This window comes from Serinus canaria, chromosome W (genome assembly GCF_022539315.1).
Source record: "Serinus canaria isolate serCan28SL12 chromosome W, serCan2020, whole genome shotgun sequence".
Lineage (NCBI taxonomy): Eukaryota > Metazoa > Chordata > Aves > Passeriformes > Fringillidae > Serinus > Serinus canaria.
In genome coordinates, this window is record NC_066342.1 from 14,880,801 (window position 1) to 14,939,929 (window position 59,129).

A 59,129-nucleotide genomic window follows, 5' to 3' on the forward strand; every position below is an offset into this window, starting at 1 on the left:
GGGAATTTTGAAGCCTTGAGGCACATGGACTATGTGAGCTGGGTTTTGCACTGCTTTCAGGGCTTTCTCATTTGAATGCAAAAATTTTCTGGCTGGCTTTGTGGATAGGGAGGCAAAAGAAGGCATCTTTCAGGTCTAAAACAGTAAACCAGGTTAGCTCAGGTGTTAAACAAGTTAGTAAAGTATATGGATTTGCTACTACAGGGTATAAATTCCTTGTTATCTTATTGACAGCCCTCAATCCAGTACCATTGATTATTGGGCTGATTTCTTCCCTATCTTCTTTTCAGGGGGTACTGCTTAATTCTCACTGGTTGTGTTCCTTTCTTAAGCCTTTTTACTATGAAGGGGTGCATTCTTCACCCTCCCTGGTACAGCAGAAGCCTATACTTCTGAAAATACTTGTTCTAATATCTCTTTACTAATTTCTTTCTTAATTTCAATGGCTGTTAATGTTAAGCCTAACATCTTTATATCATTTGCCTCCAGAGTAACCCCCCCATTTGAGAATGTTTAGAGAATTGGGCATATACAAAAGCTTCTAAGTACACATGTTACTTTAAAGATTTGCAAAAGTATGCCTTCTCAGACTGGTCAGTTGTTCCCCACACTATAACACAATGGTTCTCCACAGGTACTAAAGCTTTATTTAAAACTGAATATACAGCTCCTGTATCAACTAAAATTTCACCCTTTTCCTTTTTCTGGTCTCACTGCCTCTCGAAGAGGGGTTTGTTACCTCCTAGTTCTGGATGAACTGCCAGGAGGGGGATGGGTGCCAATGGGTTACCTTTGGAGCCTGAGTCCTCTTCCCTTTTGGGGAATTCCTCCTTATCCTCTTTTACTTTAGGAGGAGTCTTTAATAAATTATAAGTACTTATTTTGCGAGCTGTAATCGCTTTGCATTTCAGTATGATAAACTTTCTCTGACTTCATACATTGCTATCTTATGCTGCATGCTGAACAACCCGTTTCATTTGCTTTCTCTTTGCTTTGTTTTCTTTTTCAAGGGCTAACACCAGTAGGTCAGAGGGAGCTCTGAACCCACAGTTACTCTGCCATTCTGGGTGAATTCTTAAAATAAAACTACATCAACATATGGGACTTTATTTCATTTCCTTTCTTATTTTAAAATAGCATTAACTATAATAAGGTATTATAAATGCTTTTCTTTTCTGAGCCGCCCCTACGGGCAGCTTTCTCCCAGCGAGCCCCTCCCAAAGGGGCTGGTTCAGAAACCTCTTTGCTCTGGTTAGTTCTCATTTTCTCTTTCTCTTTATACTATCTTGTTTCTACCCAAGCCTCACAGTGTCGTCTTTTCTCAGTTTTTCCTACACACACAGACCTTCAGGTGGCAGGCATTAGATGTGATCTTCCACACATAAGCTTTAGGATTTCAAGTTCTGAATTGGCTTGATCAGGAACCTTAAATTTACACTTAAGGCACAGAAATCTGTGCCTTAAGGCACAGAAACTCTGCATTGCACACAAGGTGCCAGCTTCTCAATGCACCAAAAGCTCTCAGGAATTGCTTGCAGACTATTCCGTTTATCACTTCGGCGTTTATCAACCTCTACAGCGGGCTGTTTTCAGTTCAAATTTACTATATTACTCACTGAAGTCTCATAAACTCATTCATCTCTTCTATCTAAACTCTGTTTTACAAAATTTCAGTTTTTTCTAGTTTTCTTCTCTCACAATCTAATTCAAGCATTTTTACTGATACTCACTTTACTGCCTTGCAATAGGCTGTGCCTATTACAGCAAAAACTTTGATATGCCCACAAACACAGACACACACCGCTCTCTCCCTTATCTCAAATTCACAAGTCAGGGCTGGAATTGCTGGGGGGGGGGAATTCTTGGAATTCCTTTAGTTCATTTTACCACAGTTAAACATAAATCACCATACCCTAGTTCTTCTGTGTAAAATGCTACATTTGTTGCAAACAAAATCCTAAAATCTCCACAAACACCACTATACAATTCGAGCATCAAATTACCACAATGTGGGGGGAAGAACCACACAAACTCACCGCGAAAGGGCATATATCTCAAAGTGCCCACTTTTCTCAACACAACACAGCATACAATACAGTTCAGCATTTGCCTGAAATAAACAGGGCAGGAGATTCTCCTCCTTTTAATGCCTTTATTAAAGTGATCAGCTCGAAGATGGGGGTTTTAGCAGATCCGCCGAGTTCTGCCACCGCTCCCAGCAGTGAATCAGAAGAGGAGGATTTGCAGCTCTGTCCCCAAGGGGGCAGGGCCGGGAGTCCTGTCCTCGCAAGGCAGTGGGGTATACCCAGGGTTTCTCCATTTGGGTTATCAGTCCAGCGGGTCCTGGGTCTGACTGACATCGTTTGTAGTTAGGGCGAGGAGTGACCGAGGTTTTCAAGTGTCTCTTCCAGCTTCGGACCTCGGCCCTGCTGTCCAGACACCACTCTGACCTTTTAATTCTGTTTCGGCTCGTCTCTTTTGGGGTATTTTCCAGGATTTGGTAAAGGTCCTGTCCTAAGGTAGTCTGGGTTTGGGGGAAATTTGCATGTCTCCTGAGATGCAAATATCCCCCTCTCCTCTCACCGTCCGAGGGGGGGGTTGTTGTCTTCTTGGCAGCAGGCTAGGGTGGTACTGAAATAAACAAGAATCTTCTACAATTGAGAGTCAAATGACGATACTTAAGGATACTTAACTGGCGGTTACAACATTTCACTAACAAAGAACTCTAGGCCAACGGTCAACTCTCAGATCAACTCAAAAACTCCTCTGCTGCTCCTTCTCTTAGGAAAAAAAACGGTAACCTTTTTTTTGTTCATAACATTACCCACTCGATTTCCTCTGGTCTTCACACACTCTGGACACAATCAAAATAACAGCACACAGCAAAATTCTAGAGATAAAGTCTAACTATCAGGGCAGAGGAACTCCCTGAGCTCATAGTCACAGTTAAAATGTGCCTGATCTACGCAAATCACTACCTTTAAACACAATACACATCTTGACCAACATTTCTCCACTTGTTCCACTTCACCGCAGGGCACTCCCTGCCCCATAGCCTGCCTTGGCTGGTACCTCAGGCCTCACTCGGCCCCTTCAGTTGCGGGTAGAAACCCCCCCGCACTGAAGATATACTCCCTTCGTACACCATGCACTCACACAATTACAAACACACACAATGCATGAACTACACAGCAATACAGTGTCCGGACACCACACACACGCATGAGTTCACTTGAACCCGCCCCCAGGGTTGCTAGCGGCCGCTCTATCGGACAGTGAACTCTCGCCTCTCAGTCGCTCTATCGACTGGTCTGCCTGCAGGCACAGGCTGAGCACTCAGACGTCTCTGACTTATTCAGCCTTCCTATCTCCCGGGGGCCCTCTTAATACATACCGAATCCTCCACACGCCAGCAGGTCCTTGTCTGTCTCCACAGAAGGCAAAACACACAGCAGAGCTCCTCCGGGAAGATCCCGGGGCGCGCCTAGGAGGTCCTTCTATCCCTTCTGCCCTGCGGGGACAGAGACGGAATCTCCTGCCTGGCTCGCCAGAATGTTTTGGGGAGAAAATCAAAAACTCCACAACTCTGTAAAAGTTGTAAAGCCGGTATGTTTATTGCAGCGCTGCACGCATGGGGGGATTAATCCCCTTAGAAGGCATACGAATTTCTGGGATCTTCAGGTCTCTTTTTATCTTTCTCTCCAAATACATATGCATACAATTTCACAATAGGTTCATACATATTCATTTTACAGACTTCGCATGACATTTAGCGCTAGTTCTTTTGTTATCAGAAAGAATTCTTAGGCCAAATTGACCTGTCTCCCCACCCATCTCTGTCTTTTACTGAAGCAATTTCTCTGAGCTCAGACTAAACAGCTAAGATTCCAAGGCTTAACTAAAAGATGTACATTTAACCTTAATCAAAATGGATTTCTACCCTGGAACCTGGAAAATTTCTACTCTGTCTCACCTCTGCCGGCTCTGGGACCGCCTGTGGATTTGTCTGACCCAGTCCCAGCCACCTGGCTTGCAGCCGCTCTGTCTAGGGTCTCTCCTGCCGCGTGGTCTGTGGTCGCTGCTCTGGCTACGCCGAGGGTCCCATTTGTTCCATCCGCTCCATCCCCGACCGCTTCTCCCATGGCTGTCCCCACTGCCCCACCCCGGGCTGCTCTGCTCGTGCCGACTGCACTGGGCGCCACCACTGGTGCCGGCCCTGTCCCTCCTGCTTTGTCTACACCGGCTGCGCTGGGAGCTGCTGACGCAGCTGCCCTGAACCACGTGTGGGCCATCCAAGCTCCGGTTTGGTTTCCACCGGAATACCCCTCTCCTTCAGTAGTTCCAGCAGCAGACCCCGCCTACGCCCTGCCCTTGGAGGACCGAGCCTTAGGACAGATCTCTCCCCTCAGCCCCCCTCCTTCGACACTTCCATCCTACCCTCCCCTGGGTCCCATTCCCTTGGTAACAACAGCTCCTGTTGTTCAAGAAAACTTTCTCCCTTAATAAGAAGCACCTTATCGAAACACAAGAAGCTCAGCTAAGAGGCAGCCCTCCCCTGACCTTTCCTCAAAACAAGGGAGAAAGGTTATAAAGGATAAAGAACAAAAAGAGTGGGATGAAGAGATTAGTTTATTCCCACTATGAGAAGTTCCAGTGGGAGGGGGAGGAATGGGGTTTGTAAACTCACCTTTGACTTCGTCTGAAATCAGAAATTTAAAAAGTAAATTAAAGGATTACTAGAAGATCCCATAGCACAGCTGAGCAATTAGACCAATTCTTAGGTCCAAACATTTTTACTTGGGAAGATATGCAATCTATAATGAAAACAGTTTTTTCTCAGGAGGAGAGGGAAATGATCGGGGCTGCTGGAATAAAAATTTGGTAAAGGGAAAACCAGCAGGGCTAGGAGGTCAGAAAATGCCAATAGCACCTCCTAATTGGAGTCAAAATGGTGAGGAGGGGAGGAAACACATGAATGATTATCGTAATTTGAGAATAAATGGAATAAAAGAGGCGGCACCCCAAGGGCAAAATGCTAAAAAGGCTTTTGAGGGACAGCAGGGGAGAGAAGAAACTCCAACTGAATGGTTAGACAGACTTAAGAGAAATATGAAACAATATTCTAAAATAGACCCTGAGACTATTGTGGGACATGCTCTGTTAAGGATTAATTTTGTCACTAATACCTGGCCAGATATTAGGAAAAAACTAGGAAAAAAATTGAAGACTGGCACATTGGATCACTAGATTAGATAGGTTATTAAAGGAGGCTTGAAAGATTTATTTCCAGAAAGATGAAGAAAAAGCTAAAGTGAAAGCAAAAATTATGGTAACCACTATGCAAGATAGTAATTTCCAGAGGAATCTAAAACCCCCAGGCACCACTCCTAGACATGAAGGTTGTAGAGACAGGGGAAAGGAAAAGAACAGAACTCCAGTACAAACCAAATCTCAGAAGCATTCTCTAAATATCTGTTTTTACTGTGGGGTCAAAGGACATTATAGAAGAAATTGCCCTGATTGGATAAAAGATCTGAAAATCTTCAGAAAGATGGGCCCAGAGGAGGAATAGGGAAGTCATAGGCTTTATTTCCTGGGGGACAAATACCATCTGGAGCCTGTGATAACTTTAAAAGTGGGTCCCCAAGAAGAAAAACTAGAATTTGTGGTAGACACAGGGGCAGAAAGAACCTGACTTTTAAATATTCCAAACGGTTATAGTGTAAATAAAGACACTGTAAAGGTAACAGGGGCAAAAGGAGAGAGTTTTACAGTTCCTGTCACTAAAGATGTGGTAATTGAGGGAGAAACTAGAATTTGGATGGGAGATGTCTTGTTGGTTCCTGGGGCAGGCATCAGCTTGTTGGGGAGAGACTTTCAGATGCAATTGGAAGTGGGGGGTGTAACAGAAGAAGAGAGAGCTGTGGACTTACTTTTAGAGATAAACTAGTTATGTGTACACCTCGTGCAGTCCAAAGTATGTTAAATTAGAGGGGAAAAAAAGGGGAAAAAAATAGGGGGGAAAAAATGAGAAAAGAAGAAAAGGAGAGGTTCACCAAAGAAAAAGGGTCATTAACAGATTCTAGGATGTTGAAATGTGGAATAATGATATCTTGGTACTGGAGGAGGACAGGAGTTTGAATACAATTTCTGTATGAAGGGCTGGGAAATGTCTTAACACATGGTTGTTTGGAGGTTGTTCAATGCAGAACTGGAGTCTGGGAAGGTTTAGCAGAACAAGCCCTTCTTGAAGGGAAAAGAAAATATGTTGACGGTTTGTCTAGATGCTTACTGAAGAATGTCAGGAGCACCTAGGGATACCAGGTTGGCGGTTGTCAAGGTTAGGAGTTGTTTGGCCACTGTCATGCAAGCGGCAAGGTCTCAGGGGCTGCCGCAGGGGCCGATTCATGGGAGTGACCTGGAGTGGCCACTCCCAGTGTACCTCCCCCTAGTGGAGGCGGCTCAGGGAACGGTTTGCTTGGGGCCCCACTAGGGGTTGGGAGCTGGCTTGGTTGTGCCAGGGTCCCAGAAGGTGAGGGGTTGGCGGATGCGCTCTCCAGATCGGCGATGCTGGGAGCGGATTGCGTGGGTTTGCCGCTGAGGAGAGGGCTGGCTCAGTGGTGGAGCTACCAGGAGTCACTCCCAGCCTGCCAAGGTGCCAAGTCTGGGATGGCAGCCTAGGCCCCGGTAGGTGGGTCAAGGGGGAGAGTAAGAGAGAGAGCACAAAAAAGAGGCGAGGCACGCCCCTAGGGTCCCCATGCAGGTGGCTGTCTGCGAGGTCCCCTCCCCACTCCCGGAGTGAGCCGGGGCCACTGTGGTGCAGTGACGGCAACAGGGGAGGGGCGAGGGATGACATTGAAAGTGCTGCTGTGAAAAGAGAGGGAGAGAGGGGCCAGCACTAGAGATAAGACCAAGGCGGAGATAGCTTTAGTCTCTTGCTAATTTTCCAAACCTCACAAAGTTGGCTTATTTTTAAAGCAAGATTTCTTTTTCCATTCTGTTTGTTTCTTTTCTTTTTTCTTGCTGTTAGGAGGGGGGGGCTTTTTTTCTGAGGAATGGGTCTGTGATACTAAAACAGAAAACAGTTAAATATTGCCCAGAGGGTAAAAAGCAATAGATGTGATTCATCATATTTAAAATTGGCCTGGCCTTTTTTGTTTAACTAATTGTGGCTAGCAACAAGAAGAATTTGCTTCTGCAGCTGTTAGCACAGCTAGATACAAAAAGAAGAGGCAAGTGTGGAAAAAGGTATTTTGCTAAACCCAGGAATGCTGATGGCAAAAGCTGATGTAGTGTTGTCTTCCTTTTGTCACTGTCCCTGTGCTATTAAGAAGTCCTTTACAGGTACTAATGAAGCAGCAATCTGAACCAGGGAAAGAGGGTGGATTCATGCCAGGAAAATTAAAGGACTTGTGAAGGAACCTGAGGAAAGGACTATCACATCTAAACCGGGTGACAACAAATTGACTCTCAAGCAGGGATTGGGTGGTAATGGTTTGGGAAGACCCAAGTATTCCAAGGAATGTACAAAGAATCACACCTAACTGGGAAATAAGGCCAGGCTTTGATCAGTGGTTTCAAGCGCTGCCTGGTGTCCTAGGGTGACTGTTATCCCCATTCGTGTGTGTAATTTATGCTGGATATTATGTTCTGTGCCTTTAAGACTGGCAGAGTGAGAGTTTTGTTTTGGGCCTCTTATCAGCCACTCGACGGGACATACAGATAGCACCAGTGCATGTTGCTGCTTTTTTGCTTTTTGCCCTGCTTTTTGCTTTCCCTCTTGCTTCTGCTTCGCTTCTGCTTTGCTTGCTCTTGCTTTTTCCCCCCCTTCTCATTAGTTACTTTAGCTAAACAGTCCAAATTCCTTTCTGGACTGTTCCCCCCACCCCGTTGGACCTGCTGACTGCTCCGGACTGGGATTTAGAACACAGAGAGAGAGTTTACACCTTGTGACTGCAGCAGCTGCCTCAGCGCTGGAGGGACTGATAACAGCAAACCCCCAGGAGAGACTTTTCTGAATTTGTCATCTTTCTCAGAGGAGTGGAAGACTGGTGTCATCTGGTATTGTTCATTGTGTGTGCTGGGGGGTGCTGTGCTTGTCAAATAAACAGGTTCTTTCCACCTCTCTCTGAGGAATTCTTCCCGAACCAGTTGGGGGAGGGGCCGTGTGGGTTTGCCTTTGGAGAAGCCCTTTTTGAGGATTGTCTCCCAAATTTGCCCTAAACTAGCACACCTGGACAAGTCCTGAGACACCTCCGACAAACTCCTTGGGGAGGAATACTTCCTCTTCAAATAGGAGGATCAGGACTGTTTTGGTCAGAGAGTTCTCATATTCTGTCTGTAGCCTGTGACTTATACACAGAAGAGGAGGAATTACAACCTCCATCAGTGCCATACCACATACCCTGTTTGATTCATCCCAATATCGGACACGCTAGCTGTGATAAATGTAAATTATTAAATTGAGGAAAGAACCAGTATTGTAGTTCACAAAATCGATGGTCTTGTTGCAAAAAGTGTCATGTACTAAATCTATCCCCTATGCAGATAGAACTCAAAACAAATTAAATAATAACTTTGCTTTGTGGATGGAAATTATTAGTGCCTGTTAAATGGGAGATACCTGAGTAATGGTGGGAAACTACAGTAAAGTGTCAAAAACTATTTGCCTGGAAATTAGCAAAAAGCAAGTGACAGGGCAAAAAGAGGGCAAGACCAGATTGACCACTGTCCTCGCCACTAAGAAGATCCTATACACCTGCTATGGGTTGCAAACCCATAGGCAGGGAAGGTGGAAGTATAAGCCATACCAGATCTCTGTTATTCCTGTTTCTGTCACTCATTTGTTGTATTTTCCCTTTCGGGATGTTGTAAATGATCAAATCGGTAGCCAAATTTATAAAAAATTTTATAAATTTATTAGATCGACAACCAAAAAATAGGATATTACAAAACTGCCACAGCCAAGACAGCGTCAACCCCGGACTTTGACGCTGGGTGAACTTGGGTCGAACCAACGTAGTGTCAGCGTGTCCCCAGAGTTTCACACCAACTGCTCCAGGTAGCCAGCTTATATACAGTTTATTCTGCCTGGAGCAGAAATGACCTAAGATTTCTGTAAGTTCCTACATATGTATAACTGGAACTATACAGATTCAGTCCCATACAAAAGTCAGTCCATTGGTTTAGATGGCTGTCTGGGCTCCTCGAAATAGTCTTCTTTTCAGTTGTATCCAGGACGTTGCTGTTCTTCGATGTAATCTCTTCCAGGTGCCGTTCTGTGAATGTTATGGACATTCCTGGGAAATGGTCGATGATCACCCAGGAAAGACTCATTCATTTGTTAATAGTCATGATTTTATCTGGGTGAGTCGGGAAATCTTTTGAAAGGAAAAGCCCTGCTTCTGGCCATGGGGGTCAGAGGCATGGTTTGATCTTTATAATTTTTATACAGTTTCAAAGCATGAATTATCTATATCATATACTACACGGGATACCTGCAAGATTGTCACAAATGCTACCAAAAGCTTTACATGGAAAGAAACCAAAGTTCCTCTTTTATTACACACACCCATGTCGCTAGTCACTGTTATAACCCATCAAAATTAAGTACCTGTATGCAAAATGGGAAGAAATACTGGATTGCAAGAAACTTAGGAACAAGTGGTAATAGTCGGGGAAGTAAATGTCCAAAAGGAGAGAGATGGATCTGTTTTACATTTGCCTTTAGAGGTATAGTCCAAGATTTGGTAAAAGAACAGTTAACAAAAAAAAGGTAAAACCAGCACATCAGTCTAACTCTGTATTGGACCCAAATTATATGCTGAATCGTATTATAAGACTCCAAGCAGTTATAGAGACAATAACAAACAAAACTGCTCAGGCACTGGAATTAATATCAAGTCAACAAAGCCAAACAAAAATCATAGTGTATCAGGATAGGTTGGCTTTAGATTATTTATTGGGTAAAGAATGGGTTGTTTGTGGAAAGTTTAACATATCAGATTGTTGAAAATAGATGCCAATGGGGAGGTCATCTTGGAAATAGCAAAAGATATCAGAAAAATAACTCAGGTACCAGTCCAAAAATGAGAATCAATATTAAAAAACTAGCTGTATTGGTGTCCAGGGCTGTCTATATGATGCTTTTATTCCAAATTTGCCCTGAACCAGGACAGCTGGGAAGAGGATGATAGAAAAAGCTAAGCATCTTCCTGGTTTGTTATTTCTTCCTTGTTTGATAACCTGTTTTATTCAGCTATCACCAGCATAGTCCAAAGCATACAAGTAGACAAGAAATATTACTCAAGCCAAATGATTTATGAAGAATAAGAGGGGGGATTGTAATAGATACTTATTATAATATTGGCTTTTTGCAAATATTAAAATGGATGCTATATGCATAATGTTAAAGTAGCTTTGCTATATAATTTTTATTTCTGTTGTTAACTCAAACTTAGAAATAGCTGATATAGTATGCTTGTGTTAAAATGCCTGCTTGGATGGGATAACATCCAATGAACATATGATGAGGACACCTGCTACAGATATGCCAACTATCAGCACTCACTGTCTGAAGAAAGCATGGACCAAAGCCCAAAACTGGAGGTGATGATAAAAATGGACTAAAACCACAGCCAAGAAACACATGCTCTAAAAAGGTGGACCCGAGGAGGAAATATGCTAAACAGTTCTTGGAACATGTATACTAGTTTGGGCAAAAGGTTAATATGCATAATTTTTTATGAATATGTAACAGGCTGATACAATAGAAATGGTATATAAAGGGTGTTTCCAAAATAGCAGGTGTGCTCTTGGCTGAGTGCCAAGAAGCACCCTGCTGTATATCATTGCTTTATTGTCTTTGTCTCCTATTGTCCTTTATTAAACTTTTAAATTTTTACAGGAGAGTGAACCTTGTTTTTCACACAGACTCTGCACCAACCTAACCCTTAATATAGCCAAGATTCCTACAGGCCCTCAGACATGGATTGAACGCAGTACTACCTCGGAATTAAGATTCCTGCAGTTGAAATTACAGGCAATTCCAGTCCCCTTTGTTTCCTTAATCCCTGTTTTAACCCCAAGGTAGCTAATCCTTCTGCATTCTGGGTTATCATTCATTTTACATCATTTGCGTCATCTAGTCACCAGCCCGGCACCTAGCAGGGAGACTGAAACACAGTTAGAAAGACTCTGCAATCACTTCGCAGATTGGGTACTGTCCCATCCACGTCTCACACACACGTACACACACTCCCGGATTTTTCGTAATCCCCCTTTTTTACGATACACTCACCTGTCTAGGTTCTTTGTACACTGGTTTCGGGGTTGCCATGGTTTCTTAGTGAGTTTTACTTCTCTTTTTGTCCTTTTTATCCTACTGACTGAGGATTAACCAGTGGTTTCTTGTAGCAGCAGGGAAAGCCCGGGTGGGCCGCTGTAATTTAAGAGGGACACCTCCCACCGGAGACACCTGGAGCCACGGAGACTGGAGGTATATCTCAGTGGGACCTCCAAATTGTGCAAAACAGACTTCACTCTTTTGAATTTTTTAAAAGTTTAATAAAAGGATAAAAGAAGGACAATATTTCCAGCACTGGGGTGCTTTTGGCAAACAGCCAAAGAACGCAAAAATAGCTTACAATCCTGTTCTCTATATACAGTTAAATTGCTGGGGTTACATGCATATTCATTAGCTTATATGTTATTCAAACATTCCTGAGAGCTTTTGATGTTGCAGGGAATTCTTGTGTTTAGGTTTCCCATCCTGACTTATTTGTATGACATGCTGAGATCAAGTTAATAAATTCTATTTCTTCCCATGGTTTCATCCCTGTTTCTGATAAGAGGAGTTAACGAGTTCTTCCCCAGTCTCCTCTGTAGCCTTGATATTTTCTGAAAAATTCCTTTGCCAGGATTTTTCTCCTGAGAAGCTGAGAGGCCTCAGAAACAAAATGTAAAAAATAATTATCTGCTGCTGTGGAATGCAACAGATGCATCTTTGATTGGTCTCATATGGTTGTTTCTAATTAATGGCCAATCACAGTCCAGCTGTTTCAGACTGTCTGGTCAGTCACAAGACTATCATTCCTTTCTATTCCTTTCAAGCCCTCTGATGAAATATTTTCTTCTATTCTTTTAGTATAGTTTTAATATATCATTTTCTTTTAATATAATATATATCATAAAATAATAAATCAGCCCTCTGACACATGGAGTCAGATCCTCGTCTCTTCCCTCTTCCTGAGACCCCTGTGAACACCACCACACTCCTCTGGTGCTCTGTTTTGTGTTACTGTTATCACTTGGAGAGGTCAGTCCACGGATGGCTTTACACTGTTTTCTTAGTTACACAGAAGCCTTTTCACATCTTCTGTTTTGCGAAGGTCTATAATATGTTCATCGCGCCACTATTTCAATAAGCTATACATAAAGATTATATTAATTACACTACTATTTCTATAAACGATACAATACATACTTGAACTGATAGATTATGTTATATTACAAACAACTAAAAGGAGTTATAATTTGCACCATATCTAAACACTTATGATCAATAACAACATGCAAAAGCCAATACATAAATGTGAAAGCCAATATTATATGGTCATTTTAAACATCCCCTTGGTGGTGGCTGGCACCGGGCGATTGATTGGGTTCTTGAGACTGTCCAGGAGACAGATGAGTGGTGGACCAGGGGTGTTCGTGAGGAGTTCACAAGGAAGGACCACTGAAAATCTCACTGGTGAGTACAATGGCATCTTCGGAGAGTAAACCCAGGAGGGAACCCATGTAGGGTAGCACAGGTGAAACAAGGCACCCATGGAGGGTTGCAAACATAAAGCCATTTTTTTTCCCAAAAGTTATTGAATTACAAGTTTAACCAGTTCTGGCAGAGGAGTGCTTTTGTTAGCTGCTTGTTATAATCACCTGTTAAGTATCAGGTTGTTAGCCATATATGGTTGAGAATTCACTCTATTGTATTAGCATCACCCTGCTTGTGGCCAGGTGGGAGGATGGCATCCCCCCCCAGATGGTAGAGGGGAGGGGACCAGGAGTTGATATGCAGATAAGTTTACAGCCAAAATGCAGCGGGGCAAGCCCCCATTCCAAACGCAATTAATAAACCCCTAAACCAGTGAGCTAGTATGGAATTCAGAGATCAAAGTGGTCTCTAGACATCAGGGGTGAGGTGAGAAGCCAGCAGAGACTCTGAAAACCTTAATGGCCCCTCACTACAACTTCAGAAGATGTTGGTTGGAGCCAGGACCCGAGACTGCCAACTCAAAATCGGGATCCAGGGGTGTGTAAACCCCCGCCTGCTCCCGTGAGGATGGACCCCCAGCTCTGCCCCCTGGTGGACAAAGCTGCATTTGCCTCCTCCTCCGAGTCACTCCAGGGAGCTGCAACGGCGAACCCGCAGATCAGCCTGGCCTCCCAACCTTGAGCTGATCACTTTTAATAAAGGCATCAAAAAGGGAGAAATATCTCCTGCCCTGTTTATTTCACTTCCTTGAATAATTTGTTAGTCATCTCCCTACCCCTAGAGTGGACTTGATGCAAAAAATTGTGATAAAGAGGAATTGATTACTAAAAAACAAAAAGTTTGAAAAATTGGGACATATTTTGACTGCAGGGTTATGGTATATTGATCCAGAAAGAATATAAGAAATTTTGCAAGTACTATTACTCCAGAAAAAAAAAAAAATGGAGCAATGGCAATTTTTAGGGTTGGTGGAGTACTGCAGAGCATGGATTGAAGACTTTTCTATTGTGGCCAGATCTTTATATGACTTTTTAACCCAAGACAGTCTTTATGTTGTGGTATGGATACCAGAAGGAAAGCAAAGCTTTAGAAAATTAAAAGACAAATTGGTTTATGACCCAGTCTTAGTTCTTCTCGACTCAGAAAAGAAATTTGAGTTATAGGTGGATGTTAAACAGGGCTGTGCTAAAGGAATTTTGGTACAAGAGCATGGGGGAACAGGCCCACCTGTTGCTTATTTTGCTAAGCTGTTAGACCCACTGGGCAGAAGCTGGCCTCATTGTCTGCAGAACTGCGCAGCCACAGTCTTGATGGTAACTGAGGCCTGAAAACTGATAATGGGAGGAGTAAGAGCCTGAATAAGAGATGCGGGACTCCAGGCGGCTCTTTCAAAAGGCAGTTTATTACATCCAAGACGTTACAGAAGTCCAGGGTTGTGGGTGACAGAGCCTGTGCCTACAGCTGTCAGCTCCAGCTGCCGGCAGGCCTGGAGACCCCTTAATTTTGGTTACAATGCATTATATACTTTTCTTTGCTGAGCATCTTAATACAGAAGAACTAATCTATAACTTTACTTTTACCTATAGCCTATCATAACTACTATAATTACCATATTCATGTTACTAATCTCCAATCACTAAAAGTTAGTACGTTACAGTTTAAACTAGAAGTAGTTTTTCAGTTTTCTTGGAGGGGAAAATTCTGAGACCTTTTTTCTACTTGCAACATCAGCAGTCTTGTTTGCCTGTGCTATCTTTCTGCTTGGTAAAAACATCTTCTTGTTTGAGGTGGGTTTATCCTTTGCTCTAAGTCATAAAAACCCCTTCTAAATAACATACCCTTTGCCTTCTTGGTTATCCAGTAAGACTGGCTCAGCAATTCTTTTCTTCTATATCAAAAATTGCTTTCATTTCTATTCCTTCTTCAGATTCTACATTCAAAAATCTTTCTGCCAAACATACATATCTGTGAGACTTTCTTGGTAAACTTTCATCCTTCCCAACAGGGAGGATATCTGATTGTTAAAGTTTCGCATCAGGGTAAAGCTTTGTTGACTGAAAGAGCCTCTAAGTGGATGACCAGCACTTGGTTATTACAATATTGTGAGAAACAAGGCTCACTCTTTAAAATTTTGAAAGTTTAATAAGGGATAAAAGGAACAGCATTCAGCAGTGGGGTGCCCGGCAAACTGCCAGAAGCACACCAGTTAGTTATAAAAACTTTCCTTATATACTTTTTCATTGCACTGATCAGATGCATATTCATGAAGATTTTACATATTCAAACATTCCTTTGAGTTCTTTTACACATTCCAGGAATTCTCTAGCTTTGTTCGACCCTTGACCTGCCATGCAATAGTGTAGATTTGATTTTTGGGAGTAGTGTATGCCATTTCCTCACAACTACAAATGACAAACGGGGAATTATTGATAGCCCCAGGGTCAGTGGTAGAAGTCTTTTTCACATCCTTTCTTTCCATGTTATCTGTGTGGTTCCTTCAATGTTATCTAATCATACAGTTTTGGCTATATCCACAAAGTTATTTAAGTCACTATTGTCAGTTAGTTACAAAAATAAAAGCATCCTGCAAAAGTTAACCTAGTCTCTATTTTACTATTTTGCAAAAGCTTAAACTGCAATATATGTTTATCACATGGCCAGGGCACTGGCCACAAAAGCTGACAAATTATACTGTATCAAAACCAGTTAAAAAGTGATTACAAACTGTACTACATCGTAACTGTTGTGATTAATAATAATTTGCGAAAGCCAATACACAACAGTGGAAGCCAACAGCTACATAGTTATTTATAACAGTATGAATCTTGTTTAATGGAACAGGAGGATTTAGAATTGAAAAGCATGGAAGGGTTTAACCCAGCCTCTGTCAACGGCCCTGAAGAGGAGGGCCAAGAAGAAACCTATGACTGCATTCAAGTGATAGATCTCCAGACCCAAGGTAGAGAAGATTAATGAGACACTCCCAGGCCTGAGGGAGAAAATGTGTTTATTGATGGGTCTTCAAGAGTAGTAGAAGGGAAGTGATTTGCGGGATATGCTATCGCTAATGGAAGGGAATTAAAGGAAAGTGGAAGGTTGTCATGGTGGGGGGAGATGGAGATACGTGCAGCAGAGAGAATTTTAATGGCATGCATACGTCCTATAAAGGTTATTCACAAGACTATGAGTGTGAACCTGAGTGGCTATGATTGCTTACCACCCAGCTCACTGACCAATAGTTGCCTGCTTATGTTTTCATCAGGGATTGGCTGTCTGTAGCCGAACCCCTCCTCCTCTTATGCAGCATGCAGTCCAGCTGTATGCCATCATAGGAGGTTGCCACTGACATGATCAGCTCAGACAGTGCAGCTGTATGTGCTTGTGAGAGCCTATGACTTATATCAGGACAAGATAGTGGATATTTTTACTGATTCTAAATATACATATGGGGTGATACATGCATTTGGAAAATTATAGGAAGAAAAAGGTTTATTAACCTGCAGGGGAAAAATGTTAGTTCATGAGAGCCTAATTTCTCACCTATTAGAGGTGGTCAATTTACCAAAAAGGGTGGCAATAATGCGCGTTAAGGGACACCAGGCAGGGTACTCAAAGGAGGCATTGGGTAACCAACTGGCTGATGAAGAAGCTCAGAAAGCTGCATTGTTGCCCAAAATCTCTAAGATGCTCCCTGTTACCTCGTTCACTGGGTTCCCAGGATGAGGGAAGAGACGAGAAAGTTGACTCCATGTATCAGAAGGCTTGATTTATTATTATATGATATATAATATATAAAGACTATACTAAAAGAATAGAAGAAAGGATTTCACTAGAAGGCTAAGCTAAGAATAGAATAGGAATAGAATAACAAAGGTCTCCCAGACCGAGACCGGCCGGACAGGTGAACTGTGATTGGCTCTTAATTGGAAACATCCTGAGGAGGCCAATCACAGACCTCCCCTGTTGCATTCCACAGCAGCAGATAAGAATTGTTTACAGTTTGTTCCTGAGGCCTCTCAGCTTCCCAGGAGGGGAAAAATCCTAAGGAAAGGATTTTTCATAAAACATGTCGGTGACAGCTCCCAGTAACCCCACTGTTGCCAGAAAAACTGTCTTTTCCACCAGAGGAGCTTGAGATAATTAAAAAGAGTGTGACAAAGGAAAGAGGAGATAATTGGTTTACAAGAAATAATAAACAGTGGATACCAAAAGCTCTGGCTTTACAGATATTAAAACAACTTCATGAAAGGGGTCATTGCGGGTCTCGAGAACTGGCAGAGGCCTTCCTCAAAATAGATGCTACTGTGAGTCTTTTTACTTTGGCAAAGTGAGCTATTGAGGGCTGTTTGATTTATGTTAAAACCAATAAGAGGATGACAAAGAAAACTGCCAGGGAATGGAGGCCTTGGGCTGTACGCCCCTTCCAAAGATACCAGGCTGATTTTACCAAAATACCCCAAGTGTCAAAGTTTAAATATCTTCTGGTAATAGTATGTCAGCTAGCAGGGTGACCAGAAGCATTTCCAGCTGTTTCAGCAACTACAGGATCAGTTATTAAAGTATTTTTAGAACAAATAATTCCAAGATATGGGATTGTAGAAGCAATAGTCTCAGAATAAGGAAAGTCATTTTACAGGCAAAATCCTTCAAGGGGTTATGACGGCTTTAGGAATACAATGGAACTTCCATACCCCGTGGCACCTCCAGAGTTTGGGCGGGCTTGAAAAGATGAATAGAGAAATAAAAAAACACCTCCTGAACCTGGTGATAGAAACTAAGATGCCATGAGTACAGCTTTTGCCAGTGGCTTTAGCAACAATAAGGGGAGATATTCAATTATCTCCATTTGAATTGATGTTTGGAATTGCTTACTCTTGTAATTGTCAACCTAGCGTGGAGGGGTAGAAATAAGTGATGTATATTAAAAACAATATGTGTCCAGAATACTCTTGTGAAATCTCTTTGACAGGAAGCTCAGCGGGCACGGACCCTGCCTTTGGTATTTGCTGTTTGAAACATCCAACCAGGAGATTGGGTCCTAGTTAAGGAGTGGAAAGAAGCACCCCTGGTGGTGAAGTGGCGTGGACCTTTCTAAGTGTCACTGACCACAGAAACAGCCATCAAGACAGCTGAACATGGGTGTACCCATCACATTCGGGTCAAGGTCTCTGAAGCCCCAGAGATTTGGACATCTCAGCTGGAGGAGAAGGATGGGAAGCCACAACTGACACACCACAGGAGTGGACTGGAGAAGCAGCCAGTGCGTCAACATCGGGGGAAGCTCATGTGCCTACCCACAGACTGTCTGCTGAAATAGTCTGTATGGGCATCCCTCCTTTCAGATCTCCAGTCATTGGGGGGCTGATCCTCAACTGTTATTGTTTTCTTTATGCTAAGCTGTTTCTGTGCCTTCACTCATCACAGGTGGTGCAGAAGACAATGTGAAAATTATAGAAGAAAATTAGATTACACCATTAGAATGTTTTTCTTAATAATCTTGCCTTTATATTGTCAGTTAGGCTTGGGCCAGAGGTGGAAGAATAATTTTTTTAGTCCTAGGAGAAGTAGCAAAAACCTTTAACCTTCGCAATTGTTGTGTCTGCGGAGCGACAGGAAGATCTGACAACTGGCCATGGGTGGCCAACATGCCTATCTCAAGTTACCTCCAAACTGGTCAGGGATATGTTATGTAGGGTATATTAGACCGTTGTTCTTTTTGCTACCACAACTTCAGGGAAATCACTTAGGAATCAAGGTATATGATGATCCAATTAGAGAAAAGCGGTCAATTAGTGCATCCCTGGTGTCTTGGTTTGAAAGACAGGTGTCTGCTAGGGAAGGCAGGAGCCTCCCTTGGAACAGAGAATGTAAACCCCCTCCCTCCAAATTATTATAATTTTGAAATTAAGGGGGCTCTCAGGCAAAGATATGAGGAGATGAATCACAGTTCTTTACTAGTATGTGTAACAAGGTGTGAAAAATGCATGTTATATGATTGGCTCTTTGCAAATATTAAAATTAATACTATATGCGTTATGTTGGAAAGTTATGCTGCATTAATCTCTTTTAAGTAGTGTGGTAAATATAGTTTTTAGGCTATAACATATTTTAAAATAGAAACTATGTGATGTAAGATACTTTTTGTAACTAGCTCAAGGAATGGAAAAGATAATCAAGAAATTCTTCGCATTATCCTATCTGGATAGAGATAACAGCAACAAGACACCAAAACCCCCCAAGAGAAGAATTACTGCTTCCTTATCGGGAAGGCCCAGAATCCGAGAAACCAAGAAAACTGATTTACAAGATGAGGGGGGGAAGTTGACATTAAGCAGAAAACACCCTTAGTTTGAAAGGAATGTTTGAATCATGTATGAGATATATGAATATGCAATAGGCGATTGCTTTTAAGGGTTAATCCTTTGTTAGCAAAAGGTGCTTTGTGGCAGAGCAAAGTGCCCGGACATCCGTAATTCTTTGCTTTTTAATGTCTTTTATTGTCCTAACTTTGTCCAAATTCTTATTGTCCAAATTTTTATTACTATTTTCATTACTATTTTCATTACTATTTTTATTACTATTAAACTTCTAAAATTTTAACACAAGTGCATGGCGTTTTTCACACAAGACAAACAAAACAATAACTATAGCATTAACAAAAAACAGAACCAGGAACCCAGTAACAGTCTTCTCAACTGCAGGCACTTTCCTCTTTGGTGCAGTTACCGTCACAGCCGGCAGGAATGTGCAAAAATCCTGGGCTGGTGGGTGAAATGTATCAGAAGTTCTGCAGCAGTAGCTGCAAGTGTGGGGACGTGCCAGCAAGGCAGCAGGGTGCGGGCTACAGCATGGAGAAATCCAGAGCAGTACCAAAGAACAGCAGGGGCGGGGCAGCGGCAGCCCGTCTCCAAGCAGGGCAGGGAGAGGCGAAGTTCAGGATTCCTGGGGCACACACGAGCAGATGGTGATAGGTCCCTCAGGGCTGAGCTCCAGCGGTGCCAGTGAATTCTCCCAGCAGTAAGCGACAGCCTGGCCATCGTCCTTCAATGCCAAAGAGCTAGAGAGGGCAGCTGCCCCCAACCCCATCTTTTTTACCTGCCCCCTATTCTTGCGGTATCTTTGCCCCCCAGAGAAACTCCCAAAAAAACTCAAGCACCCCATCATCAGTGCTTCTTAGCAACTCAATGGGAAAAAAATTCCACAAGTAAAGGAAAGAAAAGGAAGAAAAACCCAATCTCCGACACCTGGCTGGCGGGAGCACCCAAAATGGGGTAAAGATGAATGGTCACCTGAGCGAATCATACAACACTATGGACCAGCCACATAGAATACTAATGAATCAATATCAGGTGCCAGAGAACCCATTTATAATTTAAATCAGATAATTAGGTTACAAGCTGTCTTTGAAATAATAACCAAGCAGACAGCTACAGCTCTTTACCTTCTTGCTGACCAATCCAATCAGATGAAAAATGCAATATTTCCACATTGGATGATATTAGATTATTTATTCGGAGAAGAAGGGGGAGTGTGTGTAAAATTACTCAAACTGCTATTTGCAAATAGATGACAATGGAAAAGTGGTGAAACACATAACAAAGGGAATAAGAAAGTTAGCTCATGTACCAGTCAAAACATGGAAAGGATAAGAATGGGACGTTTTCATGGTTACCTGGTGGACTATGGATTAAACAAATGCTTTTTTCCTCTTATGTGCTGTAGCAACTCTCATCTTTTTAACATATATGATCCCTTGCTTAGTGCAACTTATTCAACATGTGATCAAGGAGACACAGGTAGCAGCCAGGACTACTAATCCAGAAATGACTACAAAAAGACAAAACGATTTCACTGCAAATAATTGCAAAACCAAAAAGAACCCAAGAACAAAAAGTTAAGTCAATGATAACTAAGGTTTGTAAAGATAATTATTGAGAAAATAAGAGGAGGGACTGAAAGGAATGAGGAGGTTTCTTTACAAACAAACTGTGGGCCTGATGGTAAATAAGGCCAGATACAGTGAGGCAAAAGAAACAATGGGGGAAACCATAAATTTCATAGGAATTCCACTAATTGACACAGACTGCTACTCACTCAAGATTGTGCTAAATCCCGAGAATTAGAGAAAAAGAACAGAGACACAAAGAAAAGGAAAAATGGCGGGGGGGGGAAGGCAGGAAGTATACATTTGAAGGGGTCTTAGGTATTAGGCATTTGGGGAAGTCTGTACCTCTCAAGTACCTCAGCCAATGGGGAAAGAGAGAGGGACATGCGGCCAGGAAATTAGGATAAAAAGGAGGCTGCTTCCTCCAAAAATTTGAGAGACCCCAGAGAAAATGTCCCATGGCCTCTCCCTTTATTCAAATAAAGTAACGGTACTCCTCTGTCTCCTTTTTGGACATAAACCTCTGGTGTTTATGGATTAATTTTCCTGTCAACTCCATCCTGACTCAGACTGGCAGTGGGGATCATACCAGCAGTGGGGCTATCAGGGGGAAGGGGCAAACAGGTGGTGCGTGTAAAGCCACGGGGAGAGGATGATGTTGTAGGTAGCCATGACATTGTTGCCTGCTTGACTGACAGCCAGCATAGGTGGCTTTGCCTGCCCCAAGGCAAAGAAATCCCTTCTGGCTCCCTGAACAAACCCACCATACACTCACATGATGGTCATTCTGCCTTTCTCTAGTCACACCTAAAGATACAAGCTCACCCTGGCTTGCTGCTCCCAATACTTGGCACTCAGCAAGCCACTGGACCCTAAGCCCTGGAGACACAGCAGGTTGAGGGCTGTCATCTGCTTGGCATTTTGCTTGCTGAGGGTGGGATGCAGGAGCTGCCTGGTGATGTCCTGGTCATGGCTGGCCTGTTTCAGCAATAGGCATTCAGAGAGAATGGTCTCTGTAGCCCTCAAGTTACAGTGATGGATGGGTGTTGTGGTGCGCGGTCGGTTTCTAGTTGTGTTATCTCCCCTGTTTTGTATTGTTCTCCCCGTTTTGTGATGTTTCCCCCAGTTACAACCCTATACTCAGTTCGATGGTTCAGTCCTGGTTCCCCCTTTCCCTCGAATGGTGTCCTCCCTGTCTGGGCTCGCTGCCAAGCCCTTGTCTCCACCCCTGTTCCCCTAGCAACTGCCCCTTTTCGTTACATTTTCCCCTCCTCCAGAGCCCTGTTCATCTCCTGAAACCCCCCCCATCCTTCCAGAAACTTCTCCCTTCCTCAGGGGGTGATTGGGCCGGTGTTCCGAGCCCCTCCCTGACTTTTATATCATTAGTTCTTGTCCATATCAGTTATATTCAATTCCCCTCCTCAGTTTCCCCCATTGGTTCTTGTACCTTTGTTACACCACCTTTATATACTCCTGTTTCCCTTTGTCCCTGGCCTTTCCTGCCTGGATTCCCTGGAGACAATGAAACATTAAACCTCAGGACTGCACCAGGCGAGTTAAGACCCTCTTTTCTCTCCGGCTTCTCCGCCTTTGCCGCTCCTCTCGATACTGTTGCTTCTGTCGAAGGCGCTGCCCAGACGTCCCTGACGGATCCGGGTAGCGCCCCTAGCTTCTAGCTGCTGCTGTGCTCCGAGCTAGCCACCGCCACCTCCCCCCCGCTCGCGGGAGAGTGAAGTGCATTCGATGCAGCAGCGCGGCAGATGGGGGGGAGGATGGTGGCATTGGATTTCTTTTGTGCCCCTGAAAATGACTTCTCAGAAGTAGGTTTTGCACTGCTGGGCAGGGAGAAGGCACCATCACAGTGCCTCACTGTGGTGAAGGGAGAGCTAGGAGCCCACAGCCAGCAGGCAGGTCTACTCACTGGGTGACATTGCGGTGGTCAGACCTTTTCTTCTGGGGAATAGGTGCCAGCACCTGGAGAGGAGGACACAGAGATCCCCACACATTTGAAGGGGAAAGCTGGAAAGGTACAAATTCTTTAACATTACTTTTTCTGACTGGAACATCATTTCCGCCCTACTTTTCTTCCTCCCTGTTTTGCCTTGCGGGTGTACAAACCTGGGTGTGAGCAAGTAATTTCTGGGACCCCAGGGGCTCTTCACTGTTGCTACTTGGCAGTGGTGGGGTTCTTGTGGGGGGACATGATGGTAACAGAGCAGCTGGATGCCAGGCACCTTGCTGCAAGTGGGGATGATACTGGAGCTGATAGCACAAATGTCATTCTGGTGGCTTAGTGAGCCTGGTGTGCCTCACCATCCCACAAAGTGATGAGAAACGAATTAGAAGGAAAATTACAGCTCAGCAATTGATTCCACTGAATTATCCCCCTGTGCATGGTGGATGGGCACCCCTGGGATGCACACAAAAGATGGCAACTTCCCACACTGCATTAATGCCTGTTTGACTGCAGCTGAAGCCATTTCAGAGCTGTCCTGTGAGTTGCAGAATAAGGAACTTACAATTAAAAATTGTAAAGCAGGTATGTTTTATTCTAGCCAGGATGCATGAGGGATATTTCCACCAAAAACATGCGTACCTGGTGAGACAGGTTTCAGGTTTAAGTACACATTGATCCCACAAGCTCACACCTCCCTGCCTGCCCATTCCCCGCCCAGAGTCTTTGGTTGTGCCATGCCTGCTGCTGGTCATGGGTAAGGGTCTTTGATGAAGCAACATCATCTTCCTTGGTGTTCGTTGCTTGACCTTTTCTTCTGGGCAAGCGCAGTGGAGTTTTGGCTTTCTCCCAGGTCAGTTTGTCCTGGCCAAAACCACGAGCCTGGTCCTGGCTGGTTTGGGGTTCTGCTTTATGGGTTTCAACAATACTTTAAGTTCTGCTTTACTGAGCTCATGCAATATACATTTATTTTTATCGCTTTGCCGAGCAACTAAATTTCTGTGTTCTATTACAATGTGTTTCTACCTAGCAAATTATATTCCTATGTGTCCTTGGTACAAGCTGTATCTGCTTCTACAAACTTGCTAAACATTTTCTGTTTTCCCCACCAACTGCCTAAGTACATTATATGCCTCTAAAATTCTGAATTTTTATAACCATGCATGTTTCCCATCTCACCATGAAGTGGAGGTTGGAGCCAGCTACAGATGCCAGGGTGTGGTATTTTCCACAAGGGTCACAGGATGAAGGAAGAAACGAGAAAGTTGACTCCATGTTTCAGAAGGCTTGATTTATTATTATATGATAGATATTATATTAAAACTATACTAAAAGAATAGAAGAAAGGATTTCACTAGAAGGCTAAGCTAAGAATAGAAAAGGAATAATAACAAAGTTTCTCTCAGACCAAGACCGGCCGGACAGGTGAACTGTGATTGGCCCGTAATTGGAAACAACCTGATGAGGCCAATCACAGATTCCCCCTGTTGCATTCCACAGCAGCAGATAAGAATTGTTTACAGTTTATTCCTGAGGCCTCTCAGTTTCTCAGGAGGGGAAAAATCCTAAGGAAAGGATTTTTCATAAAACATGTCGGTGACACCAGGGTGCCAAGGAGGTGCCTTATCAGTGTGCTGGAGGACCCAAAGGAGAAAGCTCAAGACAAGAGCATTGCTTGGTGACAGCATTCTCAGCACAAGCCAGCACCTTCCTCTCCTCCATCCCTCTGCCACCCTTTGTTGCCTCCTGGCCGGGCACACAGAAGCTTCCAACACCTTTGGACAGCTGTGATGTTTAAAGTAAAACTAGAGCCTTTAAAAATGACAGCTTGGACTCTGAATGTATTCATAAAGTTTTGGTAAGTGGGTTTCTGCTTCTTGCCCTTGCAACCTCATTACTGAAAGGAATGCGGGACTTGTCTTTACAAACAAACTGTGAGTCTGCTGGTTGATAAAACTAGCATTGAGAGATAAAAGAAACAATAGGAAGGATTCCACTGATTGATTAATAGAATGAGAGAGACTTGTCTTTACCAACAAACTGTAGGTCTTCTGATAAATAAAATTGAATACTTTGAGATGAAGGAAACAATGAGAAGAACCATAAATTCCATAGGAATTCCAGTGAGTGACACAAGGACAAGACAAAGGTGTCACTATGGCGTTCAATAAAGAAGGATGCAGGACATGTTTAATGGTGCAAAAAGAAGGGATCGATCCTGGTTTATTTTGTGTGTCCCTTTTATAGGGTTTTTTAAAAACATCCCCTGTCTATCCCAAATCACTCAGTAACAAGCTGTGACCCTGTCTTGATTGGTCACTCAAAACCCTGGTGTGTAGATACAGCAAAAGTTGTTTGTGAAAAACAGTTTTCATTTTTCTATCTAATGGTGCAAAAACAGTTTATACAGGTGGCTAACGTTTATCACAGTCCTAAAGTTCTTTCTCAGGAAAAGCAGGTTGTTTTCCACAGTCTTAGAGCTCTTTCTCAGAAAAAACAAGTTGTTTTTCACTGCTGCAGAACTCTGTTATCACGAAGAGCTGACAGCTTTCTCATGGCTTCTGTTGGCTCGGCTCAGGATTCAGTTTGCAGGCCTTTGGCCTGCTGTTTCACTACCACACAAAGGGGGGGAGTATACATTAGAAGGGGGTCTTAGGCATTAGGCAAATTGGGAAGTCTGCACCTCTCAAGTACCTCAGTCAATGGGGAAAGAGAGAGGGACATGCGGCCGGGAAATTAGGATAAAAAGGAGGCTGCTTCCTCCAAAAATTTGAGAGACCCCAGAGAAAATGTCCCATGGCCTCTCCCTTTATTCGAATAAAGTAACGGTACTCCTCTGTCTCCTTTTTGGACATAAACCTCTGGTGTTTGCAGATTAATTTTTCTGACAATTGCAAAGGAGCAACAATCAATGGCCTAAGGTACTGGCAAGTGCCCATCTCCAGTGTGTGGCATCCTGTAGTGGCATTGCAACCCAAGATGAAAAAAATATCTCTGGTGCTGTTGCTTGCATGTATTTGTTCCCTTACATGACTGCCAAGCATAGTGATTATGTCAAATGATTGCTATTTAGCTGGCATACTCATCCAGAGGCTGCATAGGCTGATGTCGCACTGTAGAGTTTTATCTTCTTTTTCTGCCTTGGTCAGGGTCAGGATTAAATGCGCAGAGACGGTATTTCATGTTCAGACTCAGATGTTTATTAATTCTTATCTATATTACAGTCTTACGAGCTGTGAGTTCTACAGCATTTCACTAACAAGCTACAAAATGGCCCCATATCTATCTCTGCAAGATCTTTTAAGGAAAAACTATCCAATTAAGAAATGACACCTAAATTATTTTTACTTTTAACCCAATAACTAATCACCCGTGTCCCACAATGCAGACTTTTCTGTCCAATTACAAAATACCACCCAAACCCATGAAGAAGGTGGTGAAGAAGAAGGACTAGCCACTGCCCTAAAACTTCCATCTTAGCTTTATATATATTACTATATTCTGAAACCTTAAACTCTAAGTTTTCCACCATGTGATATTATACACTTCTATTCAAACTACACACACATAATCCCAGTGCTATCAATCAATTTTGGAAGCCTTCTCCATGGCCTCAGGTCAAATGTAGTGTTCTCTTGAGGGTCTGTGCCTTTCAACACAGAAAGTCTAAAATTCTCAGCATCCAGGGTTCCAACATCACATTGTATCTGAAACGGTGGGAAAAACAAAAACTATACAACAACATTTTTTGTGTTAGAGAATTAAGGCACTACTTTATTTTGTCCAGGATGTGGAACAGAAATCATTTCATCCACACATTTCCCAGGTTGTGCAGAGAAAATCATTCCATCACACATTACTCTTTACTAGATTTTCACATACCATACTTATACAGTCAAAACCCAGAGAAATTCATTGGTTCAATGTTCATTGGTCCCAAGTTACACAGTTTTTAGTATTTGGTTTCCTATGGGTTATTGATCCCTTCACCTTCGATGTTGATTAGGTTCTCATTCTTTGTTCTCTTATATATATTTTTTCAGGCCAGGTGTCTCTGACCATGCCAGGAGTGATGTTTGGAGTTGATGGTTGTTAATTGTCATTATTTTTTGTCTATCTTCTATGCTACTCCCAGTCTGCTCACATGTTAAGCTCAGCAGGCCTCACAGTCCTTTGAAAAGAAACTTCAATTCCTTTCCCCCTGGGCAAAGGTGAAAAAAAAAAAAAACCCTGACTAAAGTTATTTTTAAAAAAATTTAAACTTTGTGTCATTTCCAACAATGTATGGTGCCAAAAGAAAGACTTACATTTTTATTTAATTACTGTAATTACAAGAGGAGAATGGAGGCTGGGCTGTCCTGGTAGGGCTGGCCCTGACTGGGGAATGCTTGTGGTTTTCTCTACAGCTGGGTGGCCACAGCTTATCCTAAGGCATCCTGTTTGAGAGGGTGAATGCAGAAATTCTGCCTGTCTGAAATCCACTCTGCAACACCTTCCCCGCTGCTCCCAAGGGGGTTAAATGGGAAGGCAGGAGTGGATGATTGAGCAGAAGGGGAGAGAGGAGCTTGTGAGAAATGATACTCACTTTTAAAAAATTAAAAATGTTTATTAAAACCTTATAAAAAATACAACAGAAGACTGAATAAAGAAAAGAATACAGCACCAGCAGCAAAGGATTAAGTCACCATGTGCTCATCTACAAAATGGATGTTCTGCCTTTTATACCTCTAGCCCCTCCCAAAGTCTTGTCAATTGACTCCTTATTCGCTGTCTAGTGGTGGAGATCACTTTCTTACATCTTGATTGGAGGTCAGGTATTGTCATAGTAACAAGCTGACCCTCCCAAATGCCCCAACTACTAAGGCCATCCAGTGATAACAATGCAAGGGGAAGGGGAAACAACTATATATCTAGAAAACTTCTCTTAACATGTACATAATATTCACCCCTTAATTGTGAGAGTCAACCATCGCATTACTCATCTATAACAAGCTGTAGTGGCAGGACAGCACAGCTGATCCGCTGGTGGGAGGGATGGAAGGACGCTTGTCACCGTTAGAGCCTGGCACAATGCCAGTGCCCCCACGAGATCACCTCCTTTTCTGGCACCTACTGTGAGATGTGATCAGAGACAGAGCAAAGCAGGCTCCAACTTAAGGTTAAAAGGAAAAAAAAACATTTATTAACCTACAACTACAAAGGAAGACACACAAAACACATAGAACACAAGATGAAAACCTTCCAAATTCTTCCTCCTCCTCCCACCAAATTTCCAATTCCACTGCCACCCTTCAGATAATCGATTCTCAGTCTCTCGAGAAGAGAGGAGTCCCTCTTGCGCCACATGACTTCCATGACCAGTGCTCTCACCACTGCACATGGATCAGAGCTGCTTCTAGGGTTTTTCATTTTAAGGATACTTTGACCAGTTCCAAAGGGAGCACAGTCCTTCTCCTTTTGGGACACTTGTCGCCCCCAAATTTCACCCCCTGGGGCCGAGGGGTCTCTTGAACAGAGATCATCTTCTTCTTCTCTTCTTCGAAGCGGAGGGCACCACCACCACCCTCCTCACCCGTCGTCTCTGTTCACTCCTCCACATCACTAAACTCTCCTGGCTCTGAGCCATCGCCTCCCCCTAGAACGCAGTCTCTGTGTCACAGAAACACCAGTGGTTCTGCTGTGGCTACACAAGAAAAGTCCAGCCCAAAGCCACTCCATCATCTCCTCCCACCTAGAATTCTTCTCAACATCTCCTCAATCTCAACATCTTCTCAATCTCATCAACTTCAGGAAGACTCAGCTTTTGCAAGGTTCCCATCTTCCTCAGAGGGGTTAAAAGTCCCAGGCTCTGCTGGTTTACTTCATCAACTCCCACGCCTGGCTGCCCTGCTGGGCACCCCCCCCTTCTCCTTCACGCCGGGCCACTATCACAGGCACCGGCTCTGTCTCTCTCTCCCTCTCTCCGGGGGGGGGGGGGGGGGAATGGAGGATGGCTGCCCGAAGCCCTTGCAATGTTCTCCTCCACCCTTGGGCCCAGGCCTGGCCTACCTCTCTCCGGCCACATGGCTCCCCTCCCCCCCCGCCCAGCCAGATCTGGGCGGGGGGGGGGGTCTGCTCACTCTCAAGCTGGACTCAAAGAGGAAGTTCCCCTGGGAGATCACAGCTTTTAACCCCTGTGTTCTCAGAGGCGTATCCATGCCCTCAGTGGACAAACCAGGTGCCAATATTAAATCTGAACACCGATTCTCTTGCCCACACCATCACAAAAAACTTCATTTCCTCTTAAACCACGACAACGCTCTTGTGGGATAGTCTTGTTTTACCACTATACATGTGAGTGTTGACTCCGGAGCATGTTTTAGCCAATCAGGTCACCTGCTGGTGTCTGGTCCTCACCAGCATGGTAAAACTGCAGAATGAGGCTGTGTTTCAGAAGAGAATTTGCCCCTTCCCTGAGTCCAGGCAGACAAAGGGCTCCCTGGCCATGAGAGCATCCCCCAGTGGGCATTCCCACCCCAGTCAGACCCCTCAATGGTGTCTTGGTTTGAGACAATTTAAAGTGATAGGCACTTCAAAATGAGTAACCTCCCCTTAATTCCAATCAATTCTTTTTGTCGAAGACTGAAATGTTATGGTTTATGGCTTAAACATTTTTATGAAGGACTTTTGTCTGTTTTAGCAAAAGTATATAACAAAAGCTGCACAGAAGACCACCAAAGCCCACCCTGAACAGGCATCCAGGCTGAAACCCTAACTGTGACTTAAACCATAAAGGGATAGAGATAAGAAAAGCGACACTATTGTTCAAAGCATCTGGAAGAGCATCCATAGAAGGGCCCAGCCCAGCAGCTTTGAGATGGAGACTATTAGCACCAGGCTTATCTGCTGCTAGGCTTACGGCTTGCACACACTCCCCCAGTCCAGGGGGAAGAAGGAAGATTTTGGATGTATGGTGGAAAAAAGGCTCTGCTCAGAGGTAGTGAATGCCCATCCTCTGCTGTGAAGACTAGCCCAGATGAGGGGCCCCACTCACCCCGGAAAAGCCATATCTACAGGACATTCACATGGAATGCAGATGAGGGGGTGTCATGGCCCATCAAAGGATGTCCCAAAGGTATCCCCAGACCCTCCACCAGAGCACTGCACATGATGCAAAATGATGCAACAGATCCACAGTCTTGCAAGGGACTATGTCAAACCTAGCACCCTGCAAGGGAGGTACCTGGGCGTTCCCACCTGCCTAAACATCTATTAATCCATTGGATTCTATACTTTTTGGCGGGGGACCCTCACCACCAAGAAGACATGATGAAGGGGAACAAGAAGATGTCGTTGGGACCCATGGAGGGGTGATATTGTCAGAAAAATTAATCCACAAACACCAGAGGTTTATGTCCAAAAAGGAGACAGAGTCCCTTTACTTTATTCAAATAAAGGGACATTTTCCTTGGGGTCTCTCAAATTTTTGGAGGAAGCAACCTCCTTTATATCCTAATTTCCTGGCCGCATGTCCCTCGCTCTTTCCCCATTGGCTGAGGTACTTGAGAGGTATATACTTCCCCAAATGCCTAAAACCTAAGACCCCCTTCTAATGTATACTCCCTCTTTGTCTTTTCCTTGTGTCACTGTTCCAGATTGCAAGGCAAGATGTGTTCTATTACCATCTGCATGGCAGTTGTCTGGTGTCAAGTAGGCAATTCCCCTTATCTCTCTCCCTGAGTGATCATAATCCCTCCTCCCTCAGCAGGGGACATCTGCCGATAACAGGCTATTGAATGTCACTGCATGACCGATAAGAACTACAACATCCCATTGTGAGATGCTCTGCCCAGAGGGACCCCCCCTGCTCCAACAGAACCACGCCTGACACTTCAGGAGGACTGCAGCTACTTTTCCAACTGGACTGCTACCAACACCCTGACCAACAGGGTGTCAGGTTGAGTTCTGACTCTGTCAGTGTTGTTCTAGTGTATTGCATTGTTTTATTTTATCCTTTTATTTTTTTTTCCTTCCCTATTAAAGAACTGTTATTTCCTGCTCCCATATTTTTTGCCTAAGAGCCCTTTAATTTAAAATTCATAGCAATTCAGAGGGGTTGGGAGGGTTTGCATTCTCCATTTCAGGGGAGGCTCCTGCCTTCTTTAGCAGGCACCTGTCTTTCCAAACCAAGACAGTCACTCAGTGGAATTCCTTATGGAATTTATGTTTTTTCCCATTGTTTCTTTCTTCTCTCAGTATCCAATTTTATTTATCATCAGACCTACAGTTTGTAAAGACAAGTCTCTCTCATTCCATTCATCAATCAGTGGAATCCTTCCCACTGTTTCTTTTATCTCTCAGTGCTATTTTTTTCTACCAGCAGACCCACAGTCTGTTTGTAAAGACAAGTCCCTCATTCCTTCCAATATGTTTCTACTCAATCTGTCTCTGTCACTCCCCTGTCCCTCCCACTCCTTCCTTCCTTCCTTCCTTCCTTCCTTCCTTCCTTCCTTCCTTCCTTCCTTCCTTCCTTCCTTCCTTCCTTCCTTCCTTCCTTCCTTCCTTCCTTCCTTCTCTTCTCTTCTCTTCTCTTCGCTTCTTTGCCTCTTTTACTATTAAATAAAATATACCATTTTTTTAAATCAACATCTAACTTTATTTGGTTTTTATCTCATTTGGGGAATATTCAAACCTTCTGGGTTCATTCCATTCTATTCACAGAGAGTTAGTTATCTTTTCTCTTCTGTGATTAGAGTGGATTGCAACACCTTTCCACCAATAAGGAACAAAATAGGAATAGATATAAATGAAAAAATAAGTTTACTAACAAACAGAATGTCAACAGGCCAAAAATAACAGCAAATAACAGCTAAATACAAAATTGCCATGTGGGGACCCTGGGGGACATCCCCTAGGTTAGGGAGACACAAGAAGCTTCCCTCAGAAAGCTGTTAAGACCCCATTGGCTCCTTCCCCTGTTCCTATGCCTGTTCCTATGTCCCTGAGCCACTCCCTCCCTATTGCCCCATTGGCCCTTGTCTTTGTACTGCCCGGATGCAGCTGTCTAGCCCTGACCTCTGGGTAGAGAGAAACCTGGACTCCCCATGAGTGTGCCTGAAACCCTGAACATCTTACATCTTATCTTGCCACGTGGCTAAATAAAACATGTCTGGATACCATGCAAAGGCCCTTTTTGCTTCCTTACCCCGGAATTTACTAGCAGCTATTCAGGCTGCAACATTGCCAAATTTCACAAACCCCACGGGAACAAAGAGAGATACAAAATGCCAGAAATACCCTTTCCAAGATGGTGTGCAGCAGGGGCAGCCTCATGGCTTGAAGGACAAAAGGAAAATGATGCCGTGATGATTTTTTACCTTTTCTTTTATATACCTTTTATGTATCCTCAGTGCTCTTAGCATACATACTTGTAATTCCTTAAGTCTGATAACTTAGCATAGTCCTGGTATTCTGTTAGGCCAAAAGACCAAACATCCACTATGAGAACAAGGTGACCCCCGTGGCAGGGAGAAATTATGAGGAGGACTCCATCTTATCAGAAGACTAATTAATTACTTTATTATACTAGATTATTCTATACTATATTACACTACATCTAAACTGAATCTGCCAAGCACTCAACTGCACAGAATCTCGTGACTGTCAGCCAACAGTCCCAACACATACACACAAATGGATTCAATTGGTCAGTGAATCAAAATGCTCACACCAGAATCCAATTACCAAGTCCCTTCAGGTAAACAATCTTCCACAATGCATTCCACTTGTGAACAACACAGGCACAGCAAATGAGATAAAAATTGTTCTGATCATTCTTTTCTCTGCTTCTCTCACTGCTTCTCTCAGGTTCAGAGAATGTGAATCTCACAAACCACATCCTAGAGACCTCGCAGTTGGAGGCTGGAAAGCCCTACGCTATCTTGAGAAATCAAGGTCCTCTCTAGAATATATCCTGTAAACTAGGATTAGGCCCATCGGGGGGGGGGGAATTCTTCGGGATGGGGGGATATCATGCTATTCATTCAAGCCTCTCATTGGGGCATTTTTGTTAGATATGCTAATTTGCAAGGTCTGTAAAACTGTATAGGTGCTCTATCATATGTGCATTTTGGCGGATTCCACTGTGGCAAAGTGGTGCACCATAAGGATCCTTATTAAATACCAAGGTAAAAACCCTTTATCCTTTAACTGCATCTGGCTCTCAATTTTAGGACCAAGGAAAAGGCATCAACAAGATGGTGTCAGATTCCTCCTGGGAAGGCAGGAGCTTATGGAGAAGTTCCAGCGGCAGATGAAGAACTGTGATCAGCACCCTCCTCACACAAGGCACAGCAGAGCAGGCATGGCAAGGGGAAGCAGCTGGGCTGGGGCCACTCTTTGGCCAAGCACTGCTGTTGAGCCCCCAGCGACTCAAACGGAAGTACAGCTGCTCTGCTACTGTCAGTGTGATGCCCCCAGCTACAGACAGGCAGCTGCAAAATTCAACCTAAGGCAGCTCAATACTGCTAGCTGCAGTCCCTTTAAGACAAAAAAAAAAAAAAAGAGAGAGAACCCAGAAAGGGAAAAGTCTCTGCCTAAGCAAAGACCAAGCAGCCAGCAAAGCAAAACCCACGTGGCTGAAGGGAACTAGCAGCCTGCTTCAGCAGACTTTAAAAGTGCCCGCGATAGCAACCCCCCCACAAGGTTCCTGGCTGCAGGGTCTTAAGGAGACTAACAATTTTTGGGCACAGATAGATATGGAATACAATAACATTATGGATTACCCCAGGACAAATGGTCAAGACCAGAGATCTCGAGGAGGGCAACAGTGTTCTGCTGGGGTGAGACATGCTTTTGTAGGTGCCATGACATTGTGGATGCACAGGGTGGTCTTGGTGGTGCCATTAGATTGGGCTGCCCAGAGTTGGAGCCAGTTGCTGCAATCCCCAGGGGAAAAAAATTGAAGGTTTGTGACCTCTGTGTCTCTTCAGCTTCAGTACAATGGGATTGTCTTCAGTGCTGCTTCAGAGGGACCAAATCTTGGCCCTGGGGAGTCCCTGTACCACACTTGAGGCTGCTGCAGGGTGGGGAGATTCTGGGATGACCTTTGGCAGGGGGATAGGCAGGTTACCTCTCAGACATCCTCCCCTATTGCTCGCCCTGGGGTGTCCTGAAGCCCCCAGGCCCACAGGGAGGGCAGATGGGAAGGCAGAGGTGGGCAGAGGGTAGAACATGCCCTAGCACCTATGTGGGCTGGGTGGTGATGTCAGCTCTGTGTACAGGAGCTGGTGGGCTCCTGCTGGGAAGTTGGTGCAGAAACGTGTTGGCATTCGGGAGATGTTGAGGGAGATGTTGTTAGATGCTCTTTATGGCCCCAGGTGATGCCTTAGGATTTTAGCTTTTATTTATTCATATGTACCTATTTGTAATCCTGTAATTCTTTAGTGTATAGCTCTAAACTCCATATACAGTGCTAGCTACTGTCTTCACATTTTGGTCAGACAAAACAATTCCTCTCTAGGCCTGGGAATCAAGGACACCTTACTGTCTCAGGCCCCAAGAGATGTAAACAAAAGTGAGTTGGGGGGGAACAAACTTGGGGTAAATTACTTCATTACCTGAAGCTGTAATTGGAAGATTAATCTCCAATATGCAAATGGACCAAACATATAAAGGTGTGAAAACTCATTGTCACTGTTGAATCAGGAATGATACAGTGTTGTAGTGTGTTTTTATACTTAGTAATGCTTTGAAGTAGTTTGGTTTTTGTATCCCCGTATTTTTCCCAAATAGGTTATCCCAGATTGTACCCCCTTCCCTTTACCTGTGTAATCCCTCTCCCTTGATGAGATCATCCCCAAATCCCCACCCTGGCTCTCTGTCAATCACTCAGCATCACCATCCCCTCCATCTAGAAGCTTCGGTCCAGGACATCGAGTGATTAGCCAGAAACTAGGGGTCAGCCCCCCAAGACTTGCCCTATATGCTGTCCTAAATGTCTATCCCCCAGTACCCATCCCTTAGGGTAATTTATTGGTTAGTAAAATGTTATCTACTTTTGGTTTCCACCTCCCTTTAAATGTAAACTTGGCACATCTCCTGGGGCTCTCGGCAGGAGGCCCCCTGAGGTGTAGGAGCTCACCAGAACTCCTAAATAAAACCTTGGATTAACCCCTGCTAAGAGTCGGCCCTTTATCTTCCACTGATGTCTCTAGTGTCTCTTCTGCTGCAAAGGCGACTAGCTTAGCTGCCCTCAGCACCCTCGGGGCACGAGAGAGTGTCTTCCCGCAGTTGGCCATGACGGGGTTGCTTCCCCCGTGTCTGCCGACTCGGGCCTGGCTGGGGGTTCCTGAGAGGCTCCCAGAGGGACAGAGACAATACAGACTTACTAGAATGTTGATTGCTATAACGTGCTGTTTATTTTGGACTGTTCTTTTTTATAAGTTGTTCTGATTTAGGTGGACTTGATTGGTTATTTAATTAATACATTTTACTTGATGGCTTAATTAACAAGATGCTTTTCTTATAAACAATCTTTGAGAAAAACAAGAAAACAGAGAGTAGGAAAACAAAACTTGTAGGTTGTTTATAATAATAAGCTATCATTGTTTATCTTCAACTCCCTGAAGTCTCTCAGGCTGATTCTGGGAAAACTTATCTAGTTTTCTCACTCTCTGACTAGGTTGTCACATCTACTGAGACAGAGTAGAAATTTTCCAGGTTCCAGGGTAGAAATCCTTTTGATTTAGGTTAAATGTACATCTTTTAGATAAGCCTTGGAATCTTAGCTGTTTAGTCTGAACTCAGAAAATTGCACCAGTGAAAAGCAGAGATAAGGCGGGGGAGATGGGTCAACTTGGCCTAGGAATTTTTTCTGATGACAAAAGAACTAGCGCTAAATGTCATGCGAAGTGTGTAAAATGAATATGTATGAACCTATTGTGAAATTGTATGCATATGTATTTGGGGAGAAGGTTAAAAAGGGGACCTGAAGATCCCAGAGGTACGCATGCCTTTTAAGGGGAGTAATCCCCGCATGCGTCCAGTGCTGCAATAAACATACCGGCTTTACAACTTTTACAGAGTTGTGGAGTTTTTGATTTTCTCCGCAAAACACTACAACTCATGACCCATTGTCCATTTTTGGGTGTGGCCCCTGAGGGGACTTTGTCTGCCCGAAATGTACCTGAAGGCCCTTCCACTGCTGCAGCTATCCCCATAGGCCATTAGCCACCATCCAGGAGCTGCTTGCTGGCTGGCAGCTGTAATCTTTTCACAAGTATCAAAGCTCTAATGAGGTCAGGGACCAAGTAACTTTGGTTTCCTGTTTGACTTGCCTCACTCCCTTTGATTTCTTTGTTGAAGGGCCTGCCTCTTGATCTAACCCCTCCTTTCCTACTATTACTTCCTCTTCTTCTTCTTCCTCTTCTTCTTTCTCCCTTACTAATTGGTGGTATGGGCCTGAAACTTGCCTTCTCCATTTATCAAGTGACCTGGAAGAAGAACCACTTAAGGTAGGGCCCTGAGCAGCAACAGGCCTTTGAGCAGGTCAAACAGGAAATAGCTCATGCAGTAGCTCTTGGGCCTGTTCAGACAGGACCAGCTGTGCAAAATATACTCTACATTTCATCTGGGGAGCAGGGCCTCACCTGGAGCCTCTGGCAAAGAACCACAGGAGAAACCCGAGGTTGACCATTTGGGTTTTGGAGCCAGAGTTATCGAGGATCAGAAGCCCACTGTACTCCAACTGAAAAAGAGATATTAGGAACCTATAAGGGGGTTCGAGCCACCTCAGAAGTTGTTGGGACAGAAGCATGTCGCCTCTTGGTGCCACATTTGCCCATCCTACACTGGATGTTCAAAGGAAACATTCCCTCAACACATCATGCAACCAGCGCTACATGGAGTAAGTGGGTAGCATTAATTATACAATGAGACCAAATGGGAAAACCCAATTTCCCAAGAATCCTAGAAGGGATTTTGGATTGGCCAGAAGCCAGAGGTTGTGGAGCACTGCCTGAGAAGGTGACTCGTGCCCAAGTGTTGGAACCCAGGAAATTCCTCTGGCTGCCCTGGAAGACTCAAAACCCTGCCAAAGGGCTCAGAGACCTTAGCACAGAGCCCAATACCCCTGTGCCTTTGATCTTGACCCATAGAAAAAATTACCAACCTTTATATGAAGAATTACAAGTCAAGAGAGTTTAAGTAGAATAATAGTTTGTCACAGAGTGAGAAATAGATTTTTGAAGTTTTTAGAATGGGGGTTCAAGAAGCAAGATAGAAGAATCTGAGCGTGTCCAGTCTTTCTCCTTTTTCTTGGCCTCCCTCTTCTGCTGTGATGGTAGCACTTTTAGATTGGTTTAAGGTAGAAACTCACTGTTTAACATAGGTGATAAGTATTAAGAAGTTATAGTAAATAATATACACGTAGTTTTTAGTATAAAAAGATAAGACCGCCCCGAGACCGGCCAGTGTGCCTCAACCCAACATGCCAGACAGAAGTCGACGGGTCAGAGAAAGAATGTTATAGATAAGAAATAATAAACAACCTTAAGAACTAGAACAGAAAAATCCTGACTCCTTCTTTGACGGCCGGGCTAAGAAAAAGAAGCATGTACGTATCTCAGTCACTCTGACCAGCAGAGATTCTGAGACCCAAGAAGCACCACCATATAACGAGTTACCAGAAAATGAAAGAAGCTATGCTTTATTTACTGATGGATCCTGCCGAGTGATAGGAAACCATTGGAGGTGGAAAGCTGCTGTGTGAAGTCCCACATGACAAGTCATTGAGGCTGCTGAAGGGGAAGGCAAATCAAGCCAATTTGCAGGGGTGAAAGCCATTCAACTAGCCCTAGAGTTTGCTGAGAGAGAAAAGTGGCCTGTACTTTATCTCTATACTGACTTCTGGATGGTACCTTCTCTTTCTTATGTGTCTCCCCCTGCCCTCCCAGTCTGCCTTGCATGTTTATGGGTCCCCCCGTCTTTGCTGTGTCCATCAGCCCTTCTGTGTTGGGTGCCTTACCTCTCCTTCCTGGCTACAGCAAAGTTGCCACTCTGCAGCTGGTGTAAAAAAGAGCAGAACTTGGGGTTTGGATTGAGAGGGCCAATTTCAAAGCCCCTGTTGCAGCTACCCAGCTGTAGAGGGATTACTGTTGAAGGCATGACTCAAGGCAAGCCTTGGATGCTTGGGATGGATACCAGGGGCTCAGTGCAGCACTGTGGATGTGCACCCCCAGGGGTACCCAGCCACCCTCATCTAAGCTGCTGTGGTTGGGGAAGGGGTCCATCTGTAACCTCCACTGAGAGTAAGAACAAGGGGAACATCTGATAACTTGCATGATGGTGAAGGAAAGGGCCCAAGGCTCACACCCGATGCAGAAATCTGTTTGCTGGAGGGACTTGACTGTCTGGGACTGCCCAGGAGTGTTTGGATTAAGGATGGGGTGAGAGGATAAAACCTGGACCATATCAGGGAGCAGGACATGAGCACAAGGACTTAGCAGAGAGCAGTAGATCTGCTGGGGCAATGCCTGGAGAAGACAAAGAGCCAAAAGCAAGCATTGAGCTTCTCTGCAGGAGGCAGGACATGTCAGGCCAGGTTTGGGAGGGACGGGAGTTTGCCATTAGAAAACTGAAGAGCAAGAAGCAGTAGGAAGTGTCATTGGAGGACTGTGGGGAATGTCCTGTCACTGGGTCACTGACCTTTGTTGGGAAGCATGAACTTGAGCTGGCTCTGCTACCATTGGCTGGTGGAATACAGTGAACGGCAGCTCTGCAATGTGTGTGCCAGTCTGATCCCTGACTTTGATATTCACCTTATGAAGAGCTGTCTTTCTGCTTTCAGGAATAAGTACTTGGCTCCTGGCAGCATTGCCGTCATGGGAAAGGACTATTACAAGATTTTGGGCATCTAGTCTGGTGTTAATGAGGATGAAATCAAGAAAGCCTACCAGAAAATGGCCCTGAAATATCACCCTGATAAGAATAACAACCCCAATGCCAAGAAGTTAAAGGAGATTACAGAGGCTTGTGATGTCCTAAATGACCCCAAGAAATGAGCCATCTATGACTGCTATGGGGAAGAAGGTAAGGGGATGAGTGCTGTCACTCAAAGGTAGGGGTGCTTGGTCCAAATAGGCTTTTGTAGGTGAGGGAGTGTTGTCTCATCCTCAGCATAGCTGGAGTTGTCCTCATGATTCATGCCTTCCTCTGAAATGGGGCTGATAGCTGCAGACTCAGGGAGAGCAAAGGCTTTGCCAATGCCAGAAATAGCCTCTCAACCTGCTCTTCCCCAGGCTGCTCCGTTTTTCCAACCTGCCACCCTGCTTCCCAGAATGGCTGGAGTCTCCCTGCCTTCTGCCCCAGAGCCTGGCAGCCAGCTGAGACAATGGAAGTGGAAGGAGCTCATCTCCTGGGTCATACCTGGGGTAATTCAATAGCAACCTAAATTTCCCAGTATTGCTTTTGCCTGCATTTCCCCCTACATTTCGGCACTAGCCCCACTGTCCTCTGCAGTACAGGCTGATCTACATGACTCAAAGCTTTTCCCAATTTAAGTAATAGGTCCTTGTTTTGAAAACCAAGTGGCTGTTGTTGTCGAGGGGTTGGCACAGAGGAGGAGATCCACTCCACCACAGGTGGCCTTATTAGTCAAAAATGGAAGAGTGCAAATATCATCTGCATTAATCAGCCCAGGGCTTGGGTACTTAAAAGAGCAGGAGGTCTGGCAGGATCAGGATGCTGGGTGGAAGATGCAGCTCTTTTTGTGGGCCCAGCAGGCAGGTGCATCCCCTAATGAGCTACCAGCAGAATTCAACTAGTGGTGGTGATTTGCTCCAACGCTGAGCCAAGAGTCACCTCAGAGACTGACTCAGTGAGGTGGGTATTTGCTTTATTTGGTGCTGGGTATGTGGGGGATCGCTCCTCTTAACATGCACACACAGCACTTTTACATAGCACAATATATGGTTAAATTTCATGCATATTCATTAAATTCCTTGGGATAGGAGTGGTTATACAAATTACTTCTCGGAAGTCATTAATATCATTAGCATACTTGACCCACAAGTGCAAGGACAGTGTACTCTGGTGGTCGCTCTGAGGAAGGCTCTGAGTCTTTCTCAGGGGTCTTTCTGATGAAGGCCAGCAGTCTTCATCACTCTGCCCTTTTCACTTTTCTTTCTGAAGCATGTGCAGTCCTTTGCTGGTAGGTTCAGCATTTTCTGCTGACAATAGGTTTTTTTCCTCTTATCTTGACAAGGTGCATTCTGTTTCTCTTATCTTGACAAGGCTAAGGTACATCCTGCTCCTTAGGCTTGTGATTAATATTTGGTGACTCTTAAAAGTTAACTCATGCTTACATGAGTTTGCTATTGATCAACTCTTTCAGTGGGTTAATTCTTGACCTATTATGTCAGGGCTATGATGGATGCACTTGATTTGCTGTGGTGTAAAATGAGACGAGATTGTCTCAAGTGGGAAACAAGCCTTTTCCTGAAGTTACCACTGAAATCAGACCCTGCTTGGGCTGGCATCACCAGATTAAAGGTGGAACCTCCTGTCCGTACAGTCTGTTAGGGACAGAGACTCACTGGGGATTTGGTGAAATCTCCATGGCCAAAGGCACCTAAAATAATTTCAAGTTAAGGAGGAATGGAAGAGCAGACCCTTCCTTGTAGCACGACGGGGAATACCAGTAAAACCAAACTCCACTGGTGTTTTGGGGAACCAGCACGGGACACACACAAAAAGCTGGGGTGGAAATGGGTGAAAACATGGTTGGGTGCCCCATACACCTTTTGTTTTCCTTCAGATGCTGTTTTTTTGGGTTGTGTCATGGTTTGACCCTGGCGCAATGCCAGTGCCCCCCCAAAAATACCTTCTCCCTGGTGTCTGCTGTGAGATGTGATCAGTATTAGAGCAAAGCAGGCTCCAGCTTAGGAATAAAAAGGGAAAAACTTTATTAACCTACAACTATAAAGAGAAACACACAGAACTCAGAATGAAAACCTTCCAAACACATTCTTCCTCCCCCTCACCAAATTTCCAATACATCCACCCTACAGATCATCAACTCTCAGTCCATCACCACTCTTTAGATAATCAATTCTCAGTTCATCAAGGAGAGAGGAGTCCCTCTTGTACCATAGGCATCCCCTGGAAACACAGTTGAAACTTCTTGTGTTTCCATGTCACATGCGGCACTGTCCGTAGATCATCTGCCATCGTGACAATCTTCCTTCCGTGCCCAGTGCTCTCACCACTGCGCATGGACCAGAGCTGCTTCTAGGGTTTTCCTTTTTAAGGGTGTTTTGCCCAGATCCAAAAAGAGCACAGTCTCTCACTTTTGGGACACCTGTCCCCCGCCAAATTTCACCCCTGTCAGAAAAAGCCTTTTGCTGTCACCAGCATGCCCTGAAAAACGTCCTTGAGCTAGGCTTGGCTTAACCCTTCCCAGGCCTTACTGGTCAAAAATAGCCTTGAAGAGCATGTGACCTCTTTGGAGGCCACTTGTCATGTGCCTTGGCTGCTTGGGACTTTGGAGCATATGTGTGTGTTGTGGCGTAAGGCTCTGCCCAGCATCTGGAAGTGGAGTTTCCTGTGGGAATGATTACCGAAAGATCCAAACCTTAAACTTACCTGACATTTTATACAGTCTGTAAACAGAGAGCTGTATTCCTCCTGCTGTGTGCTGTCCTGGAGGTCTGCTGACCTTGACCTGCTTTGCCACCAAGAGTCATGGTCACTCACTGAGCTCAGAGCCTATCCTCACCTGCAGGACACGATGCTTCTGGACCTCAGACATCAGTGCAGTCCAAAGGACAGTGCTATTTGAGCAGAAGGGAGCCTGCCTGTGGTCTTGTTCACAGGGGTTCCAGGATGAAGGAAGAGACAAGAAAGTTGACTCCGTGTTTCAGAAGGCTTGATTTATTATTATATGATAGATAATATATTAAAACTATACTAAAAGAATAGAGGAAAGGATTTCACTAGAAGGCTAAGCTAAGAATAGAATAGGAATTGAAAACGAAGGTCTTCTCCCAGACCGAGACCGGCCGGACAGGTGAACTGTGATTGGCTCTTAATTGGAAACATTCTGAGGAGGCCAATCACAGATCCCCCCATTGCATTCCACAGCAGCAGATAAGAATTGTTTACAGTTTGTTCCTGAGGCCTCTCAGTTTCTCAGGAGGGGAAAAAATCCTAAGGAAAGGATTTTTCATAAAACATGTCAGTGACACCTGCCCATGGGGAAAAATGGAGATGGGCTGATCAGGAAATGTTGTAAATCAAAAGGCCATGAATTAGGTGGAGAGAGGAAAGCAAGTGCTTAGTCAGGGTAGTGGGGACAAATTCTGAACAGCTTTTGAGCTTGCTGGGTGTAGGGGCAGGACTGTGTTTCATGGGTTGGGGTGGTGCCTTCCTGGACCATGATCTCCACAGGTGGCTGGGCTAGAGGGGGTGACCTACACCTCCAGGAGCTGCTGGAAGGGCTGTCTGGAGCCAGCAGAGTCCATGCTCCTGTGTGGAAAGTACAGTCCCAGCATAGCATCTGCCTGCAGGGAGTGTTAATGTCTCATCTTTCCACTTCTCTCCCAGGTCTCAAAACTAGAGGTGGTTCTCAAGGTGGCTTGATGCCTTAAGTTTTATCTTTCATATTTTCCAGATTCTGTACTGCATTAGTATATAACTCTGAGCTTCATATCAAGTGTTAGCAAGTTCTCTTCACAGTTTAGTTAGACAAAACAATCCTTTTCCAGCCTGAGAACCAAGGACACTGTTAGAGCTTCAGGCCCCAAAAAGTATAAACAACAGCAAATTGAGGAGAGCTATCTGGAAGGATGTGACTTCATAACCTGAAGCTGTAACTGGACAATTAACCCCAATATGTAAATGGACCAAAACTTATAAAAGTGTGAAAATGTGTGACCTGTCGTTCATCTTGGGTGTCACCTCAGCCAGGCTCTTGTACTGCCCAAGGTGTATCCTTTGAAGGCCTTTTTAATAAATACCTACTTTATTTCTTTAACACTGTCTAGCCTCTGTTCTAGGTAGCCTCTCAAGGCATCAGGCTCAGGGAACACCTTCCACTACACCTTCCATGGAGACCCCCATGTCACCTTCATATCCTTCCTTGGAGGCTCTAACCCCTTTGATATCTTCTTTGCCAACAGCTGCTCACAAGTGTTCAGTGGCTTTGACCAGGAAGACATGGATATGGATGACAACGACAACTCTTTCAGTGCCTTCATTCAGTTTGGCTACAATGGCATTAATGGGGTTCACCAGCGGCATCAGGAGTCCCTGCACATACAGAGAAAGGTCCAAGACCCACCTGTCATCCATGAGCTCAAGGTGTTCCTGGAAGAGATCTACCATGGATCCACCAGGAGGATGAAGATCACGTGCAGAAGGCCCAACGCTGATGGCTGGACCATGTGGACTTGTCCTGGTTCAGGGCAAATTTGGGAGAGAACCCCCAAAGGGCTCCTCTAGGAAAGCAGATTCAGTCGCCCCTTCCCCCAACCGGTCAGGGAGAAAATACCTCCTTGGAGAAAAGTGGAAAAAAACTGTTTATTAAACAATAAAACCTAAACAATATTAAACAATAAAACCCCTTGCTGCTTCAAAAGAGATGACAAACCCAGAAAGTCCCCTCCCCAGATTCCAGTTCAGCTTACTCAGTCCCTTATCAGTCCCTCCGGCGCTGGAAATGCCACGGCCCAGGCCCAGCCCAGTGGCCACCGATGCGAGCTGCTGGTGCTCTTATGGTTGTTCAGTCCAGAGCAGGTGTGAACAGGTCCAAAGAAAGGGAAAAAAAGAAAAAAAAACCACAGTCCAGGGAACTTCTTTGTCTCAGCTAGCTAAACTAACTAAAAGCAAAAAAAGAGAGCCCTGTCCTGCTGTCTGTTCATCCGCAGACAACACAGTCCAGGAGCAGGAATAATGAGGAGTGAGTTCAGTGTCTGAAAACAAACTGCGCGCCTCCTCTCCCCACCTCAATCCTTGGAACAAGCCTTAAAGGTGCAAAACTTACTATTCAGCATAAACGGAACAAGACAATTGGGGATAAAAGCATCATATAGTCAACCTAGGACAGGACTGAAGAAAAGATCCTAAACATTGTCATCAAACAAGGTTAGAAGGAGGGAACCAAAATCATATTCCCCAAAGAAGGGAATAGCACTCCAGACAACATCCCTACTGACATCGTCTTCTTCCTCAAGGACAAGCCTCACTCACACTTCAAGAGGGATGGGACAAACATGGTCTACACTGCAAACACCAGTCCTAAAAAGGTGGGTGTGAGTGGCAATACTCATGGGGTGGGAAGTGTCACTGGACTGTGGCATGTGGAACCAAGAAGGGAGTCAGTCCTTGTCCTGTACTGATGAGGAAGGATCAGGTAGGTCATGAGAGACATGAGCAAAGACCTTTGCAGAGAAGAGTTGCAGAGACTAGCTCATAGTTTGTTTTGGAGATGCTCAACCTCTGTTCCAAGTGTAGGATATGGGTGCTGCAGTCGATGAATATGTCTTGTTTCTTTAGTTAATAAGTGATATTTACCCATTTTCTCCCATCCCCATATGTCTTGTCCCTCTATTTTAGTGTATTCACATGTGGAAGAGAGCCCAGATCCTCTGTAAGAACAAGGGAAAAAACAAGCTTGCTGGCATGAGTGTCTGGTCGCTGTTTTTTTTTCAAAGACTGCTATGGCTTAATTACTGTCTGAGATAGCACAGGTTACGTCTCCCCACAGAGAGCAGTGTCATGGGGAGTAAGGTGGTACCTCGCCCTCACTGAGCAATGCTTTAGCCTTTTCTCCAGTTCTGGCTTTTCTAGATAAAAACACAAATAAACAAAATATCCAGGCAGTGATCAAAACCCAACACATCCAGGCTGCCAGTCCTGGAGGCCACGGTAGGGCTGAATGCATCAGAGACAGCAATCAGTGCAAAGGTGGCAAAGGAAGGGGAGATTGCCCAGTTATAAGATGTGCCATTCACTGCCACTACTGTATAATTACCTTTTAATAAATTCCAGCTGGCAGCTGCATTTAACGTCAATGTTTTTGGCGGCTACCATTTGCTGTTCCTTTCAGACTGTAGACAACATGTCATCTTAACAAGCTGAGTTTGTTTTTTTTTCTGAAGATGGATTTATGTTCTCAAATGCATTTGATAGAAATAAGCTCAATGGGCCAGATAGGGTAGGGAAACATGAATTCATTAGTGTACCAATGAGTTGGGAGAGCTTTGTGATAGCTCTGCATCTCAGCTGGGGCTGTGACTGGGTATACTGGAAGCAATCCTTCTGCCCCATCCCACAGACCCCCCCTCCTCAGAGCAGCCTGGGGAGCCAATGCCTTGCTGGCTGCCACATCCTCCCAGCCAGGGCAGCATGGAGTGGTCACTGGTGGCTGCCACTGCCTGGCTGCTGCAGAAGCCAGAGGTGTAAAAAATCTTCCCTGGAGACTTGTTGTCTCAGCTTGAAAAAACAGGTGTCTGCTAAGGAAGGCAGGAGCCTTCCTTGATATGGAAAATGTAAACCCCTTCCCTCTGAATTATTATAATTTTGAAATTAAGGCGCTCTCAGGCAAAGATATGGGAATAGGAACAACAGTTCTTTACTAGGAAAATTAAAATACTAACACAATAGTACAAAAGAAACCACTGACAGAGTCAGAATACAACCTGACACCCTGTTGGTCAGGGTGTTGGTAGCAGTCCAATTACATAGTGGCTGCAGTCCTCCTGGAATGACAGATGTGGTTCTGTTGAAGCAGTGATCCTGTAGAAGGGTGTAGTTTTCCTCTGAAGGTCCAGTGGTGGTGTAGATGGGCCTGGTCTTCCTCTGGGAATCCAGTGGAAAAGAAAGCTACTCCTCTGGGAATCCAGTGGGAGAAGGCTGCCTGTGGTGTTCCAAATCTCTGATTATATCCAGGTATGAATGCTTGGCTCCTCCCCCTGGGCGGAGCATCTCACAGTTGTATGATGTAATTTTATCATTCATGCAGTGAGACTCAATGGCCCACTAACAGAAGATATCTCCCTGGAGGGAGGATGAGTCGTGGAAGAGATAAACTGCCCCACCTGGTTTTAACAGGTGGCCCAATTAACAGACGATAACTGCCCTACCTCTCACAGATGGCAATAGAATACCCACCCTCAGCCACATCTTGCATTTGCAACCTAAGGCACTTGTAGACTGCAGGGACATAAGTGTCTGCTCTTAAAATTACAGGTGTGCATAACAGGGGGAGGTCAAGTGAGGGAAGAGTGACACTACTCTGCCAGCAGCTGCCTCTCCTGGGAGGCAAATAGTCAGGAAGCACTGCCAGCAGGGGCTTGCATCTGCCTAGCTGCCTGCCTAACACCTGTCCCCAACAGCCACTCACTTTACACCATTTACCTGGTATAACCTTCCTCAAAGCATCTATGCATCAGTATTTGGCTGAGATGCCATCAGTGGCAACAATTCTCCCCTCCCCCTCCCAGCTTCACTGTGAATGGATGATGACTCGCAGTGCAGAGCTCAGCTATCAAACCTGTGGTGGTTTAATAATAATACTAAGCCTCTTTCTAGGATGCAGGGCAGATCTTGTGGTTTACTGGTGTTGCTTCAGCAATCAGTTTCCCAAATGCCAAAGAAGTTTGGCAAGAAGAACAAAAGCAGGAACATACGGTGGAGGAACAATCACCTCTTGCACCTTGGCTTTAGGAAGGAAATGTTAAGATCATGTCTGCCTTGATGGTTACTGCCTGCTTCTGCTTGCATCCCTTTGCTTGCCTCATCAACATGCTTCCATGGGGAGTTCCTGCTCACCCTCCCATTTCATGGCTGAAAATCATAGAACAGGCTGAGTTGGAAAGGGCTGTTATAGGTGGATAATGTGATTATTTGCTCTTGCAATTAAGGGATAAATATTATGTGCATGTTAAGAGAAGTTTTATTGATATATGGTTATGTTATTGTAGTTTGTTGTTTAGACGTCCTCTGTTCTCCCCATAGTCCCCTTCTCTAGTATCCCGTGAACTCCTTCCCCCCAGCCAATTCCCAAGGGCATAGCCTTGGGAAGACTTACCATAGAGTTCATTCCTCCTGTGGGACAGACAAGACTCCCTCATGGACATCTGCCCATATATTTGCAACCTTCCCTGGTTTCTCCTTTCCCTGTTTCCTCACTGGTTGGGTACTCCTGGTGGCTGCTGCCCCCTCTCCCCTGGAGACCAATCCCCTTTGCCCTGCCCTCAGCTCTGCTCCCCCATCCCTTCCCATTCTTAAGCTATCCACAGCACGTGCTAGTTCTCTTTTCGTCTGGGTTTCCCTTTGGCATACCCTGAATAAATCTTGCTGGAACTAACCCTTACAAAAGAGCCTTCTGCTTCTCTTCGCTGAGCCAGCTTTGGTGAGTGTTGTGTGTGGATCTGACTGTGTTGCCTGAATGGTAATCCAAGCGGCTTTTCCACAGGAGATGCTTGTTGGGAACAGATAATAGGTAGCAGCACCCATCATCCAACTCACGCTTTTACACCCTTGCCCCTGCCGTGTTGTTGCCACCAGACAGCCTTGGTTATTGGGGACATGTAGAGGGAAGGCATGTACATGTGCCCCTTGTATGGGGCAGTTGGGAGTAGGGAAGGCTTGTTGCTAGGGAGGCGCGGCATTAAAACACCTGACCTCCAATCAAGTTACAAGAAAGCACTTTCCACCAATGGACAGCAAAGAAGAGTTAACTGACAGACTTTGGGAGGGGCCAGTGTTGGCGGATGCAACACCAGGGGTATAAAAGGTGGAGCCGCCATTTTATGGTCAAGCATGCGGCAGTCAGTCACACACTCCCAGCGCACTGCCCTTTTTTCCCTATTCAGTCCTTTGTTGTATTTGTTAAGGTTTAATAAACCTTTTAAAATTTTGAAAATGTGGCGTCATTTCTCACAGGACCCATCAGGATCATTGAGTCCAACTCCTGGCCCTACACAGGACACCCCAAGAATCACACCATATGCCTAAGAGCATTGTCCAAATGGTTCTTGAACTCTGGCAGACTTGGTGCTGTGACCGCTTCCCTGGGGAGTGCATTCCAGTGCCCAGCCACCCTCTGGGTGAAGAACCTTGTTGTGGTTTGATACTGACCCAATGCCAGGTACCCATGAGAGTCACTCGCTCACCTTCCCCTGCCACAGCTGGGCAAAGGAGGGAAAAGGAAAAAAATTAATGAAGGCTTCATGAGTGAGATAAGGACTGGGAGAAATATTTCAAGGGCAAAACAGGCTCAACTTTAGTTGAAAAGTGAATTTATTACTAACAGAATCAGAGGAGGAAAATGAGAAATAAAATAAACCCTTAAAATACCTTTTCCCCCTCAGCCCCTCCCTCCTTCCCACCAACAGCACAGGGAGACAGGGCATGTGTGTTTTGGTCAGTTCATCACTGAAATTTTCTTCCGCTGCTTAGGGAGAGGAGTCCTTCCCTTTTGAGGCTGTGGGGTCCCTCCCATGGGAGACAGCTCTCTGTGAACTTCTCTGGTGTGGGTCCACTCTCACGAGCAGCAGCCATATCTCACCTGCTGCAACATGAACTCCCCCCACAGGCAGACAGTCCTCCCAAAACTGCTGTGACATGGGTCACTCTTCCATGGGGAGCAGTCCTCCAAGGACAGGCTCCTCCAGCCTAGAAAGCAAGGGCCCTCTCTCTCCACTGGGTCTCCCACTGGATCACAGTCTCCTCCAGGCATCTACCCTGCTCTGGCATGGGCACCTCCCCACGGGCTGTGAGTGGATCTCTGCATCCCATGTGGACCCATTGGCTGAAGGGGGACAACCTGCTTCACCATGGTCTTCACCACAGCCTGCAGAGGAATCTCAGCTTTGGTGCCTGGAGCACCTCTTCCCCCTCCTCCACTGACCTTGGTGTCTCCATGTTGCTTCCCTCACATGTTCTCACCACCTCCTCCTCCTCTTCTTTGACTAGAAGAAAAACCCCTGACTTTGCTTTGATTTTCTTCTTAAGTATGTCATCACAAAGGCGTTACTAGCCTCTATCATTGGCAAAGTTTAGGCCAGCAGCATGTCCATCTTCAGAGCCGTCAGGGATTTGCTCTGCTGGACATAGTGGAAGCTTCCAGCAGCTTCTCACAGAAGCTGTCTTTGTGGCCCCCCTGCTACCTAAAACCAGGCCCTGACCAACCAATACAAACCTTTTCCTGATATCCAACCTAAACCGCCCTTGACAACTTCATGCTGTTTCCTCGAGTGCTGTCACTGGTCACGAGAATGAAGAGATTGGTACCTGCCCCTCCGCTTCCCTTCCATGAGGATGTTGAAGACCACAATGAGGTCTCCCCTTAATCTCTTCCAGGTCGAACAAACCAAGTGACCTCAGTCACTCCTCGTATAGGCCTCCCTCCAGACCCTTTGTTAGCATTCAGGAGCACATAATCACGAGAAATGATTATATGCAGGTGCTTTTATTGAAGAGCTCTGGGTGTCAGGGGTACAAACCCAAATCTGACTCTGACATAAGTTCAGGATGAGCATGCTTTTATATTCTATCGTTATATAACTTTCATGTTAATTATTAAACTTATATTGTTCTATAGTATACATAGATTTCAGCCAAGCATAGCCACCTTAGACTAGGAACATACAGTTTCTCATTGTTCTTCTTATGATTATACAATAATTATTTTAATTACTAAACAATCATCACATCTAGCAATTATACTATTTACGCAGGTAAAACACAAAGCTTAACATTTCTGAGTTTTATCTTAGCATTTTACAGGGCCCCACTATCACCTCCACCATCCTCCTGGCCCTCCTTTGAATGCTCTCTAATAGTTTAATGTCTTTTTCATATTGTAATGCCCAAAACTGCACACAATATTCAAGGTGAGGCCACACAGGTGCAGAGTAGAGTGGGATAATCACCTCCCTCAACCAGCTGGTGATGCTGTTCCTGATGCACCCCAGAATACAGTTGGCCCTCCTGGCTGCCAGGGCACTGCTGACTCTTTTTCAACTTGCCATCAACCAGGATCCCCAGGTCCCTTTCTGCAATGCTGCTCTCCAGCCTTTTGTTCCCCAGTCTATGCAGACAACCAGGGTTGCCCTGTCCCAGGTGCAGAATCCAGCACTTGCCCTTTTTGAACTTCATACAGTTTGTGATTGCCTGTCAGGATTGAGAGACGGGACACCACTTAGTGCAAGCAAGAAGTCGTTTATTGTTTCTAAAGCTCGGTTTCTATACTCTTACAGCTTTGAATAAAATTTTCCACGGCCAAGCAATAACTACATTATTAATACAATCTTGCACCTGCAGTCTTACATGACTTCCTTAAAACAAAGCACAACCTTCCTTTTCCTTCCTCCCTCAGATTTCTGTTTGATGTTCCCAAGGCTTTTGGCCTACCAAGGCCAAGATGTCCACATCATCCATCAACTCTGCAGTACTCTCTGCTCCACTGCCCAGCTGTTTCCCCATAATTGTCCATCTCTCATTTGTTCAGGTCTCTCTGCAGGGCCTCTCTGCCTCCAGGGAGTCGACAGCTCCTCCCAATTTAGTGCTGTCAGCAAATTTACTTAGCATTCCTTTGAGTCCTGTGTCCTGGTTGTTAATGAAGGTGTTCAAGATCACTGGGTTGAGGATGGAGCCCTGTGGAGCCCCACTAGTGACCAGTCACCAGCCTGATGTTACCTCATTTACTATAACCCTTTGTGCCTGACCCATGAGGCAGTTGCTCACCCATCACGTAATATGGTTATCCAGCTGTGTGCTGGACATTTTGTTCAGAAGGATCCTGTGAGAGACAGTATCAAAAGCCTTGCTTTTGGATATCAGGTTTGACAAGCAGGACTTTCCCCTCATGAAGCTGTGCTGAGTGTGACCAATGACTGCATTGTCCTCCAGATGTTTTTCAAAATGTCTTTTCTCTGACACACATGAACCCATACAGCCTTGTATGGTGCATAACAGTGGACTCCAAAAAGCAGGAGGGATCCAGCATCCTTGGGTAAGCATGGAGCAGAAATGCATTGACGTGGGGAGACTGTCCTTCATTTCCCCCCCAACCTGCTAGACATCTAGCCAAGCATTCACTGCTTTTATAAAGATGGCAGTGGGCATTGTCCTGAAGCAAGAAAAGCTCTTCCCATGAGGACGCCCTGTGTGGGAATACAGCTAGAAAGCTGAGCTGGGAGCACTGTTCAGCTCATGACAGAAGTGGATATGTTAGCATTAGTAGGCTGCAAGCCTTGACAACAGAAAGCAGAACTTTGAAGAAGGAATGCAGAAGTTAGCGGTGTGCTTGGTAAGCAGAACTTATGTAAGACCATACATACCTGCGCTAGTTTGTATGAGGCTTTGAATTAAGAAATGTTACCTAGATACATAAATGTTATAGTTGTGCTATTTTTAGTTACTGCTGAAAAGGTATATAAGCTCAGCTTTGTGTATCAATAAGCAGCTTCATGTGTGCAAACCATGGAGTCCACATCTCTAATCAATCGCCATCAAATGGTGCCCTCGTGGTGAGGAAGTGATGATCACCTAGCTGAGCGACTGACTACGAGCCGTACAGAACAAAGTTGCTGCTGTGAGGAAGCAGGAAAGCCGGCCAGTGAGGAACCCCTCCGGGATATAGGAGGTTAGCCACTGCAGGGGACAATGGGTCAGGGGATGTCTGCCCAGGAGAGACGTTTTTGAACTTATGTCTAAGCAGCTGCAACAGCATGGCAAAACTTTACCCTCACATGACTTAAAAGTCCTATTATGATGGACAGCAGCTGAGATGCCAGGAGTCACTGGGTCCACAGTCTTCACAACAGATCTGTGGGACAAAGCAGGAATTAAGCTATGGGATTCTGCTACCAAGGGAAATAAAGCGGCTGCAGAAATGCTACCCTCCTGGTGGGTGATTTTTCAGGCCTTAAAGGCTCGAGTGAGACAGAGTAGAAATTTTCCAGGGTAGAAATCCATTTTGATTTAGGTGAAATGTACATCTTTAAGCCTTTAGTTTGAAACCATAGCTATTAAGTCTGACTGCCTGTTCTTGCAAAAGCCTAGGCTCAGAGAAACTGCTTCAGTGAAGGACAGAGACAAGGGGAAGGAGACAGGGAGATAGAGACACAGACTCCTGAGGGGGGGCAGGTCAACCTGGCCTAAAAATTCTTTCTGATAACAAAAGAACTAGCACTAAATATCAGGAAGTTTGTAAAATGAATATGTATGAACCTATTGTGAAATTGTATGCATATGTATTTGGGAAGGGGGATAAAAAGGGACCTGAAGATCCCAGAAGCAGGCATGTCATTTTACAGGAATGATAACCACATCCTGTAATAAACATAGCAGCTTTACAACTTTCACAAAGTTGTAGAGTTTTGATTATCTCCGCAAACACGAGAAAACTCCCAAGCTACGGGGAATGCCTGCCCTCCCTCTATGGCAGAAGCTCAGTGCTCTTTAAAATCTGAAGAGACTGTTGCTAAAGTCAGATTGCCGTTTGCTCCCCCTTTATGGCGGAGTCTCAGAATTCCTTACATTCCGAAGAGACTGCTGCATCTCTCCCACCACAGCAAACACAACCCAAAGCCCCAGTACCCCCTCTTACGAGGGAAAGGGAGGGGGGGGCCTTTGCACTCTGAAGGGGCTTTCACTGCTGGCTATGGTGCAGTAAACAGTGAGGAAAATGAAGAGGAGGATCCTGAGGAGGATCCCTTTGATCCCAGACACACTGATCCTGACAAAGAACTTGACTTATATCCCCCCGACCCTCATGACAACTGGGTACGCTTAAAACAACAAGCATTAAGGGAGGGGGATTATGACATTGCTGAAGGAATTGTGGCACTGGTAATATATTTGGGACCTCAAAAGCAAACTGCCCATTGGGAACAGCTGTCTTTCCAAGAAATTAAAGAGCTCCAACAGGCAGTTACAGAGCACGGTATCAGCTCACCGCATTTTACAAACATGCTAGATTCTGTGTTTGCTGCTCATATAATGACCCCGCATGATTTAAAAACTCTCACTTGGCTACTGCTATCCTCCATTCAATACAGCTCGTGTGAAAAGGAGTGGGAGAAAGGTTTTCAAAACCTTCTTATATCTTATATGGGTCATGCTAATCAGACCCTCGTGGGCCTCACAATCAGACAGCTTATGGGAACGGGACCTGTAGTGGTTTTGGTTCGCCAATTTAAGATTTCTCTAATTTTGAGATTTTCTCGGCTAATGCACTAAAGAAGGTGGTGGCTTCGGTGTTGGCTAATCACCAATACACTCACTTCTTGCTGTGATATAGGATTAGGAGAAAGGAAAAACAGGCTCAAAACTTCAAAAGGGTATGAAGAAAATTTTATTAAAAGTAACTAGAAGGAAAAAAAGTAGTAAGAATTAAAACAAACTTTTCAGAACACTTCTCTTCCCCCCACAACTTTTTCTTTCCCACTGACAATGTAAAGAAACTAAACCTAAGATTTCTAGTCAGTTTGCCACCTTTAAAATAGTCTTTCTTCAGTTCACTGAGGGAGAGAAGTCCTTGTTAAGGTTATGGAGACTTCTCTACAAGAGGAAAAAGCCAGTTCTCTCGTCATTCTCTATTTTGTCACAAATAACAGCCGCCCAGGGAACCCTGCCATTGTGAAATCTTTCTCATTTTCACAAGACTTCCCACAGCTTGTTAATGGGCCATGTCAACTTATGGGTTATTGTTTTAAAGATGAGCCGTTCAAAGGCAAAAGTTCTTATTATCTATGTCTAAAATCATCTTCATCCTTGGGAGCAAAGATCTTCTCTTGGAAGCACAAAACTATTCTTCTCTCTTCCTCTGTTCAAATGTCTTATGGGATCACAGCTATTTCAACATCTGCTTATCTTAGCATGGAAGGTGTAATATATAATGTAAAGTAATTCATGCTTAAGGACAAAATGTATAAAATAAAAAATTGTAAAAATTAATTTAACATCCAATGAGCCTCTGACTGCTAACAACCTGGAGACAGATTACCACATTGGAATTACGAAACTCCTGGTGGCAGCAGGAGAACAATGCCTCGTTAACTAATAAAAGAACATGGCCATCGCGTGGAGATGGGCTTCCCCTGGAGCCATCAGGGAACACCCAAGGACAATCAGCACTTGATAGATATGATTAATCAAGATAACCGAAGTTGTCAAGAAACATACATCTAAATACACAACTTCCCCTGACATGATCAGCGCCTGCCACTATCCAGGAAACAGCAATTGTCCAGCCCTGCACAGTGAAAGAAAACTCCATACATGTGCGGGGTTACAAAAGAATTCGGGGCACCTCTGCCTCAGGCATAAAAAAACTGTATAAAACAGTCCTGCTGGAGACGCATTTGTGAACAGGGGGAGATCCAATGTGATAGAGGTCCGATCTAGGTTCACCCAGCGCCAATCCCAGGCTCGACGCTGTCTCTTTGGCTGTGGTTTTTGAGGACCATATTTTGGTGTCGAAAAATAAAATCTTTCACATTTATTAATTTGGCTTTCTTGCTGATCATTTGTATTAGAGGCTTTTGCTTTATATCAATTTGAACACTTTCATCTCCCCATAGTTTCCTGTGTTTTAAGGAAAAAGAGTCCTTTCTCTATAGCTTCCAAGAGGATTTCAGCTCTAAAACCAGGCATCTCCTCCTCCCTCCCATCTGGGACTTAACTTTCTCCTCACTGACCTCGATGTCTTCATGCTGTTCCTTTCCATGCTTGCATCTTGTTCCTTTGTCTCACTTGAGGGAGGATTGAAGCTCTGAAAGGGTTAACATCAGCCTGAGGCCTACCTGACCCACCGGTAACTTGTGGCAGGGAGCTGTAGCTGGGCTGTGTCAGGATTGGCCTCATGGCTGGTCTTTGCTTTTCTGCACGGGCTGCAGGGGTGTCTGGTCTCAGCTGCATGGGAGGGAGGGGATTTGATGATAAGATCTTCACAGCCGCAGCCAGAGCTGCTCCGGCCAGGGTTCTGCAGCCTCCCCAACCTTCCTGCCCGGCAACTGCTGGAGCCTGGCCTGGCCAGACCAGAGTCGATGAGGGGGGAGGGCCGGTGGGTGGCCCAGGGAGGGGGAATGGGGCCCAGCCAGTGGCAGGACTACCTGTCCCCGCCTGGCCCAGACGGGGGGGCCAGGACCGGGGCCCGCCACCTCCTTACCAACCAGAAAGGAAAGAGAGAGTCCCCAGGGTTTTTGTCTCTAACATGTGTGTTTCACAGAGGCATGTCCAGCTTTTCAGTGGTTCAATAGACTGTCAGTTACACAAAAAGCTTTACATCACTTCCCTGAATTTCTTCCCATTTCAAACCAAGACAGGACCGTACACAGACCCTGCAGCCCAGGCGTGAGACTGCGCAAGGGAAGCCCTTGATAGAGTTCGGAATGCAGCTCACCAATCCTTTTTTAAGGTCCCTGATGCAAAAACTCCTCAGAAAGCATTCACAACCATTGTCCAGAGGCCTCAGGAGCCCTACATGCAGTTTATCAATTTGGCATTCAAGTGCTTGCTTAAGGTGGTCAATAACGTAGATGCCCGTGAAATTTTGCTTTTAAAACTTACTGTTGAAAATGCAAACACAGACTGTAAAAATCTCCTTAAGTCCCTGCCTAACCAAGAACCAACTCTTATTGAAATGGTTGAAGCATAAAACCATATTGGGACAATAGAACATCAATATGAAGCCATGGCCACAGCTTTTGCAGCCATCAAAGGTGCCTTTGGAACTCTGGCAGGTTGTTTCAGCTGTGGCAAACATGGCCACCTTAAAAAAGACTGCTGTGCTCAGAAAGGGGCTAAGCCAAGAACCCCTGATGTATGTCTACGGTGTCATAAGGGTCGTCATTTTGCTAACCAGTGTCTCTCTAAGTATGATTCTGAAGGTCTCCCGATCGAGGGAAACTGAACCTGCAGTGCAGGCCTGCGCTGCGCTCCAACACAAATACCCCAGCTGACACAAATACCCCAGCCGCCACCGCAGATGCTGCCACCGCAGATGCCAACTGCCCAAGCGCAGCTACCAAGAATACTCAGCAAAGGATCACCTCAAGTCTTGGCCCAGCAACTGCAGGCAGTGCTGGACTGTACTTGGCAACCTCAATCACAGGAACATTGCTCAACTCTTCTGTTCATTTATTCCCTGTCGCCCTGATTTTCTAATATTTTCTAAGCCTTCTGATGTTTACCTCCTTGTGGAGAACTTTCTCACACACTTTCTGTAGATAACACATTGTTTTGCATTCCTTTATGGAGGAGGAGAAACTTGATGGACTGTTAGTTTGTCCAGTGTCATTGGAGAGGTGGCACTGTCACCCTCCAATCCACTGTCACTTTTGGAAAACTATAAATATTGGGGTCAGAAAATAAACTCTCTCTTTTGCTCTTCACCTCGGAGCAAGGGTGTACGTCTGTTTCTTTCGTGTCCGGTTGCGACATCTGGTGACCGCCGAAGTGTACTGCAGCCTAGGCTGAGACACGAGTTGGCTTGCGGTGAGGCCATGCCGTTCTCCCAAGCCCCCCTTGGTGCTTTGCCTGTTGTTCTCGTGGTGATGGCTCCCTCTACGACTTACGAGGAGGAGTCTTTCGTTTTGGACATCTGGAGGGATGTCCTGGAGGTGAGGCAGATCCCTGGTTCTTGGGGGGAGTTTATGAAACTCTATTCGTGGGCCAGGGAACAGGGGTTCCTTTCGGACCCTGGGCGGGCATTCTCCAGGTAGGAATGGTCTCTTCTGGGCGCCCGCCTCCGGGATGTCCTTCTTGACGATTGCACCGTGGAGGCAGTGCCACTGCTGGTGCAGTGGAAAAGGTGTATGATGGTTTGGTGGGGGTCTGGTTTTTCTAGCCCTCGGAGCTCCCTGGGAAGCCCGTCTCTCTCGGTGGCGGACGAGGGGAAGTTTGAGTTTCTGTCTGATGTGGACCCCCCCACCCCGCTCCGGGACGAATCCGGCCCGGAGGACGGTGATTGCTCCCCCGGGGCGGATTGGGCTCCCGGCCAGCTGGCCCCGAGTCCGGGGGGGAGGAGCCTTGCGGGCGCCGGAACCCCCCGTAGAGTCGGCAGGCCGCCCCCGTTCCGCTTCGCCCCGCGGGGGCGGCGGGGCGGGTGGAGCGCCGCCTTCTCTCCGTGCGTTTCCGGCGCTTGGCGGTGGCGGGGAGTCTCTGGGGCAGTCCCCGCCTTTGCTTGAGCCTGATTCTGTGACGACTCTTTGTCCGAATTGCGGCGTTTCCACGAAATTCTCCCTGGGTGCGGTGGAGGCGGGTTCGCCCGCCTCCGAGCCGGACTCGCCGGTTGGGGGGGCGCCATCGCCCGTTTCTGGGCCTGCGCAGTTGGTGGAGGCAGCCGGGGCCGAGGAGTCAGTCGGTGCTCCGTCGGACCCAGCCCCGGGGGCCAGGCGACCCGCCCCTCTCCGCTCAGCGGGGGCAGTGCCCGCTGTAGCATCTTCCGTCTCGGATTGGTCTCTCATCGGGGGCCTGCCGGGCTTCATGGTGCCGCCCCACGGTGATGGGGTTTCGCCGGCCGTGCCTCTCTCGGCGCCCCGCCCGACCCCCCCGTCCGGGGACGGGGACCCCGAGCTGATCTCGTTTCGGTCCGTCCCGGCTCCGCGGGCCGTGCCGTCGCCGGCGTCTGCCGCGGCCCCCCCCGCCGGAGCTGTGGCACGACAGGGCGCTGACGTATTCACCTTTAGCGCGACTGCTGGCACGGATGGCGGGAGGCTGGTGGGTCTGCGGGGCCGTGGCTCCTCCCCGTCGAACCTGTGGATGCTCCCCCCGTGCCAGGTGACCGTGCGTCCAAAGGAGCCCGGCCGTTTCTGGTGGGAATGTAAGTCTAAGACCGACGAGATGTGTGAGCCTGCCTCCTTGCGGCATCTGCGGGGTCGCGGAGGGGGCCCCTCCGGCTCCGCTGGTGCTGCGGGGGGTGCAGGGACGAATGGTTCTCGGCTGGCTCCTAGTCAGGCATCTGCTCTTGTCCCTGCGCGGCCCACGGACCGGGGCGCAGCAGGAGCTGCGGCTTCGCCAGGGGGTCTCCAGGCTTTCCCTGTGATCAGGGGTGTCACTCATAGCAACCATGAACCTGTTTCTTATAAGCTGGAGAAGGAACTTCGTGATGCAGTTATTCAGCATGGTGTGGGGTCTGCCGAAGTTATGCAGATTCTCCGGAGGGTTGCTAGGGACGTGCTGACGCCTTCCGATCTCCGTGCTGTGGCTCATTCCCTTTTTGACCCGGTGCAGTACGGTGTTTTTGAAACCAAATGGGCTCGTTTGGTGGCCCTCAAAGTGGCACAGAATGCCAAGCTGGGACAGCAGGATTCCAGGCGTGCGGCTGTGCCTGAAATGCTGTTGGGCAAGGGACCCTATGAGGACCCTCAGGGACAGGCTAGATTTCACCCCCTTGTGCTCGATCAATGCAACTCGGTGGGCATGGCAGCTATTGTTCAGACCCTGGAGATGATTGCTCCAAGGCAGGCATTCGCAACCATTGTCCAGGGGCCTGATGAGCCGTTCATGACATTTGCAGCAAAGCTGACTGCAGCTGTGGAGAGGCAGGTGCCAGATCCTTTGGCGAGGAAGGTTGTGATTGCAAACCTTGTGAGGTGTAATTGCAATGATGATTGTCGAAGGATCATAACGGCTCTGCATGGGGTTCCTTTCATCTTTGAGATGGCAGAGGCCTGCACAAACCTCATTCCCGTGGGTCAAAAGTTGGCTACTGTGGCTACCACGGCGCAGCCAGTTTGGGCAGCACCACAGGGCAGGTGGCCACAGCAGGGGAATTCACAGGCTGGCAAGAAGCGGGGGAAGAAGACACAGAAGGTAAAACTTCCCATGTTCTTGTGCGGTCAGTGCCGTAGGCCTAATCATATGTCCAATGTCTGCAAGGCTACTGTTCATGTTAATGGCCAGGCTTTAACAAGCTCTAGAAACGTGAAGCCGAGCGCGAAGGGGGGACGCGCCCAGACAGAAGCCTCTCCCTAGACCCGGAGCCGATGCAGGTCTGCTTTGCCGGCTTGCAGCCAGCACCCGCAGATCCGCAGGCGTGGATGTCTGCACCGCAGCAACAATCATTGTAGAATCTGGTAAGATACACAAGGTTCCCCTGGATGCCTTTGGTCCACTCGGTGGGGGCATGAGTGCTCTCCTGATGGGGAGGTCTAGTGCCACTCTCCAGGGCATCATTGTGCACCTGAGGCTCATTGATGCAGATTTCACGGGGCAGATTTGCGCCATGGTCTCCACACCCACCCCCCCGTTACGATCCCGAAAGGGACGCGACTTGCTCAACTTGTGCCCTTTAAGTCCTCTGTTTGCAGGACGTCTGACCGGTCGCGTGGAGCTGGCGGCTTTGGATCCACTGGGCCGCCCCAAGTTCACTGGACTGCTGTCCTGACCAGGGACCGTCCCGAGATGCTGTGCACCATGTCCATCCCTGGTGTGACACCGTCGGAGATCCGCCTCCGGGGGCTTCTTGACAGTGGTGCTGATGTCACGGTTCCCTCCCTCGACACCTGGCCCCCGGAGTGGCCCCT

At 45.8% G+C, this 59,129-nt stretch overlaps 1 long non-coding RNA gene and 1 pseudogene across 1 annotated transcript; one reads left to right on the plus strand and one right to left on the minus strand.

Annotated features, from left to right (window-relative positions):
* Positions 1 to 2,416: 2,416 nt before the first annotated feature.
* LOC127060991 (uncharacterized) lies at positions 2,417 to 4,182 on the minus strand. The gene is made up of 3 exons (XR_007780352.1): positions 3,974 to 4,182; positions 3,395 to 3,511; positions 2,417 to 2,631 (listed from the first exon to the last, which is right to left on the minus strand). It is a non-coding gene; the product is annotated as an uncharacterized LOC127060991 (long non-coding RNA).
* A 34,289-nt stretch (positions 4,183 to 38,471) lies between these two features.
* Positions 38,472 to 44,719, plus strand: LOC103824882 (dnaJ homolog subfamily B member 5-like; annotated as a pseudogene).
* Positions 44,720 to 59,129: the final 14,410 nt, after the last annotated feature.